We start from the raw sequence: 72,089 nt of genomic DNA on the forward strand, positions 1-72,089 counted from the left end.
AAAAATCAATTTGAAAATAGGTTCGAAGTTCATTGAATTTTCTGAGAAGGTGTTAGGCCCTCAGAATGCCTGTTAACTGGTGGTTGACATGCTATTTGACTAAAATGACTTTTCAAATAATTTCCAAATTTTAACTGAGTATAGAAAATTCAATATTTATTCATTTACTAAACTCATAACTATTTTTTCTAATTAATTATTTTGAAGGGAAATAAACTAAAGGGGATCATTCTAGAGGGAATAAACTTAAGTGTTGACAAGACTAACAAGTGAAAAAAAGGACCAAGTAAAAAGAATATATATATATATATATATATATATATATATATATATATATATATATATATATGCCATACAGATATTGGCTCAGAGTATGACCAACCAAATAATCTGGTTCATGCTCGTGTGAATGAAAATGGTCGATTGGTAGCATCAAGGGTTCATGACTTGGATGAGATCAAGAAGATTTTTGAGGTAATGCAAGTCAGTAGTAACATTAACATCATATAATATTATTTTGTCGATATTTATGATAATACTTTTAAATTGTAATTTATAATTTAATTTAATAATTATAAAAAAATATAATTTTTAAAAGTGGAATGACCCGACAAGCCTGTAGTCCACATACTTGTGGGTTGGGCCGACCGTTTTCTAGCCCTCACCAAAAATGGACTAGCCCAACCCGACCCGTAAAATGTCAAAGCATGTTTGAGTTAACCCGAATGGGGTGGGCTAGCTAGCCCATATTGACAACTATAGTGATTGTTGATTCATAAGTTGTCTCCAAGAGAGAAAAATTCTAATATCTTGGGTTTTTGGTCAGAGGTGGATGGCCCTACACTTGTCCGTTGATGGAGACGGTGCTGACTGGGTGACCGAGCCGAAGGGAGCCATCCAGAAGGCTAACCCGACCTTCACGGTGAAGTTTTTGTGGTTGATTGTCCGCCACTGCCTTTCCCCCACAGCCGCTGATAATATAGTCACATGAGATCGAGCAGTACTGATGGCGGCGATGATAGCCGGGTTTGAGGTGGATTTTGCTTGGCTTCTACAGGCAGTCATGCACGAGAGGTCTTTTAAGGTCACAACTACTTACCCTTTCCCACGCATGATATTTTCCCTATGCAGGTCCGTAGGTGTGTCTATATGGCAGGTTGATCAACTCAAGACCCCGCTGGACACTGTTGATATCGGCCTCATCAGGGATGAGGCCAATGAGTTGGCTCCACGAAAAGGGCCCGTCCAGAGTTGCCTCCACTTGGTGACAATTTGGCTGATACGGTAGCACAAGCCTGCACGGCTACGTAGGCGACTTCCACTAACACTGCCCCGGTCGAGTCTATCCCGGGTAGTAGCACTGCCCCGAGCTCCTCTCGCTCAGCACCTTTCCCCGCTCTGGTCCCGCTTTCTAGGGTCCATAAATTAGAGGCACAGATGGCTACACTTCTGCATCACATCCAGCCTTGGATGCAGAGGTCTATTGCTGAGGCAGAAGAGCGCTTGGAGAGGAAAATGGTCCAGCACACAATGCGGAAGATCGCTGAGGTTCATTAGCACTTGGACACTTTTGAGTTATGGGTTTTAGCTCGACCATCCTCTCAGGTGGATGTGTCAATCCTTCAGGCTGGGGTCGACAGTCTTCGCATAGACATCAACATGATCTTAGAGGCTAGGGTTCCTGAGTCTGAGGCCCCTTCTTCAGAGCCTGCTGAAGACACAGTGATGGCGGCCTTATTCGCCACTTCTGAGATTCCACCACTTCCCCCTTGAGAGCATGCCAAGAGGCGTAAGGGTCGAGAGGAGGATGAGGCTCGAGTACAGAAGAAGGAGCGCCGTTAGATGGAGGCTGCGAGGAGAGCCTCACTTGCTGATGAGGAGGTGCGTCAGATGAGAGCAGTAGAGTTAGCTGCTGAGGCGTCTAGCTCCAGAAATGTGGAGATCGCGGGAGGCACCACTGATAGTTCTGTCGATGCTGTGGACACTACTGAAGGTGTCCAGATTATAGAGGTAGTGGGTTCCGGGGAACCGGACCCACCAGCTTGCTGATCGTCGGTGTTTTGCGCCCCAGGTTTGCTTCACCTACAACTCTTGTATTTCAATTTTTTTATTCATTGGGGACAATTGCATGTCTTTTTTGTTAGGGGTGGGGTAAATGGACAGTGAGTACTAGGGTGAAGTCTGAGTAGCCCAATTCACTATCCTCTTTTGGGGTTTTCTTGCCTGTGTTCTTTTTCCCCAAGAGACTGATTATTTTTTCTGTTAAACCAGCATGTCTATATCTTGTGTACATAGTTTAATTCTGAAGCATGATGGCTAAAATGATATCCTGATAAAATGAAAAATGATGCATGACTAGGCATAGTAATTGATAAATGTGTGGGTCTAAGCATGACATAGAGGTACACCACTGCATTACCCTAAGTCTAAAATTCGAACTAGGTGTCTGATAATCTGGTAGAGTAATGAGATGTCAAGTGAGTGTGACAAAGATTTGAATAGTCCACTATTTGTACTGAGCTAGAACATGCCTGGTTAGTCCTGCTAAAAGTAAGCTGTAATATACAATTAGGAAAGGATCATAGGCCCTTATTCAATATAGCCCATTTTTAGCCTAACTAAAATAAAACTAAATGAAATTTATCCTTCTTTGATCCAAATGATTTGAGCTTAAACTAGACCTTCTTTTTTACCCTAACTGATTTTTTCTGAGAATGTGTTGGCCCTGGTCCCTCCTTGGATATGTGCACCTCAGCTTATGCCAAAAGCATAAGTTGAGGGTGGCTAATGGAGTAAACAACCCTTTTTTATGGCCCTGACCCAACTTTGGGTATTGTGTACTTTGACTCATGGCAAAACCATGAGTTGAGGGTGGCTATTATGAGGAATGCTCTGGAAAGTGGGGTTGAAAGAACAAAGAGAGAGAAAGAACAAAAGTAAAGTGACTCAAGAATTAGTTGAAAGAAATGTAATATATATATATATATATATATATATATATATATATATATATATATACACACACACACAAGAAATACAAGCAAGAAAAGAAGAGAATCACTTACACAAATGAAGAAAGAAGGGAAAATAGCAAGGTGAAAGAATATGAGAAACTGGGGAAATAAAATGATAGAAAATGGTATGTTTAGCCGATATGTCAAGGAGGGCAAAAAGTCACTAAAGTATACCTAAATATACCATACCTGACTCTGAGCCTATGTTACAAGCTAAGAAAGTCCTATCGTGATCCTAAGAGTTGTATAGCGAACTTAAAGTAGTGAAAATAAGGGCAAGATCATGGCAATATGTATGAATGACTGTGAATTTGTTCTGAGGGTGAGTGTTGAAAAGTAATCCTTATACTCAAACTTAAATCATTGTGTGAAAAATGAGGATTTTGTTTTGAAGTGAGGACACTAGTTGCAATACCGGAAATATTAGCACCTCGTTGAGAAATTGAAGAAGATAGGTGTTAGTGCATGGTGAGTCTGTGTCATGATCTGATTCCACATAATTCAAGCCTAATAGTGATAGCATGCATAAACATGATGAGACTGATAACCAAATGATTGCGAAAGATAAAACATGGATACTATTGTACAAATATTTTTTATTGAGTTATAGTGCGTCGGTTGAGGACAAACAACGAATTTAAGTTGAGGGTGTTGATATACCGTGGTTTCACGGTATTTTTAATACTTTTTCCTTATGTTTAGTGTGTCCAAAAGCCTTTTTGTACTAATTTTTATGTAAGTTTCTCTTTGTTTGCAGGAAATCTGTCTAAAAGATGAATGCGGAGGTTTTTGAGCAAGAAATACAGAAAAGTACCACATACGGAGCTTGTGACGGTTCATCGGGTTCGTGACGGTCCGTAGGTGGCATCGTAGTGCAGCTGATGAAGGAATATGTGGAATTCTGACCAAGTGTGGGGTTACGGAGTGCGTGACGGACCGTCGTAGCCATGACGGTCCATCATGCTGGTTCGTCATGAAGATCAGAGAAGTAGTCCCAGTACCCAAATTCCAAGAGTTCAAGTGTTTTGGAACGGAGACCCTCGACGGACCGTTGTGACTGTGACGATGCGTCATACCTGCCGTCGAGGGTAATGAAGAGAGCAGAAGAAGAAATTGCACAAGTATGGGACGGCGGAATCCATGACGGTCCATCGTGACCATGAGGATCCGTCGCGAGGTCCGTCGACCCAGCCGCGTTTTGACAGATTTCCAGCAAATAGAGTCCTTATTTAATTAGTTTTTTTTTTATAAATAGTTCGAAAAACCTCATTTTTGAGGTTAGACTCTTGATTATTTTTAGACTCTTTTTTAGACTCTTGAATATTCTTAGACTCTTTGTTATTGATTGTTGGTGACTTTTGGTGATTAATCAAGTGAACTTTTGGATTTTATTCTTTCTCATTGAAGTAAGTGCATGAATTCTTATATTACATATTTGAATATTGTGATTATGACTATGGGTAACTAAACTCCATAACCAGGGTTGTGGGAACCATAGGTGAATAATGAAGTAAAACCTAACTAAAATAACAATTCTAGAATAGTGTCTTGCATGTATTGATAATTCTTTCGCTTAGAAGTCTTTTTAACGGATGACCAACATTAGAACTCGCCTTAATGCTACTTGCCGGACCAGGAGGTAGATAATAGGAATAGAATTATCAACATAGATTTAGTGTATACTATCTAATAGGCTAGTATTGATTGGTACGAGGTAATAACTTAGTCAAATATCAAATACGATGCTTAATATGAGGTAAAGGTAAGAGTTAGTTTAGCAACACAGGTAGCCGGACCAAGGTGCGGAGTGAAATTTTCTAGATGTCGAACCAAGGATTTAGAAATACATAACTTATCACTTTGCATGCAAGATACTAGGAAAGAATTGTTATAGTTAGAATTATCAAGTTATGAATCTGTGGGGAACACGTAAACCCTAGTTACTTTTATTAATTGATTAAACTCCAACATTTGAAGTTGTTAGTTGTCTCCTTTAATTTCACTAGTTATTTTCATTTATTTAGAAATAGAAAACCCCCCTTTTACCATTTTTGCTTTCCAAGGAAATAATTGACTGAACAATAGTAATAATAGAATGAAGTTAAGTCTAAACTATTTTGCTCGTGGAAACGATCCCAACCTCATTAGTTGGGTTATTTACTTGACACGACCGCTTTACTTCTTATTTGAGAAGTAAGTTTGAGTGTATCAGGTACACATAATATTCCTTGGTACTTCAACACACCATCTTTCCCTTGTTGAAAAGTCAATACTCATTGGTTATGGACACTTGCCTTCAAATCAAGCAAAATAGGGTCTTGATCTTGCTTTTCTTTCACCTCTTACACTAAGGACGACTCAGCCCTATTAGTGAAATTATGCCTCCATTTGTGGAATCCATAAGTCGGACTCCCAATTGTACAAGCATGTGCACATCTTTAGCTTAGTCCCTCTTATCTTCTTCCACATAGGAAGTACTTCCCATGAAAAACATGCTTCAGGCTTCAGCAATCACATTAGCCTTACCTGGCTGATAAAGAATACTCATGTCATAGTTCTTCAATAATTACAACAACCTTCTCTGTCGGAGGTTGAGATCTTTCTAGGTGAACACATATTGGAGGCTCTTGTGAGTGACAATATTAACATGAACACCATAAAAATAGTGGCGCCATATCTTTAAAACAATCACTACTGCAACAAATTCTAAGTTATGAGTTGTATAATTCTTCTCATGAACCTTCAACTATCAAGAGATATAAGTTATAACCTTGCCATTCTGCATCTATACACAACCCAAGCGAACTCTTGATGCATTTTTAGTTTTTTTTTTAAAAAATGAATTCCTAAATATAATAATTTAATTTAACTATAACAGTATACTTTGAAAAAATCTGTACAATTTCCAATAAAAAAACCCTACAGGAAGTATGCAAAAACCGGCCATCTTCTAAACTAACAGAAAAATTGATTGAGTTTATTATTTGGTAAGGATTATAAAAAATAATTAATTTTGATACAAATTTAGAATGATTTTTTCTTATATGATATTGGTATTAAAAATTAAAATTATGAAATACTCCATTTGGCTAACAATAGTTTTCTACTACTTATTTGACACACACCTTTAGAAATAATAAATAATAGTTTTAATTACTATAATGCCCTTTGAATATATTTAATTTAATGCTTTGGAAAATGTATAAGACATTGAATAGTATTTAATAGCAAGTGAGCCCTTCACTTTGTCAATATGCTGCTCACACAACCTGTACTCCTTCTATAAAAGCTCCCAAAATTCTTGTTTACATCGCTTCACATATCCAGAATCTTCTAAGTCCACTTCCATTCAATAAAAAACAATAATCAATGGCTTCCCCGTAAGTATTCATTTGCTTAAGTTTTTGTTAATTGTTAATCAAATGTATTTAATTTGTTCAAAATAGCTAGTAATTAACATTAATCATTTAAAGAAGTATCGATTAAGGGATTGAGTTATGTTCGAGGTCCATTTGTTTCTTTGAATGTTGTATAGGGTAACGAGGGTTCTTTGTTATGAACTCCAGATTCAAAAGAAAAGTATCTAAAGCAAGATTTCATGAAAAATAAAACATCAAAATAACAAGATACAATATAAGTACAACAATAGATAGTGGTTCCCGTATAAAATTCCCTTTGTGGGGGTCTGACCCCTACAAGTTAGCAGAGAAGGGAGAGGAAATGGATCTTGACGAATCGTCATAATTAGTGTAAAAGTCCTTATATCGGATGCCTTATGAAATTGTCCATGTTTTTTTATGTCTAGCTTTAGTTTTGAGTGATCTACTATTGAATGGTCTTATGAGGAGTTGAGTTAGCTACAAAGTTAATTTCTTTATCCGTAGGATATTTCAGTTGAGTAACTTTTATATGTAATGAAGAAGATGAAGTGTTACCTAGTAATGGTTGTATGGTTGTTGTTGGTGGTGGTCGGAGTTATCTCTGGGAACTAGTTGATTGGCCATTAAAAAAAAAGGAAAAAAGATGATAAAGTGGGATGTGAGGTTTGGGGTTTGTGTGTGTGTATGTGATTCAACAAAGCTATTTGTTTTAAATATAGGATAAATGGTTGTACATGTATGTTGTATGAAAATTGTATATTTTAGTTTTCTTTTGATATGGATGTTCATGGGGATATTCTTCTATTCAGATAGGAGTGTAAAACACCTTTTACCACCATCTCTGGATTCTACTTCCCAACCCCCATCACTCTTCGATGGAACTACCAGGTTTGAATAAATATTTTCTCTTATTTCTTTGTCTTCGTTATGAATAATGTGTTCTTTCTCATCATTGCGATTTTATTTCTCCGACTGAAGATTGTGATCCGAGTTGATTGTGTTGTCTGAAGGTTGTATATGAATTATCAATGCCCCTATTCTCAACATGTGTGGATTACAAGGAATGTTAAGGTTTGCCTTTATACCACTTCCTCCAATCTAATTTATCGAGCTTTTCTCTTAGTAGATTGTTCTTTAAACAAGGAAAACTTTCTATATTTGGAGACTCTTTAAACTTGAAGATACCATTTTACTCATAATTTCATATCTTTAAAGCCATAAAAATGTCATGAAATGTATAAGACCAAATGTCGAAAGATAGTTTTGATATAGTTTCATTTCTTTTCAAATTTCATGTCCAGTGAAATGCTGCCACGTAAAATAAAAAAGAGGGAGTATTTCTAAATTTTGTTTACGTATTTACAAGTACACTACGTGCAACAAGAAGAAGCCCTTTTACTAGGTGTAAAAAAGACTAGTGCGCAACGATTGATGAAAAGCAGCAACTTCTTAGAATTTAGATAGTGTTGGAACCCTTTACAAGGGGTTGTTTGCTGCTCGACCGGAGAGAAGAAATTCTCGCGAATAGACATAAGACTTCAACTCATCGTATAAAACTCTTATCTACGAAAAACCATGGGTCTTCTCTTGAATTTTAATATTCGTTAAAATTTTGATGATTTTTAATTTATATATTCACATTCTATGTCAAAAATATTCGGTTTGGATTAGCCCATAGCTCAAAAGTTCTATACTCATCAGAAAGGAAGTGCTACGAATTAGAATTGTTAATTTTATTTATGTCGTTAGTTATTTTAATATTTGGAAGTAATTTCTATTATTGTTGAAATTAATCAGCCCATGTATTCTTATACCTGTCTAGATAAACTTTTTAACATTTTGAATTGCAGGGTTTGCAAGACATGATCAAGTTAGTTCCAATTAATCATCAGAACAGGCCTGATTGGTACAAGGAAAAAGTTTATCCCAAAAATAAGGTAATTTTCGACAATACCAACTTTAATTTTTAAAACCCAATTCACTTGTATTTGAAATCTTTAGCCAGTACTTTGACAGAGGAATTTGGCCTTGCTGTAAATTGTATGAAAACTCCTGAAGAAAATGTCCATGAATTTTTGGGAAAAGGATTTCTCTTTCTCTTTGAATTCAATGACTATTGACAAAGCTAGTGCATACATGTTCAAGTCTTATCTTTCATATGATTGATGAAAGTGAATTTAATTCTTTAGGAGAGAATGCATCTCATTTTACGTGAAGAGTTATATATATTTTCAACTCTTCGCAGGTGCCTTCCCTAAAGCACAACAACAAGGTGATCAGAGAGAGTTTGGTTCTGGTTAAATATGTTGATTGTAACTTTGAAGGACCATCATTCATGCCGGATGTAAGATGTGAAATTTCAGTATGATCCTTTTTGTGTAGGAAAATCTTAAGATGTAAATTGATTAAAAAAAATAAATATTTGCCAACTAATGCAGGACCAGGAAAAGCGAAAATTTGCTGAAGAATTGATAGCTTATAGTGACACTACATTCGTCCCAGAAGTATACTGATCTTTCGCAAATGATGCACGGAAACTGGCTGGTGAGAATTGAGCATGTGTTTGTTGAAACTCATCATGTTTTGTTTGTTAAATGTTTCTTATGTAAGTTAACAGTTTTAACACTTGTACTAGGTGCACAATTTGATTACCTAGAAAAGCTCTCCACAAATTCGACGATGGGCCTTTCTTCCTTGGTCAATTCAGTCAGGTCATTACTATCTTTCATTTTCTTTTCCTCTCCAATAATGTTCCATGTGAGATGGTATCATTTTCAAAAAACATACTCAACAAGTAGTACAAAGTAGTGTGGTTGTACTTTTTTCCTAGAATTTCAAACTTCATAGAAGTTTTTGATGATATGAAAACTCGGTTGTGCTAGGTTGACATAATATATGCTCCATTTATCTAAAGTTTCCATGTTTTTATGCCAGAGGGGTTTAACTATGACATCACAACCGAGAGGCCTAAGCTAGCCAAGTGGATTGAGGTATGACTTATATTCGATTTGGAGTGTAAAGTATGATTAATATATTTATACTATATAAGAAATTTTATTATTCTTTAGATTAATTTAGTTATATTAGATGTTGTATACTAGAATGTTCATCACAATAGAAAAGGATCCATGACTTTCCGTTGGAAAACATAGAGACTAAGGCTTGTTAAAATTGCATTTCTTTCCTTTGGTAATGGCGTAAAATTCAAGGCTAGTTGGTTGGTTCATTTTTCATGTATAATTTATGTACATTATAATGAAGGTAAGCCTTGAAAAAACAATAAAGTTTTCTTTGTGTTTCTTGTAAGTCTTGCAGACTCTTCTCTTCCGATGCACCCATTTACATATTTTAAGAGTCTGATCAACATAACACGTTACATATATAAGTTCAAGCCGTGGAATCAACCACCGGTATTTTTATTAGGGTGTCTTCATACATTACACCCCTTTGGTGTGCAGTATTATCCTAATTCTGCAGCGTTAAAGTGGGATGCTTCCTGCACATTGTTCTATTTTATTTGTGCTGAATTAATCATCTCATAGGAAATGAACAATTTTGACGGATACAAGCAAACAAAAGTCTTGGAACAAGAGAAAATGGTTGAGTACTACAAGAATCGCTTTCTGCCGGTACCCACTTCGCAAACAATAAAGCAAACAATAAATACATTTATTTATTTTTCTTTTTTGGTTTGAGAACCGTACATATAGCTACTGACATTTCACTATATATGTGTTTTCTTTTTTCACAGAAAGCTTGAAACTTCAAAAATGCATTGTCAAACACAGATGAATGTTACAGGGGCTAGGACTTTGGTATGAAATATGTTATGGAGTTCTATAATAATATGCACCAGCAATAATTTGCTCTATGTTTTTTTATCGTTAGTGTTTGGAATTGTATTTTCCTTCTAGTACCTAGAGAGACTTGTATTTTTATTTTTATCATAGATGTAACAATCATGCTGTGAGTTAATTTCTATAAAAATGGTGTTTTATAATGTTTTTATTATTATTTAGTATTTTTTTATGGTCTCATAAACTGTATATATTTTTTCTAATATTTTTTACTAAACTATAAAAGGGAGCTTCAAGTATGCAAACAGCTAGTAGGTCAACATGTTGGTTTGATCACTTTAAGGGTGTTTTTGGAAATTTTTGTGGTTCTTTCATTTTAATTTGTTTGTTTTATTTTATATTCTTTTATATATTTAAAAAAGAATTCATAAAAAGAGTTTTATATAGGAGAATTATTTTTTAATAATATTAGAATTCAACTCCATATCTTTAAAAAATTATACGGCCTCATCTGCTAAATTGAAGTAATAGGTGGAGCTTTCGGAGTGACTTTCACTCCATGTAGAGTTCCTTAGAAAGCATGAGTACTTACCAAAGGCAAAAAACCCACTGCTAACAATCACGAAAAGATGTGGTGACAGAGGATCCACCTACTGATGGCCTCGTAATGTATAATATCATAAAATGGTTACCAACATGAGATGCAAACCATTTGCATCATCTTTGTAATCGAATCCGATGAAAATTCCATCTTTAACATCATCTTTCTAAAAAAGTTCCACTCCACTTTATCATATGCTTTGCTAATATCAATTTTCAAAGTAACGAATCTTGTCTTTCCATGTGTTTTTCCTTTTAAATGGTGATTGAACTCAAATGAGATAATGACATTATAAAGAATAAATATTCTAAGAATAAATGCACTTTGGGCTTTATCAACACAATTCTCCAAGAAAAATTTAATACGATTGGCCAAGATCTTGCAAACGATATGATCAGTAATAATACATACAGAAATCGGTCTTAGATCATAAACGAGCTCGTGTTACTTCTTTTTTGGAATCAAAATATTTTTTTGAAAATTATTTCCTGTAATGACTCCATTGTTATTGACAAAACTAAGTATCACATTCATCACATATTTACCATTTATAGCCCAAAACTCTGATAAAAACTCAAATTCATCCCATATGGACCTGACGCCTTATCTAAATGCATTGAGAAGACAACTTCCTTTACCTCATCAATAATGAAAAGTCGATTCAAGGATGCATTCCGATATGCTGCAATTTTCCCTCAATCCTATCAAGAATTTTGTTCATGTATCCTTACTCAAGAATGTATAATGATTAAAAAAGCTATAAATTATGCCCTCCAAAACACTATTCCAACCATTATTTTCTCTTGTATTAAGATTAGCAAATCCGAAATAATAAAAGATGAAAAAAATAGAAGAACTATCCAAGTTCTCAGAACTCATTGTTTGTCCTTAAGAAAATTAATCCTGGCAAGTCCCCCAGGTTGTCGGTTAATTCCTCGCAAGATAAAAATGATTAAAAATTAAACAAGTAGTGGTACCTCAAACTTCAATAATTTCAACAAACTCAAAATGACAGCAATAGATCGCATACACAGACACGATCGGTTAATTTTGTTTTGTTAGAAAGGTATGCAAGAAAATGTAAGAATTCAATGTAGAAAATGAGTGAAAGTCACTCTAATTATAGAAACAAAGGTAAAGGTCACAACCCCTTTGAAAATGTACAACCTTTCACTTAGATCACAATCCTTCGACAAAGTCACAACCCTTTCGGAGAGTCACAACCCTTCATTTCATGTTCACACCTTTCCAACCCATGTATCTCCCACATGAATAGGGAATGATTGCATCTGGATAAGTGAGGATTGATTGCATCAAGATAAATGGGTTTTCATAGTGAACATATATCGGATATACTCGATCAATCGATAGATTTGAAATCTTTGAACCGTCGAGCTTTGGTGTATACATAGACAATATAAGTCACTCACTCAAACCTTGAACTATTTTTGGTTCTGATTGTTTTTTTTTCATTTCAGCCATGAACATGTCTTGGTTTATAAGTGAGTAGAGAACTGATCTTATCAGATTCTCCTTTAAGCAACTTACACTTCACACATACATGTGTGATTTCTAAATGTGATATATCGTAGATACACTATTTTACATACCCTATATAGAAATTAGAAACCATTAAAAAGTGGTAATGGCTTATTCTTATTACTTAACATTGTCATATCATAAGAATGGACCATAAAAATGTTTCTATAATGTTGGACCATCATTAATGACTTTGTTTGATCTACTTGAACCTAGATCATTGGATCTCCTATGTTCTATGTAGGCTTATAGGCACAATACTTCTCCTCGGCCAAAGTCTCATTCCTTGGACAATCTATCAACTCCCTTTATATTTAGGCTTCTCTAAGTGGATCCGACTCATTATCCTCTAACTTTACATAAAAATTTTGAAAAATCATTTGGAGATTAGTTCTCTCAAGATATAACGTACAAGTCATATATGACAAGACGTTTCGTTATATATCATGTTTCATGCTCTACCAATTGCAAATTAACTCTTACATTGTATGCATGTTGGAGCTAAAGGTTTGAACTATAATTCTTTCAAGAATTATTGGACTTATTCAACTTCTTCTACATCGTTATTTAGAGCGATCAACTAAGATTTCATACTAGAAGGAGCAACACGTTTCTGTTGGGATGATTTCCAAGATTCTACCAAGAGTAAGTACATGTCCACTCGATTACTTTACTTCATTTGACCTGGTTATTCAATTTCAATATTAGTATTCTTCCAACATTGTTGAATATTAGTAATATTGCAAAGTAATAGTTTTAATTTTAAATACTCCAAAACTATTTTCATTGTCACATTTATTTGAGTCTTATCAATATTAAAATCCAAATACTTGAACTTGTCAAGTACCTTTTCAAACACATCAGTAACTTTAATGTTTTTATATCGAAGCTACTCTTGTATATGCTTAGTAGCATTTATGTCATAAATTTGTCTTTTGATGATCAACATGTCATAAACATAAATCCAAACAATCACCTTGGGACTTGGAGTGTCTTTAATGTAAAAACATTTATCACATTCATTGAACTTGAGTTCATTTTCCATAATAGTTTGATCAAACTTTAGATGTCATAATTTGGGCATTTGTTTTTAGTCCAAAAAAGTGTCTTAAAAAGTTTATTGACTTTTTCTTTATCACCAAGAACCACAATGCCCTCGGGTTGTTCATGGTATAGACTTTCTATTACTAGGAATCACAAAGCCCTCGGGTTGTAACATGTAAATTTCTTCCTCAACTCCTCCATTTTTTAAGAAGTTTCACATCCACTTTGCACAATTTGAGCGTCGTATACTGCAACTTGCAAAATTAACATCTAAATTGATGTAATCTTAATTAGTGACTATTTTGTGTCAAAATATTCAAGGCTTTATTATTGTATATAGCCTATGATAACAAGTCTTGCTTTGCATTTTTCAATAGCTTTATCAACTTTCATTTCCTTTTGTAGATCCACTTTGAACGCACATGTTTATTTCCCGGAGATCAAAAAACTCTTAAGTATGATTGCTCAAGATTGAACCAATCTTACTGTTGACAACCTATTCCGAAAAAGAATGAGTTCATAGAGAACATAACTTCTTTAAATCGAGGAGACTCGTTTTCGAGAAAAATGTTGCAAAATCAATCTCGAACAAAGTTGTTTGTCAATTGACATTCACAACACCTCTGAATGTCTTTATTAAGTACAACCACCTTTGGTTCTTTCCAAGATTGTTTAGACCCTTCACTTGACTATATGATAGTTTAGAATTATGAACCATATACCAATATTCTTTACTATTTTTAGCATATCCAATGAATGTACAATCCATAGTCTTAAGTCTTATTTTGACTCATTTGGGAATAGTTCCGTCATTTTCATATCTCATATGGAATAGACTGTATTAAAAATTGCTAGATCACTATCTTTCAAGAGTTAATTCTTGTATATACTTTAAGGGTCAACAAAAAATTATCTATCATGCTACAACAAAGCCTGAACAAAAATGACTTTTTGGTGCTCCCTTTCTTACCAAACAAAATTTTTTGTTTGTTACTCCTTTTACTAACAAACAAAAAATATTCCCTCATTCCTAACAAACAAACCTTTTGTTGTTCTCTTTTGCTATAAAGATAGTGCCCCCACAAATTTTGTGGTAAATCTTTAGATATATGTATGAGATTCGATATTTTATTCAAAGTTCCATTTTTTGTGTCAATAATTTCTTTAGATTGAGGTGAGTATGTGGGATAATTTTATGGATGATTCAATTTTCAAGATATATTTCTGCAAAAGAAGAATCATATTCACCACATATACTACTTCTAACCATGGTAATCTTGTTATCCAACTTATTTTCAACTTTAATTTTGTATTGCCTATGTGTTTGAATTGATTCATCCTTACCATTTAGCAAATAAATATAACTATATCTAGTGCAATTGCCAATAAACTTTATGAATGCTTTTTCCAATCAAGTGATGGTGTTGACTTTATATCGTAAATGTCAGTGTGAATCAAATTAAGGAATTAAAATTCCTTTCAAAGTAATTATACATATGCTTAACATACATCGATTCAAAACATACTTGACATTTTGATTTATTCCATTAAAAGTTGGTGAAAACTTCTAAGTCGATCAATTGTTTTCAATGTTTTGTAATTGACATGTTCCAAGGATTTATGTCCAAAACAGTTTCATTCAAGAAAGTAATAAAAAATAGAAATACTAAGTTTAAAAAGACCTTTTGTCAGGTAAATGTTTTCCATATATATTTTCTTCTTTACATTTTATAACTTTATCAAATACACACATATTTTTAGAGTCAATACCTTGTCATATGTTCTTTTTAGAAGGATCTTTCTATAAAATTCAATTTTCTATGGATTAACCATGACCATAGACTCATCGATCCAATAAGGGGCTTATCACCCAAATGATATTATTATAACACAATTAGATTTGTTGGTATTATGAGTGAATAGTTTGTCCAATACTACTTTTTTAGTAGAAGTTACAGTTTTGGTTATGAATGAAATATGAAGTTACCAACAAAAAAAAAATTTAGCTAGTGTTCATGCATATAAAAAAGATTATTTTAATAGACATATATTTTCATGAAAAATCATAATCTTTTTAATGACATTTTTTCATCAAAGAGTATAATTCCTTTGAACGTGTAATATAACTTTGTGGTTTTATACTAGTCATATCATATACAATTAAAAAAAGACTCATATAATCTTTTAAATTTTATAACTTGTACTTTCAAATTTAAATTAGCTCTCTCCTCCCTCCCCCAACACATTTAAAATATGTTTTAAAAATTATTTTTCTGGTATGTGAAATTTATTTTCATATGTTTTCCCTATACTTTCAAAATGTGCACCATCAAAATACACATTAGAAATACGAAACTTTCTTTTGGAGATTTAATTCATAGAAACAACCCATAGCAAGTACAAAAACCACTAATGTCTTTCTCCTCCTCTAAACATAATACATATTAATAGTAATAAATATATATTCTGAGATCATCACATAATTCCCATATATCCTAACATTTATGAAATAAATCTAATAACTTATAAAGAATATAAAAAATAACAATCAAGGTAAATAAATATAAAACAGTGTAAATCTCAGTTCATTAAAGATATAACAATAATTAACTCAACTTTACTATTATATGAATGTAATATAATTTCTGTAGGAGATTCTCTAAGAGAAAACCACCACTATCAGCCTAAGCGATGATACATCGTCTTACCCACGCTGCTACAATTGTCTATACTTTGCAATCATATAGGACATCCTATACGTAGTGGATCCACTGGCTAACTAACGTGATCATCTAAAAAGTATGACACGTTAATACCATGATGGCTACATGATTTACATGGGGATTTGAGTTATCTAAACTCTAATCCGACATCGGCACCCAATAATACTTCCAAAATGTGCTTTAGTTTATGTTTTTAATAAAACTCCTTTCCTTTGGGTTGAGATAATTTACTGAACCCTTTAGATTTAAAGCTCCTTTTGGAATCAATGTTCCCCTCTTTAGTTCAAAACTCTTTTGGAACATCTTAGTTTTGTTTTTCACTTAAATGTAAAACCTTTATCAACATTTAGGGAATACTTAGCCCCCCTTATAACATAGAGAGATGAACTCAACTCTTGCTTTTTACTTAACTTGAAACATTAACTCTTAGGGAATACTTACTTCCCTCATGACTTTGGGAATTTAACTCAAGTCTTTAATCTTTTTTTTTGACTTGTATATTCAGACTTAAGACAAAGTTAAAATGATTTTTTTAAAACTCTTTGAAAACTTTGAGAAGTTATTGTGGGTTGCTTCTTAACCTTTAAACTAAACCCTTAAATTCCTTGACTTTGATCTTAACTTCCCTTGAATTGAATTATGGATTCAAGGATCACGATCTCATGTTTTTGAATGATTTCATAATGTTTAGATGTACTTAAGAGTTGTTGAATCAACTAGAAATGATAAGTACAACACGTAGGAACTAATACGAAGAGATAGTAAATGCACGGGGTCTCCATGTGGTCATGGCACTTTGAGAGGCACCAAGTCCTATCAGACAGACCCTGTTCTGGGGCGCTCTGAGAGGCGCGGTGCACCATGGCTTGTAAGGAAGAAGCTTCCCTAAGGTGCTTTGGCAGGCGCGGCGCCCCAAAAGTTATCTGACAAGACCTTTGACTTTTTTTCTTCGTTTTCATCTCTAAACCTCCTAAACATTCATGGATCCCACCCCAAACACATAGGATCCCTAAATACATCATTAACCAATATATTAGACCCAAAAGGAGTCCGGAAACATGAATCAAAACTACTAGAGGTCAACTACAATTCAACCAACAAGAACTTCACAACTTTTCATCAAGAACTTCAAGACTTTCATTCAAAAACTCTAAATTTATGAATCAAATAAATTTGGAGTGTGTGTGAAAGAAACAAACAATTAATTATCTCACATACCTTTATAGGGATCACCCCCGACGAAATTATAGCGACGATCTTGGCGTTCTTGGATACATCTTGGTCTTCTAATTCTTTGCTCTTTTTCTCCCTAGCCCTAAGAATTCTAAATTTTATGAAATTAATTTAGGACTTGTTTTTACCCCTAATGTAACCTTAAAACAAATTAGGAAATACTAGGGTGGAAAGAAAACTTTGCTCTTGCTAAAATCCAGATTGGACTTTCCTCAGTCCAACAATTCAACTTCTGAATGTCATATCTCCCTCATACGATCTCAGAATTTCACAAACGTGGTGTCCTTGGAAAGATATTACCAAGATCTTTCCATAAATATAAAAATCATATAAAATTCTCATGAGCTAGATGTTATGTCCTTTTGAAAATTTCCAAAACACCCTTTTGAAAGATGGAATTTTTCCAGATTTCCTTCCTTATTCTAAAAATTGAGTATTCTTGTTTTTTTAGCTTAATGTTCGTTAATTCAAGTTATGATATGTTAAAATATCTCCCTGTTGGGAACATCCGTCCCTGAATAAGAATTGTTTCACTAAGCTAAGGGTAGTAACATCATTTCGGCACTCAACAAACAAAAGCAAATAATAACATGCTTATACATAGCCTTATAAAGTACTAAGGAGAGAAATTGTTACCTTGATGTGTATTCTATCTGTATTCAAAGAGATATGGATATGTATTTTTCATATCCTCCTCAGCTTCCCAAGTCGCCTCTTCAATGAATTGGTTCCTCCAAAAGAACTTGACTAAATCAACTTCCTTTATCCTCAACTTACGAACTTGACGATCCAAAATCTAAACAGGAAGCTCTTCATTGAGTAGGTTATCCTGAATGTCAACATTCTCCATGGGTACTAGCAATGAAGGATCATACAAACACTTCTTCAACATAGAAATATGGAATATCGGATGAACCGCTTCTAGCTCTTGAGGCGGTTCCAAGTCATAAGTTACATTGGTTACTCTCTTGGAGATTCTATAAGGTAAAATGTACCAGGGACTAAGTTTTCCCTTCTTAAAAAACCTCATAACTTCATTCAAGGGTGAAATGTTAAGATACACCCAATCGTCTACCACAAACTCTAATGGTCTTCTCCTAATGTCTGTGTAGGACTTTTCGCGACTTTGTGCAGTCTTCAACCTTTCTATAATCACTTTCACCTTCTCTATATTTGGTCCTATCAACCATTCTTAACCAATTTCGAACCACCCAATAGGAAATTTTCATCTTCTCCTATAAAGATTTTCACATGGAGCCATTTGGATGCTCGAATGTTAACTATTGTTGTAAGTGAACTCAATGAAAGTTATGTGATCAACCCAATTTCCCTTGAAGTCGATAACACAAGCCCTTAACATATCTTCTAAGGTCTAGATATCCATTAACAAACCTCTCTTAAAGGATTTCCAGAGTTGTGCAGTAAATTGTGCACCTCTATATGAAACAATGGAGACCGAAACTCCATCAAGTCTTATCATTTCTTGAATGTAAAACTTAGCATAATCCTCAGTATAATAGGTAGTCTTTACCGTAAGTTCTGTATTCTTAGCTAAACCTCCAGGCCTTTGGTGTTCTACTTTCACTTGTTGGCAATTTGAGCACTTGGCAACAAACTTAGAAATATTATTCTTCATGCATTCCCACCAATATACCTCTCGCAAGTCACGGTTTATCTTGGTGGAACCCGGTTGAATGGAATTTATGGAGCTAGGAGCCTCCTGCAAGATCCTATCTTAGAGTCCATCCACCATAGGTACACATAATATTCCTGGTACTTCAACACACCATCTTCCCTTTGTTGAAAAGTCAATACTTTTTGCTTATGGACACTTGCCTTCAAATCAAGAAAAATAGGGTCTTGATCTTGCTTTTCTTTCACCTCTTACACTAAGGACGACTCAGCGCTGTTAGTGAAATTATGCCTCCTTTTATGGAATCCATAAGCTGGACTCCCAAATGTACAAGCCCGTGCACATCTTTAGCTTACTCCCTCTTATATTCTTCCACATAGGAAGTACTTCCCATGAAAAACATGCTTCAGGCTTCAGCAATCACATTAGCCTTACCTGGGTGGTAAAGAATACTCATGTCATAGTTCTTCAGTAATTCCAACAACCTTCTATATCGGAGGTTGAGATCTTTCTAGGTGAACACATATTGGAGGCTCTTGTGAGTGAATATATTAACATGAACACCATAAAAATAGTGGCGCCATATCTTTAAAGCAATCACTACTACAACGAATTCTAAGTTATAAGTTGTATAATTCTTCTCATGAACCTTCAACTATCAAGAGATATAAGTTATAAGCTTGCCATTCTGCATCTATACACAACCCAAGCGAACTCTTGATGCATTACAATATATGACAAAGGCTTGAGTACCCTCTGGTAAGGTAAAAACTAGAGCGTTAGTCTCTTTTTTCGACTCCTGAAAGCTTTTCTCACAAGCTTCAAACTATTGAAATTTGACCATATATTAAGTTAGCTTGGTCAAAGGAGAAGAGATAGATGAGAATCCTTCAATAAAACTCCTATAATAGCCAGCCAAGCCCAAGAAACTTTCTACATGGACCTTACACATACATTAAAAATTTCCTTCATTTTCTCATAATTTTGTGAATTGATAGCCATAATTCTTGTGCATTTAGTGAAAAAAATAGATTTTTTTTATCCTTTAAATACTGATCACGTGCATTTTTAGTCTTTTTTTTAAAAAAAAATGAATTGCTAAATATAATAATTTAATTTATCTATAACAATATACTTCGAAAAAATCTGTATAATGACCAATAAAAAAACCCTACAGGTAGTATGCCAAAATTGGCCATCTTATAAACTAATAGAAAAATTGATTGAGTTTATTATTTGGTTTATAAAAAATAATTGATTTTGATACAAATTTAGAATGAATTTTTCTTATACGATATTGGTATTAAAAATTAAAATTATGAAATACTCCATTTGGCTAACAATAGTTTTCTACTACTTATTTTACACACACCATTAGAAATAATAAATAATAGTTTTAATTACTATAATGCCCTTTGAATATATTTAATTTAATGCTTCGGAAAATGTATTAGACATTGAATAGTATTTAATACCAAGTGATCCTTTCACTTTGTCAATATGCTGCTCACACAACCTGTACTCCTTCTATAAAAGCTCCCAAAATTCTTGTTTTCATCGCTTCACATATCCAGAATCTTCTAAGTCCTCTTCCATTCAAGAAAAAACAATTATCAATGGCTTCCTCGTAAGTCTTCATTTGCTTAAGTTTTTGTTAATTGTTAATCAAATGTATTTAATTTGTTCAAAATAGCTAGTAATTCATAGTAATCATTTAAAGAACTACCGATTAAGGGATTAAGTTATGTTCGAGGTCCATTTGTTGCTTTGAATGTTGTTTAGGGTAACGAGGGTTCTTTCTTATAAATTCCTGATTCAAAAGAAAAGTATCTTAAGCAAGATTTCATGAAAAATAAAACAGCAAAATAACAAGATACAATATAAGTACAACAATAGATAGTGGTTTCCATATAAAATTCCCTTTGTGGGGGCCTGACCCCTACAAGTTAGCAGAGAAGGGAGAGGAAATGGATCTTGATGAATCATTATAATTAGTTTAAACGTCCTTATATTGGATGCCATATGAAATTGTCCATATTTTTTATGTCTAGCTTTAGTGTTGAGTGATCTACTAATGAATGGTCTTATGAGGAGTTGAGTTAGCTACAAAGTTAATTTCTTTATCCGTTGGATGTTTCAGTTGAGTAACTTTATGTAATAAAGAAAGATGAAGTGTTACCTAATAATGGTTGTAAGGTTGTTGTTGGTGGTGGTCGGAGTTATCTCAGGGAACTAGTCGATTGGCCATTAAAAAAAGAAAAAAGATGATAAAGTGGGAGGTGGGGTTTGGGGTTTGTGTGTGTGTATGTGATTCAACAAGACTACTTGTTTTAAATATAGGATAAATGGTTGTATATGTATGTTGTATGCAAATTGTATATTTTAGTTTGCTTTTGATATGGATGTTCATGGGGTTATTCTGCTATTCGGACAGGAGTGTACAAGACCTATACCATCATCTCTAGATTCTACTTCCCAACCCCCATCACTCTTCGATGGAACTACCAGGTTTGAATAAATATTTTCTCTTATTTCTTTATTGTTTGCCTTAAGAAAATATGGTGTTTGTCTTCGTTATGAATAATGTGTTCTTTCTCATCATTACGATTTTATTTCTCCGACTAAAGATTGTGATCTGAGTTGATTGTGTTGTCTGAAGGTTGTATATCAATTATCAATGCCCCTATTCTCAATGTGTGTGGATTAAAAGAAATCTTAAGGTTTTCCTTTATACCACTTCCTCAATTCTAATTTATCGAGCTTTTCTCTTAGTAGATTGTTCTTTAAACAAGGAAAACTTTCTATATTTGGAGACTCTTTAAACTTGAAGTTACCATTTTACTCATAATTGCATATCTTTAAAGCCATAAAAATGTCATGACATGTATAAGACCAAATGTCGAAAGATAGTTTTGATATATGTTCATTTCTTTTTCAAATTTCATGTCCAGTGAAATGCTGCCACGTAAAATAAAAAAGGAGTATTTCTCAATTTTGTTTACGTATTTACAAGTACAATACGTGCAACAAGAAGAAGCCCCTTTACTAGGTGTAGAAAAGACTAGTGCGCAACGATTGTTGAAAAGTAACAACTTCTTAGAATTCAGATAGTGTTGAAACCCTTTACAAGGGGTTGTTTGCTGCTCAACCGGAGAGAAGAAATTCTCGCGAATAGACATAAGACTTCAACTCATCGTATAAAACTCTTATCTACGAAAAGCCATGGGTCTTCCCTTGGATTTTAATATTCGTTAAAATTTTGATGATTTTTAATTTACATATTCACATTCTATGTCAAAAATATTCGGTTTGGATTAGCCCATAGCTCAAAAGTTCTATCCTCATCAGAAAGGAAGTGCTACTTATTAGAATTGTTAATTTTATTTATGTCGTTAGTTATTTTAATTTTTGGAAGTAATTTCTATTAATGTTGAAATTAATCAGCCCATGTGTTCTTATACCTGTCTAGATGAACTTTTTAACATTTTGAATTGCAGGGTTTGCAAGACATGATCAAGTTAGTTCCAATTGATCTTCAGAACAGGCCTGATTGGTACAAGGAAAAAGTTTATCCCAAAAATAAGGTAATTTTCGACAATACCAACTTTAATTTTTAATAACCCAATTCACTTGTATTTGAAATCTTGTGCTAGTACTTTGACAAAGGAATTTGGGCTTGCTGTAAATTGTATGAAAACTCCTGAAGAAAATGTCCATGAATTTTTGGGAAAGGGATTTCTCTTTCTCTTTGAATTAAATGACTATTGACAAAGCTAGTGCATACATGTTCAAGTCTTATCTTTCATATGATTGATGAAAGTGAATTTAATTCTTTAGGAGAGCCTGCATCTCATTTTACGTGAAGGGTTATATATATTTTCTACTCTTCGCAGGTGCCTTCCCTAGAGCACAACAACAAGGTGATCGGAGAGAGTTTGGTTTTGGTTAAATATGTTGATTGTAACTTTGAAGGACCATCATTCATGCCAGATTTAAGATGTGAAATTTCAGTATGATCCTTTTTGTGTAGGAAAATCTTAAGATGTTAATTGATAAAAAAAAATATTGGTCAACTATTGCAGGACCAGGAAAAGCGAAAATTTGCTGAAGAATTGATAGCTTATAGTGACACTACATTCGTCCCAGAAGTATACAGATCTTTCGCAAAAGATGCACGGAAATTGGCTGGTGAGAATTGAGCATGTTTTTGTTGAAACTCATCATGTTTTGTTTGTTAAATGTTTCTTATGTAAGTTAACGGTTTTAACACTTGTACTAGGTGCACAATTTGATCACCTAAAAAACGCTCTCCACAAATTCGACGATGGGCCTTTCTTCCTTGGTCAATTCAGTCAGGTCATTACTATCTTTCATTTTCTTTTCCTCTCCAATAATGTTCCATGTGAGATGGTATCATTTTCCAAAAACATACTCAACAAGTAGTACAAAGTAGTGTGGTTGTATTTTGTTCCTAGAATTTCAAACTTCATAGAAGTTTTTGCTGATATGAAAACTCGGTGGTGCTAGGTTGACATAATATATGCTCCATTTATCGAAAGGTTCCATGTTTTTATGCCAGAGGGGTTTAACTATGACATCAGGGAGGCCTAAGCTAGCCAAGTGGATTGAGGTATGGCTTATATTCGATTTGGAGTGTAATGTATGATTTACATATTTATATTATATAAGAAATTTTGTTATTCTTAAGATTAATTTAGTTATATTAGATGTTGTATACTAGAATGTTCATCACAATAGAAAAGGGTCCATGACTTTCCGGTAGAAAACATAGAGACTAAGGCTTGTTAAAATTGCATTTCTTTCCTTTGGTGATAGCGTAAACTTCATGTCTAGTTGGTTGGTTCATTTTTCATGTATAATTTATGTGCATTATAATGAAGGTAAGCCTTGAAAAAACAATAAAGTTGTCTTTGTGTTTCTTGTAAGTCTTGCAGACTCTTCTCTTTTGATGCACCCATTTACATATTTTAAGAGTCTGATCAACATAAGATGTTACATATATAAGTTCAAGCCGTGGAATCAACCACCGGTATTTTTATTAGGGTGTCTTCATACATTACACCCCTTTGGGGTGCAGTATTATTCCTAATTCTACAGCGTTAAAGTGGAATGCTTCCTGCATCATTGTTCTATTTTATTTGTGCTGAATTAATCATCTCATAGGAAATGAACAATCTTGACGGATACAAGCAGACAAAAGTCTTGGAACAAGAGAAAATGGTTGAGTACTACAAGAATCGCTTTCTGTCGGTACCCACTTCGCAAACAATAAAGCAAACAATAAATACATTTATTTATTTTTCTTTTTTGGTTTGAGAATCGTACATATAGCTACTGACAATTCACTATATATGTGTTTTCTCTTTTTACAGAAAGCTTGAAACTTCAAAAATGCATTGTCAATCTCAGATGAAAGTTACAGGGGCTAGGACTTTGGTATGAAATATGTTATGGAGTTCTATAATAATATGCACCAGCAATAATTTGCTCTATGTTTTTTTATAGTTAGTGTTTGGAATTGTATTTTCCTTCTATTACCTAGAGAGACTTGTACTTTTATGTTTATCATAGATGTAACAATCATGCTGTGTTAATTTCTATAAAAATAGTGTTTTATAATGTTTTTATTATTATTTAAAATGTTTTTATGGTCTCATAAACTCTATATATTTTTTTAAATATATTTAGTAAACTATAAAAGGGAGCTTCAAGTATGCAAACAGGTAGTAGGTCAGCATGTTGGTTTAACCACTTTAAGGGTGTTTTTGAAAATTTTTGTGGTTCTTTCATTTTAATTTGTTTGTTTTATTTTATAGTCTTTTATATATTTAAAAAAGAATTTATAAAAAGAGTTTTATATAGGAGAAACATTTTTTGATAAAATTAGACTCCAACTCCATATCTTTAAAAAATTATACGGCCTCATCTGCTAAATAGAAGTACTAGGTGGAGCTTTCGGAGTGACTTTCACTCCATGTAGAGTTCCTTAGAAAGCATGAGTACTTACCAAAGCCAAAAAAACCCACTGCTACAATGATGAAAAGATGTGGTGACAGAGGATCCGCCTATCGATGGCCTCGTTATGTATAATATCACAAAATGGTTAGCAACATGAGATGCAAACCATTTGCATCATCTTTGTAATCGAATCCGATGAAAATTCCATCTATATCATTATCTTTCTCAAAAAGTTCCACTCCAGTTTATCATATGCTTTTCTAATATCAATTTTCAAAGTAACAGATCTTGTCTTTCCATGTGTTTTTCCTTTTAAATGGTGATTGAACTCAAATGAGATAATGAAATTATAAAAAATAAATATTCTAAGAATAAATGCATTTTGGGCTTTATCAACACAATTCTTCAAGAAAAATTTAATACGATTGGCCAACATCTTGCAAACTATATGATCAGTAATAATACATACAGAAATCGGTCTTTGATCATAAACGAGCTCGTGTTACTTCTTTTTTGGAATCAAAATATTTTTTGTGAAAATTATTTTCTGTAATGACTCCATTGTTATTGACAAAACTGAGTATCACATTCATCACATATTTACCATTTATATCCCAAAACTCTGATAAAAACTCAAATTCATCCCATATGGACCTGACACCTTATCTAAATGCATTGAGAATACAACTTCCTTTACCTCATCAATAGTGAAAAGTCGATTCAAGGATGCATTCCGATATGCTGCAATTTTCCCCTCAATCCTATCAAGAATTTTGTTCATGTATCCTTACTCAAAAATCTATAAATCATGCCCTTCAAAACACTATTCCAACCATTGTTTTCTCTTGTTTTAAGATTAGCAAATCCGAAATAATAAAAGATGAAAAAAATAGAAGAACTATCCAAGTTCTCAGAACTCATTGTGTGTCCTTAAGAAATTTAATCCTCTCAAGTCCCTCAGGTTGTCGATTAATTCCTCGCAAGATAAAATGATTAAAAATTAAACAAGTAGTGGTACCTCAAACATCAATAATTTCAACAAACTCAAAATGCCAGCAACAGATCACATACACAGACACGATCGGTCAATTTTGTTTTGTTAGAAAGGTATGCAAGAAAATGTAAGAATTCAATGTAGAAAATGAGTGAAAGTCACTCTAATTATAGACAACAAAGGGTAAAGGTCACAACCCCTTGGAAAAGGTACAACCTTTCACTTAGATCACAAGCGTTCGACAAAGTCACAACCCTTTCGGAGAGTCACAACCCTTCATTTCATGTTCACACCTTTCCAACCCATGTATCTCCCACATGAATAGGGAATGATTGCATCTGGATAAGTGAGGATTGATTACATCAAAATAAATGGGTTTCCATAGTGAACACATATCGGATATACTCGATCAATCGATAGATTTGATATCTTTGAACCGTCGAGCTTTGGTGTATACATAGACAATATAAGTCACTCACTCAAACCTTGAACTATTTTTGGTTCTGATTGTTTTTTTTTTCATTTCAGCCATGAACATGTCTTGGTTTATAAGTGAGTAGAGAACTGATCTTATCAGATTCTCCTTTAAGCAACTTACACTTCACACATACATGTGTGATTTATAAATGTGATATATCGTAGATACACTATTTTACATACCCTGTATAAAACTTAGAAACCATTAAAAAGTGGAAATGGCTTATTCTTTTTACTTAACATTGTCATACCATAAGAATGGACCATAAAAATGTTTCTATAATGTTGGACCATCATTAATGACTTTATTTGATCTCCTTGAACCTAGATCATTGGATCTCCTGTATTCTAGGTAGGCTTATAGGCAAAATGACTTGTCCTCGGCCAAAGTCTCATCCCTTGGACAATCTATCAACTCCCTTTATATTTAGGCCTTCTCTAAGTGGATCCGACTCATTATCCTCTAACTTTACATAAAAAATTTGAAAAATCATTTGGAGATTAGTTCTCTCAAGATATAACGTATAAGTCAAATATGACAAGACATTCCGTTATATATCATGTTTCATGCTCTACCAATTGCAAATTAACTCTCACATTGTATGCATATTGAAGCTAAAGGTTTGGACTATAATTCTTTCAAGAATTATTGGAGTTATTCAACTTCTTGTACGTCGTTATTTAGAGCGATCAACTAATATTTCATACTAGAAGGAGCAACACATTTCTGTTGGGATGATTTCCAAGAAACTAGTCATCTACCAAGAGTAAGTACATGTCCACTCGATTACTTTACTTCATTTGACCTGGTTATTCAATTTCAATATTAGTATTCTTCCAACACTGTTGAATATTAATAATATTGCAAAGTGTGAAATTAGGTCTTAGGCCTAACTCACATCCCAAAAGCTAGCTCAAAGGGAGGAGGATTGCCCAAGCCATATAAAGAGTCCACCCATCTCATTAATCACCGATGTGGGACTTTTGTCATTCTTTAACACCCCATCTCACGCCCAATGCTTAGCATCTGGTGCGTGGGCAATTTTAATTTTGGGGACCCCAACATCGGGTGAGACAGGTCCTGCTCTGATACCATGTGAAATTAGGTCTTAGGCCTAACTCACACCCCAAAAGCTAGCTAAAAGGAGAAGGATTGCCCAAGCCTTATAAAGAGTCCACCCATCTCATTAATCACCGATGTGGGACTTTTGTCATTCTTTAACACAAAGTAATAGTTTTAATTTTAAATACTCCAAAACTATTTTCACTGTCACGTTTATTTGAGTCTTATCAATATAAAAATCCAAATACTTGAACTTGTCAAGTACCTTTTCAAACACATCAGTAACTTCAATGCTTTTATATCGAAGCTACTCTTGTATATGCTTAGTAGCATTTGTGTCATAAATCTGTCTTTTGATGATCAACATGTCATAAACATAAATTTAAACAATCACCTTGGAACTTGGAGTGTCTTTAATGTAAAAACATTTATAACATTCATTGATCTTGAGTTCATTTGCCATAATAGTTTGATCAAACTTTAGATGTCATAATTTGGGCATTTGTTTTTAGTCCAAAAAAGTGTCTTAAAAAGTTTATTGACTTTTTCTTTATCACCAGGAACCACGATGTCCTCGGGTTGTTACGGTATGGACTTTCTATTACCAGGAATCATAAAGACCTCGGGTTGTAACATGTAAATTTCTTCCTCAAGTTCTCCATTTTTTAAGAAGTTTCACATCCACTTTGCACAATTTGAAGGCCGTATACTGCAACTTGCAAAATTAACATCTAAATTGATGTAATCTTAATTAGTGACTATTTTGTGTCAAAATATTCAAGGCTTTCTTATTGTATATAGCCTATGATAACAAGTCTTGCTTTGCATTTTTCAATAGCTTTATCAACTTTCATTTCCTTTTGTAGATCCAATTTGAACGCACAGGTTTATTTCCCGGAGATCAACAAACACTCAAGTATGATTGCTCAAGATTGAACCAATCTTACTGTTGACAACCTATTCCAAAAAGGAATGAGTTCATAGAGAACATAACTTCTTTAAATTAAGGAGACTCGTTTTTGAGAAAAATGTTGCAAAATCAATCTCGAACGAAGTAATTTGTCAATTGACATTTACAACACCTCTGAATCTCTTTATTAAGTACAACCACCTTTGGTTCTTTCCAAGATTGTTTAGACTCTTCACTTGACTATCCGATAGTTTAGACTTAGGAACCATATATCAACATTCTTTACTATTTGTAGCATATCCAATGAATATACAACCCATAGTCTTAAGTCTTATTTTGACTCATTTGGGAATAGTTCCGTCATTTCCATATCTCATATGGAATAGATTGTATTAGAAATTGCTAGATCACTATCTTTCAAGAGTTAATTCTTGTATTTACTTTAAGGGTCAACAAAAAATTATCTATCATGCTACAACAAAGCCTGAACAAAAATGACTTTTTGGTGCTCCCTTTCGTACCAAACAAAATTGTTTGTTTGTTACTCCTTTTACTAACAAAAAAAAATATTCCCTCATTCTTAACAAACAAACCTTTGGTTGATCTTTTTTGCTTTAAAGATAGCGCCCCCACAAATTTTGTGGTAAATGTTTATATAAATGTATGACATTCAATATTTTATTCAAAGTTCCATTATTTTGTGTCAATAATTTCTTTATATTAAGGTGAGTATGTGGAATAATTTTATGGATGATTCGATTTTCAAGATATATTTCTGCAAAAGAAGAATCATATTCACCACATATACCACTTCTAACCATGGTAATCTTGTTACCCAACTTATTTCCAACTTCAATTTTATATTGCCTATGTGTTTAAAATGATTCATCCTTACCATTTAGAAAATAAACATAACGATATCTAGTGCAATGGCCAATAAACTTTATGAATGCTTTTTCCAATCAAGTGATGGTGTTGACTTCATATCATAAATGTCAGTGTGAATCAAATTAAGGAATTAAAATTCCTTTCAAAGTAATTATACATATGCTTAACATACATCGATTCAACACATACTTGACATTTTGATTTATTCCATTAAAAGTTGGCTAAAACTTCTAAGTCGGTCAATTTTTTTCAATATTTTATAATTGTCATGTTCCAAGGATTTATGTCCTAAAGAGTTTCATTCAAGAAAGTAATAAAAAATAGAAATACTAAGTTTGAAAAGACCTTTTGTCAGGTAAATGTTTTCCATATATATTTTCTTTACATTTAATAACTTTATCAAATACACACATATTTTTAGAGTCAATACCTTGTCATATGTTCTTTTTAGAAGGATCTTTCTATGAAATTCAATTTTCTATAGATTAACCATGACCATAGACTCATCGATCCAATAAGGGGCTTATCACCCAAATGATATCGTTAAAACACAATAAGATTTGTAGGTATTATGAGTGAATAGTTTGTCCAATACTACTTTATTTAGTAGAAGTTACAATTTTTGTTATGAGTGAAATATGAAGTTACCAAAAAAAAACTTTTAACTAGTGTTCATGCCTATAAAAAAGATTATTTTAATAGACATATATTTTCATGAAAAATCATAATCTTTTTAATGACATTTTTTCATCAAAGAGTATAATTCCTTTGAACGTGTAATATAACTTTGTGGTTTTATACTAGTCATATCATATACTATTAAAGAAAGACTCATATAATCTTTTAAATTTAATAACTTGTACTTTCAAATTTGAATTAGCTCCCTCCTCCCTCCCCCAAAACATTTAAAATATTTTTTCAAAATTATTTTTCTAGTATGTGAAATTATTTTTCATATGTTTTCCCTATACTTTCAAAATGTGCACCATCAAAATACACATTAGAAACACGAAACTTTCTTTTGGAGATTTAATCCATAGAAACCACCCATAGCAAGTACAAAAACCACTAATGTCTTTCTCCTCCTCTAAACATAATACATATTATTAGTAATAAATATATTCTGAGATCATCACATAATGCCCATATATCCTAACATTTATGAAATAAATCTAATAACTTCTAAAGAATATTAAAAAATAACAATCAAGGTAAATAAATATAAAACATGATTTTCCCCCATAGAATCATATTCTATTTGTCAACAATGATTCCGACAATGATTTTCCCAATTTTCATCATATTCAAATTTTCTTTAAAAGGTATTGAATCTTAATGAGAAACTAAACTAATATTCAATTATTGTTAGGAGACAACATCTGTTCATTTACTTCTTCTCATAGTTATATAAAACAAATAATATAGGGAAAAATAAATAAAAATGGAAGTGCAGATCTTACCCTATATGCATAAAAGAATATTTCTAATTCAAAAGAAAACTTTAGTTAAATGCTTTAGTGCACTTGGGAAAAAAATAAACAAAATCTTACTTATCGAAGTAAACAAACTACAGAAAATATGTTCAAACGCACTATAGTTGTACTAATTTATCCCAGATCTCTTTTATCCTATGAAAAAATAATTCTCTTTTTCTTCTCCATTTTTCCAACAAAAAGAACCCAAAAAAATAAAAGTAATTTCCTTACCACATAAAATACCATCATTAATAAATTTCATAAGCATGTTATCTCCTCTATTCAGATTAGCAAACAAAAAAAAAACGTTGAAAAGAAAATAACAACCATAATCAATAGTTATCAACAACCACTAAAGATTATTCAGTGTATTTAGACTGTCATTAAACATCAAGGGCAATCAACAACCAATAAGCACCATCAGTAAACTCTAGTAACCAGTGAACACTATTATTTACTTCTTTCATCTTCTAAGGAAACAAAGAAACACATTATTTTCTTCTTTCTTCTTTAAGGAAATATTTTAAACTAATAAAAGTAAAAAATATTTTTATTTCTAAATTGTAAAAAATGTTAATAGTCCTTTTCTTCTACGAGCTCGATCAACTAATTAGGTTAAGTAGGGACAACAAATTTATTAGCGGAGGATTTTGATTGTCATATTTTATTTGTAAATGTCAAGCTCGAAGCCTACAGCCTGGACGTGGTTGACACTCATAGACCATAACTGGCACCCAAAAAGACCCTTGGCCTGTCTTATTAAACTCAGCGGAAGAATACACTCAACTTACACAAGAATAAAACATGTTCAAAGTGAATAATTTATATAAATAATCTGGCAAAATTGCAATTAAGTCTCAACAAGTAAAATAGACTCAAAACCTATGAAGCCTCTAAACTAACTAAGATTGATGTTGGGACATACCCTAGAACATCCTAAAAACTAATCTAGTAAATCAAATGAAAAGGATTTCCTCCAAAATGCAAGAAGGATCACTACTGACTTCGGAGCTCAATCTGAATCAGCGAAGCGTTTGTGCTAATCATGATTACCTGCGTCTGCATTATTAAATGATGCAGGCAAACTGGCATCAGTACATTGAATGTACGAGAATGCGAGATGGAATACTAACTACAGCTACAAATCTTAGAATGGAGTATGGATGAACTTAGCTTGGTTCTACTCAACTCATAAAATAACAAGTCAAATATAAAACAATAAGGACATATGTTATATATATATATATATATATATATATATATATATATATATATATATATAATAAACTTAACTTTACTAAAATATGAATGTAATATAATTTCTGTGGGAGATTCCCTAAGAGAAAACCACCACTATCAGCCTAAGCGATGATACAGCGTCTTACCCACGTTGGTACAATTGTATATACTTTTCCGTCATATAGGACATCCTATACGTAGTGGATCCACTGGCTAACTAACGTGATCATCTAAAAAGTATGACACGTTAATACCATGATGGCTACATGATTTACATGGGGACTTGAGTTATCTAAACTCTAATCCGACATCGGCACCCAATAATACTTCCAAAATGTGCTTTAGTTTATGTTTTTAATAAACCTCCTTTCCTTTGGGTTGAGATAATTTACTGAACCCTTTAGATTTAAAGCTCTTTTTGGAATCAATGTTCCCCTCTTTAGTTCAAAACTCTTTTGGAACATCTTAGTTTTGTTTTTCACTTAAATGTAAAACATTTATCAACCTTTAGGGAATACTTAGTCCCCCTTTTAACATAGAGAGATGAACTCAACTCTTGCTTTTTACTTAACTTGAAACTTTAACTCTTAGAGAATACTTACTTCCCTCATGGCTTTGGGAATTTAACTCAAGTCTTTACTCTCTTTTTTGACTTGTAACTTCAGACTTAAAACAAAGTTAAAATGATTGTTTTAAAACTCTTTGAAAACATTGAGAAGTTATTGTGGGTTGCTTCTCAACCTTTAAACTAAACCCTTAACTTCCTTGACTTTGATCTTAACTTTCCTTGAATTGAATTATGGATTCAAGGATCACGATCTCATGATTTTGAATGATTTCATAATGTTTATATGTACTTAAGAGTTGTTGAATCAACTAGGAATGATAATTACAACACATAGGAACTAATACGAAGAGATAGTAAATGAACAGGGTCTCCATGGGGTCGTGGAGCTTTGAGAGGCACCAAGGCCTATCGGACAGATCCTGTTCTGGGCGCTCTGAGAGGCGCGGTTCACCATGGCTTGTCAGGCAGAGGCTTCCCTGAGGTGCTCTGGCATGCGCAGCGCCCCAAAAGTTATCTGACGGGACTTTTGACTTTTTTTCTCCGTTTTCATCTCTAAACCTCCTAAACATCCATGGATACCACCCCAAACACTTAGGATCCCTACATACCTCATTAACCAATAGATTAGACCCAAAAGCAGTCTGGAAACATGAATCAAAACTACTAGAGGTCAACTTCAATTCAACCAACAAGAACTTCAAAACTTTTCATCAAGAACTTCAAGATTTTCATTCAAATAACTCAAAATTTATGAATTGAATCAATTTGGATTTTGAGTGAAAGAAACCAACAATGAATGATCTCACATACCTTGATAGGGATCACCCCGACGAAATTGTCGCTACGATCTTGGCGTTCTTGGACGATGCTTGGTCTTCCAATTCTTTTCTCTTTTTCTTCCTAGCCCTAAGGATTCTAAATTTTATTTAATTGATTTAGGACATGTTTTTACCCCTAATATAACCAGTAAACTAATTAGGAAATACTAGGGTGGAACGAAAACTTTGCTCTAGCTAAAATCCAGATTGGACTTTCCTCAGTCCAACAACCCAACTTCTGAATGTCATATCTCCCTCATACGATCTCAGAATTTCACAGACGTGGTGTCTTTGGAAAGATATTCCTAAGCACTTTCCATACATATAAATAAACCATCTAAACTTCTCATGAGCTAGATGTTATGTCCTTTTGAAAATTGCCAAAACACCCTTTTGAAAGATGGAAATTTTCCAGATTTCCTTCCTTATTCTCAAAATTTATTATTCTTGTTTATTTAGCTTAACGGTAGTTAATTCAAGTTACGAGATGTTACAATATCTCCCCGTTGGGAACATTCGTCCCCGAATAAGAATTTTTTCACCAAGCTAAGGGTAGTAACATCATTTTGGCACTCAACAAACAAAAGCAAATAATAACATGCTTATACATAGCCTTATAAAGTACTAAGGAGAGAAATTGTTACCTTGATCTGCATTTTATCTTTATTCAAAGAGATATGGATATGTATTTTTCATATCTTCCTCAGCTTCCCATGTCGCCTCTTCAATGAATTGGTTGCTCCAAAAGAACTTGACTGAATCAACTTCCTTTATCCTCAACTTACAAACTTGACGATCCAAAATATAAAAAGGAACCTCTTCATTGCGTAGGTTATCCTGAATGTCAACATTCTCCATGGATACTAGCAATGAAGGATCATCCAAACACTTCTTCAACATAGAAATATGGAATATCGGATGAACCGCTTCTAGCTCTTGGGGCGGTTCCAAGTCATAAGGTACATTGATTACTCTCTTGGAGATTATATAAGGTACAATTTACCAGGGACTAAGTTTCCCCTTCTTAAAAAACCTCATAACTTCATTCATGGGTGAAACCTTAAGATACACCCAATCGTCTACCTCAAACTCTAATGGTCTTCTCCTAAAGTCTATGTAGAGCTTTTCGCAACTTTGTGAAGTCTTCAACCTTTCTATAATCACTTTCACCTTCTCTATATTAGGTCCTATTAACCATTCTTAACCAATTTAGAACCACCCAATAGGAGATTTGCATCTTCTCCTATAAAGAGTTTCACATGGAGCCATTTGGATGCTCGAATGTTAACTATTGTTGTAAGCGAACTCAATGAGAGTTATGTGATCAACCCAATTTCCCTTGATGTCGATCACACAATCCCTTAACATATCTTCTAAGGTCTAGATATCAATTAACAAACCTCTCTTGAAGGATTTCCAGAGTTGTGCAATAAATTGTGCACCTCTATATGAAATAATGGAGACCAAAACTCCATCAAGTCTTACAGCTAAACCTCCAGGCCTTTGGTGTTCTACTTTCACTTGTTGGCAATTTGAGCACTTGGCAACAAACTGAGAAATATTAATCTTCATGCCTTCCCACCAATATACCTCTTTGAAGTCGCGATTTATCTTGGTGGAACCCGGATGATTGGAATTTATGGAGCTAGGAGCCTCCTGCAAGATCCTATCTTGGAGTCCATACACCATAGGTACACATAATATTCCTTGGTACTTCAACACACCATCTTCCCCTTGTTGAAAAGTCAATACTCTTTGGTTATGGACACTTGCCTTCAAATCAAGCAAAATAGGGTCTTGATCTTGCTTTTCTTTCACCTCTTACACTAAGGACGACTCAGCCCTATTAGTGAAATTATGCCTCCTTTTGTGGAATCCATAAGCCGGACTCCCTAATGTGCAAGCCCGTGCACATCTTTAGCTTACTCCCTCTTATCTTCTTCCACATAGGAAGTATTTCCCATGAAAAACATGCTTCAGGCTTCAGCAATCAATTAGCCTTACCTGGGTGGTAAAGAATACTCATGTCATAGTTCTTTAGTAATTCCAACAACCTTCTCTGTCAGAGGTTGAGATCTTTCTAGCTGAACACATATTGCAGGCTCTTGTGAGTGAATATATCAACATGAACACCAAAATAATAGTGACGCCATATCTTTAAAGCAATCACTACTGCAACAAATTCTAAGTTATGAGTTGTATAATTCCTCTCATGAACCTTCAACTATCGAGAGATATAAGTTATATAACCTTGTCATTCTGCATATATACACAACCCAAGCGATCTCTTGATGCATTACAATATACCACAGAGGCTTGAGTACCCTCTAGTAAGGTCAAAACTAGAGCGGTAGTCAGTCTCTTTTTCAACTCCTGAAAGCTTTTCTCACAAGCTTCAAACCATTGAAATTTGACCATCTTCTGAGTTAGCTTGGTCAAAGGAGAAGAGATAGATGAGAATCCTTCCATAAAACTCCTATACTAGCCAACCAAGCCCAATAAACTTTCTACATGGACCTTACACATACATTAAAATTTTCCTTCATTTTCTCATAATTTTGTGAATTGATAGCCATAATTCTTGTGCATTTAGTGAAAAAAATAGATTTTTTTTGTCCTTTAAATACTGAACACGTGCATTTTTAGTATTTAATTAAAAAAAATGAATTGCTAAATATAATAATTAAATTTATCTATAACAGTATACTTTGAAAAAATCTGTATAATTACCAATAAAAAAACCCTACAGGAAGTATGCAAAAATTGGCCATCTTTCAAACTAATAGAAAAATTGATTGAGTTTATTATTTGGTTTATAAAAAATAATTAATTTTGATACAAATTTAGAATCAATTTTTTTTATATGATATTGGTATTAAAATTTAAAATTATGAAATACTCCATTTGGCTAACAATAGTTTTCTACTACTTATTTGACACACACCTTTAGAAATAATAAATAATAGTTTTATTTACTATAATTCCCTTTGAATATATTTAATTTAATGCTTTGAAAAATGTATTAAACATTGAATAGTATTTAATAGCAAGTGATCCCTTCACTTTGTCAAAATGTTGCTCACACAACCTGTACTCCTTCTATAAAAGCTCCCAAAATTCTTGTTTTCATCGCTTCACATATCCAGAATCTTCTAAGTCCTCTTCCATTCAAGAAAAAACAATTATCAATGGCTTCTTCGTAAGTTTTCATTTGCTTAAGTTTTTGTTAATTGTTAATCAAATGTATTTAATTTGTTCAAAATAGCTAGTAATTAACAGTAATCATTTAAAGAAGTATTGATTAAGGGATTGAGTTATGTTCGAGGTCCATTTGTTTCTTTGAATGTTTTATAGGGTAACAAGGGTTCTTTGTTATAAACTCCAGATTCAAAACAAAAGTATCTAAAGCACGATTTCATGAAAAATAAAACAAAAAAATAACAAGATACAATATAAGTACAACAATAGATAGTGGTTCTGGTATAAAATTCCCTTTGTGGGGGTCTGACCCCTACAAGTTAGCAGAGAAGGGAGAGGAAATGGTGTTTGATGAATCGTCATAGTTAGTGTAAAAGTCCTTATATTGGATGCCATATGAAATTGTCCATATTTTTTATGTCTAGCTTTAGTGTTGAGTGATCTACTAATGAATGGTCTTATGAGGAGTTGAGTTAGCTACAAAGTTAATTTCTTTATCCGTAGGATATTTCAGTTGAGTAACTTTTATATATAATGAAGAAGATGAAGTGTTACCTAGTAATGGTTTTAAGGTTGTGGGTAGTGGTGGTCGGAGTTATCTCAAGGAACTATTCGATTGGCCATTAAAAAAAAGAAAAAAGATAATAAAGTGGGAGGTGGGGTTTGGGGTTTGTGTGTGTATGTGATTCACCAAGACTACTTGTTTTAAATATAGGATAAATGGTTGTATATGTATCTTGTATGCAAATTGTATATTTTATTTTGCTTTTGATATGGATGTTCAAGGGTTATTCTGCTATTCGGACAGGAGTGTACAAGACCTTCTACCACCATCTCTGGATTCTACTTCCCAACCCCCATCACTCTTTGATGGAACTACCAGGTTTGAATAAATATTTTCTCTTATTTCTTTCTTGTTTGCCTTAAGAAACTATGGTGTTTGTCTTCGTTATGAAAAATGTGTTCTTTCTCATCATTACGGTTTTATTTCTCCGACTAAAGATTGTGATCTGAGTTGATTGTGTTGTCTGAAGGTTGTATATCAATTATCAATGCCCCTATTCACAACGTGTGTGGATTACAAGAAATGTTAAGGTTTGTCTTTATACCACTTCCTCCATTCTAATTTATCGAGCTTTTCTCTTAGTAGATTGTTCTTTAAACAAGTAAAACTTTCTATATTTGGAGACTCTTTAAACTTGAACTTACCATTTTACTCATAATTGCATATCTTTAAAGCCATAAAAATGTCATGACATGTATCAGACCAAATGTCGAAAGATAGTTTTGATATAGGTTCATTTCTTTTTCAAATTTCATGTCCAGTGAAAATGCTGCCACGTAAAATAAAAAAGAGGGAGTATTTCTCAATTTTGTTTACGTATTTACAAGTACACTACGTGCAACAAGAAGAAGCCCCTTTACTAGGTGTAGAAAAGACTAGTGCGCAATGATTGATGAAAAGCAACAACTTCTTAGAATTCAGATAGTGTTGAAACCCTTTACAAGGGGTTGTTTGCTGCTCGATCGGAGAGAAGAAATTCTCTCGAATAGACATAAGACTTCAACTCATCATATAAAACTCTTATCTACGAAAATCCATGGGTCTTCACTTGGATTTTAATATACATTAAAATTTTGATGATTTTTAATTTACATATTCACATTCTATGTCAAAAATATTCGGTTTGGATTAGCCCATAGCTCAAAAGTTATATCCTCATCAGATAGGAAGTGCTACTAATTAGAATTGTTAATTTTATTTATGTCGTTAGTTATTTTAATTTTTGGAAGTAATTTCTATTATTGTTGAAATTAATCAGCACATGTGTTCTTATACCTGTCTAGATAAACTTTTTAACATTTTGAATTGCAGGGTTTGCAAGACATGATCAAGTTAGTTCCAATTGATCTTCAGAACAGGCCTGATTGGTACAAGGAAAAAGTTTACCCCAAAAATAAGGTAATTTTCGACAATACCAACTTTAATTTTTAATAACCCAATTCACTTGTATTTTGAAATCTTGAGCTAGTACTTTGACAGAGGAATTTGGCCTTGCTGTAAATTGTAGGAAAACTCCTGAAGAAAATGTCCATGAATTTTTGGGAAAGGGATTTCTCTTTCTCTTTGAATTCAATGACTATTGAAAAGCTAGTGCATACATGTTCAAGTCTTATCTTTCATATGATTGATGGAAGTGAATTTAATTCTTTAGGAGAGAATGCATCTCATTTCACGTGAAGGTTTATATATATTTTCTACTTTTCGCAGGTGCCTTCCCTAGAGCACAACAACAAGGTGATCGGAGAGAGTTTGGTTCTGGTTAAATATGTTGACTATAACTTTGAAGGACCATCATTTATGCCAGATGTAAGATGTGAAATTTCAGTATGATCCTTTTTGTGTAGGAAAATCTTAAGATGTAAATTGATAAAAAAAAATATTGGCCAACTAATGCAGGACCAGGAAAAGCAAAAATTTGCTGAAGAATTGATAGCTTATAGTGACACTACATTCGTCCCAGAAGTATACAGATCTTTCGCAAAAGATGCACGGAAACTGGCTGGTGAGAATTGAGCATGTGTTTGTTGAAACTCATCATGTTTTGTTTGTTAAATGTTTCTTATGTAAGTTAACGGTTTTAACACTTGTACTAGGTGCACAATTTGATTACCTAGAAAAAGCTCTCCACAAATTCGACGATGGGCCTTTCTTCCTTGGTCAATTCAGTCAGGTCATTACTATCTTTCATTTTCTTTTCCTCTCCAATAATGTTCCATGTTAGATGGTATCATTTTCCAAAAACATACTCAACAAGTAGTACAAAGTAGTGTGGTTGTACTTTTTTCCTAGAATTTCAAACTTCATAGAAGTTTTTGCTGATATGAAAACTTGATCGTGCTAGGTTGACATAATATATGCTCCATTTATCGAAAGGTTCCATGTTTTTATGCCAGAGGGGTTTAACTATGACATCACAACCGGGAGGCCTAAACTAGCCAAGTGGATTGAGGTATGACTTATATTCAATTTGGAGTGTAAAGTATGATTAATATATTTATATTATATAAGAAATTTTATTGTTCTTAAGATTAATTTAGTTTTATTAGATGTTGTATACTAGAATGTTCATCACAATAGAAAAGGATCCATGACTTTCCGTTGGAAAACATAGACACTAAGGCTTGTTAAAATTGCATTTCTTTCCTTTGGTAATAGCGTAAACTTCAAGGCTAGTTGGTTGGTTCATTTTTCATGTATAATTTATGTGCATTATAATGAAGGTAAGCCTTGAAAAAAGAATAAAGTTTTCTTTGTGTTTCTTGTAAGTCTTCCAGACTCTTCTCTTCCGATGCACCCATTTACATATTTTAAGAGTCTGATCAACATAACATGTTACATATATAAGTTCAAGCAGTGGAATCAACCTCCGGTATTTTTATTAGGGTGTCTTCATACATTACACCCCTTTGGTGTGCAGTATTATCCTAATTCTGCAACGTTAAAGTGAGATGCTTCCTGCATCATTGTTCTATTTTATTTGTGCTGAATTAATCATCTCATAGGAAATGAACAATCTTGACGGATACAAGCAAACAAAAGTCTTGGAACAAGAGAAAATGGTTGAGTACTACAAGAATCGCTTTCTGCCGGTACCCACTTCGCAAACAATAAAGCAAACAATAAATACATTTATTTATTTTTCTTTTTTGGTTTGAGAACCGTACATATAGCTACTGACATTTCACTATATATGTGTTTTCTTTTTTTACAGAAAGCTTGAAACTTCAAAAATGCATTGTCAACCTCAGATGAAAGTTACAGGAACTAGGACTTTGGTATGAAATATGCTATGGAGTTCTATAGTAATATGAACCAGCAATAATTTGCTCTATGTTTTTTTATCGTTAGTGTTTGGAATTGTATTTTCCTTCTAGTACCTAGAGAGACTTGTACTTTTATTTTTATCATAGATGTAACAATCATGCTGTGAGTTTCTATAAAAATGGTGTTTTATAATGTTTTTATTATTATTTAATATGTTTTTATGGTCTTATAAACTGTATATATTTTTTCTAATATATTTTACTAAACTATAAAAGGGAGCTTCAAGTATGCAAACAGCTGTTAGGTCAACATGTTGGTTTGATCACTTTAAGGGTGTTTTTGCAAATTTTTGCGGTTCTTTCATTTTAATTTGTTTGTTTTATTTTATATTCTTTTATATATTTAAAAAAGAATTCATAAAAAGATTTTTATATAAGAGAATTATTTTTTAATAATATTAGACTCCAACTCCATATCTTTAAAAAAATTATACGGTCTCATCTTCTAAATTGAAGTAATAGGTGGAGCTTTCGGAGTGACTTTCACTCCATGTAGAGTTCCTTAGAAAGCATGAGTACTTACCAAAGGCAAAAAACCCACTGCTACAATCATGAAAAGATGTGGTGACAGAGGATCCACCTACCGATGGCCTCGTAATGTATAATATCACAAAATGGTTACCAACATGAGATGCAAACCATTTGCATCATCTTTGTAATCGAATCCGATGAAAATTCCATCTTTAACATCATCTTTCTAAAAAAGTTCCACTCCACTTTATCATATTCTTTGCTAATATCAATTTTCAAAGTAACGAATCTTGTCTTTCCATGTGTTTTTCCTTTTAAATGGTGAGTGAACTCAAATGAGATAAAGACATTATAAAGAATAAATATTCTAAGAATAAATTCACTTTGGGCTTTATCAACACAATTCTCCAAGAAAAATTTAATACGATTGTCCAAGATCTTGCAAACTATATGATCAGTAATAATACATACAGAAATCGGTCGTAGATCATAAACGAGCTCGTGTTACTTCTTGTGAAAATTATTTCTTGTAATGACTCCATTGTTATTGACAAAACTGAGTATCACATTCATCACATATTTACCATTTATAGCCCAAAACTTTGATAAAAACTCAAATTCATCCCATATGGACCTGACGCCTTATCTAAATGCATTGAGAATACAACTTCCTTTACCTCATCAATAGTGAAAAGTCGATTCAAGGATGCATTCCGATATGCTGCAATTTTCCCCTCAATCCTATCAAGAATTTTGTTCATGTATCCTTACTTAAGAATGTATAATGATTCAAAAAGCTATAAATCATGCCCTCCAAAGCACTATTCCAACCATTGTTTTTTCTTGTATTAAGATTAGCAAATCCGAAATAATAAAAGATGAAAAAAATAGAAGAACTATCCAAGTTCTCAGAACACATTGTGTGTCCTTAAGAAATTTAATCCTCTCAAGTCCCCCAGGTTGTCGATTAATTCCTCGCAAGATAAAAATAATTAAAAATTAAACAAGTAGTGGTACCTGAAACTTCAATAATTTCAACAAACTCAAAATGACAGCAACAGATCACATACACAGACACGATCGGTTAATTTTGTTTTGTTAGAAAGGTATGCAAGACAATGTAAGAATTCAATGTAGAAAATGAGTGAAAGTCACTCTAATTATAGACAACAAAGGGTAAAGGTCACAACCCCTTGGAAAAGGTACAACCTTTCACTTAGATCACAAGCCTTCGACAAAGTCACAACCCTTTCGGAGAGTCACAACCCTTCATTTCATGTTCACACCTTTCTAACACATGTATCTCCCACATGAATAGGGAATGATTGCATCTGGATAAGTGAGGATTGATTACATCAAAATAAATGGGTTTCCATAGTGAACATATATCGGATATACTCGATCAATCGATAGATTTGATATCTTTGAACCGTCTAGCTTTGGTGTATACATAGACAATATAAGTCACTCACTCAAACCTTGAACCATTTTTGGTTCTGATTGTTTTTTTTTCATTTCAGCCATGAACATGTCTTGGTTTATAAGTTAGTAGAGACTTGATCTTATCAGATTCTCCTTAAAGCAACTTACACTTCACACATACATGTGTGATTTATAAATGTGATATATCGTAGATACACTATTTTACATCCCCTGTATAAAACTTAGAAACCATTAAAAAGTGGAAATGGCTTATTCTTTTTACTTAACATTGTCATACCATAAGAATGGACCATAAAAATGTTTCTATAATGTTGGACCATCATTAATGACTTTATTTGATCTCCTTGAACCTAGATCATTGGATCTCCTGTATTCTAGGTAGGCTTATAGGCACAATGACTTGTCCTCGGCCAAAGTCTCATTCCTTGGACAATCTATCAACTCCCTTTATATTTAGGCTTCTTTAAGTGGATCCGACTCATTATCCTCTAACTTTACATAACAATTTTGAAAAATCATTTGGAGATTAGTTCTCTCAAGATATAACGTATAAGTCATATATGACAAGACGTTCTGTTATATATCATGTTTCATGCTCTACCAATTGCAAATTAACTCTCACATTGTATGCATATTGGAGCTAAAGGTTTGGACTATAATTCTTTCAAGAAATATTGGAGTTATTCAACTTCTTCTACATCGTTATTTAGAGCGATCAACTAAGATTTAATACTAGAAGGAGCAACACGTTTCTGTTGGAATGATTTCCAAGAAACTACTCATCTACCAAGAGTAAGTACATGTCCACTCGATTACTTTACTTCATTTGACCTTGTTATTCAATTTCAATATTAGTATTCTTCCAACACTGTTGAATATTTGTAATATTGCAAAGAAATAGTATTAATTTTAAATACTCCAAAACTTTTTTCATTGCCACATTTATTTCTCTTATCAATATTAAAATCCAAATACTTGAACTTGTCAAGTACCTTTTCAAACACATCAGTAACTTCAATGTTTTTATATCGAAGCTACTCTTGTATATGCTTAGTAGCATTTATGTCATAAATTTGTCTTTTGATGATAAACATGTCATAAACATAAATCCAAACAATCACCTTGGGACTTGAAGTGTCTTTAATGTAAAAACATTTATCACATTTATTGATCTTGAGTTCATTTGCCATAATAGTTTGATCGAACTTTAGATGTCATAATTTGGGCATTTGTTTTTAGTGCAAAAAAGTGTCTCAAAAAGTTTATTGACTTTTTCTTTATCACCAGGAACCACAATGCCCTCTGGTTGTTCTTGGCATAGACTTTCTATTACGAGGAATCACAAAGCCCTCGGGTTGTAACATGTAAATTTCTTTCTCAAGTTCTCCATTTTTTGAGAAGTTTCACATCCACTTTGCACAATTTGAAGGCCGTATACTGCAACTTGCAAACTTAACATCTAAATTGATGTAATCCTAATTAGTGACTATTTTGTGTCAAAATATTCAAGGCTTTATTATTGTATATAGCCTATGACAACAAGTCTTGCTTTGCATTTTTCAATAGCTTTATCAACTTTCATTTCCTTTTGTAGATCCACTTTGAACGCACAGGTTTATTTCCTGTAGATCAACAAAACTCTCAAGTATGATTGCTCAAGATTGAACCAATCTTACTGTTAACAAACTATTTGAGAAAAATGTTACAAAATCAATCTCGAAGGAAGTAATTTTTCAATTGACATTTACAACACCCTGAATCTCTTTATTAAGTACAACCACCTTTGGTTCTTTCCAAGATTGTTTAGACCCTTCACTTGACTATCTGATAGTTTAGACTTATGAACCATATATCAACATTCTTTACTATTTGTAGCATATCCAATGAATATACCATCCATAGTCCTAAGTCTTATTTTGATTCATTTGGGAATAGTTCCATCATTTTCATATCTCATATGGAATAAACTGTATTGGAAATTGCTAGATCACTATCTTTCAAGAGTTAATTGTTGTATATACTTTAAGGGTCAACAAAAAATTATCTATCATGCTACAACAAAGCCTGAACAAAAATAACTTTTTGGTGCTCCCTTTTTTTATTTGTTACTCCTTTTACTAACAAACAAAAAATATTCCCTCATTCTTAACAAACAAACCTTTGGTTGTTCTTTTTTGCTTTAAAGATAGCGCCCCCACAAATTTTGTGGTAAATCTTTATATATATGTATGACATTGAATATTTGATTCAAAGTTCCATTTTTTTGTGTCAATAATTTCTTTAGATTGAGGTGAGTATGTGGAATAATTTTATGGATGATTCAATTTTCAAGATATATTTCTGCAAAAGAAGAATCATATTCACCACATATACCACTTCTAAACATGGTAATCTTGTTACCAAATTATTTTCAACTTGAATTTTATATTGCCTTTGTGCTTGAATTGATTCATCCTTACCATTTAGCAAATAAACATAACCTATCTAGTGCAATTGCCAATAAACTTTATGAACGCTTTTTCCAATCAAGTGATGGTGTTGACTTCATATCATAAATGTCAATGTGAATCAAATTAAGGAATTAAAATTCCTTTCCAATTAATTATACATATGCTTATTATACATCGATTCAACACATACTTGACATTTTGATTTATTCCATTAAAAGTTGGTTAAAACTTCTAAGTCGATCAATTTTTTTCAATGTTTTGTAATTGACATGTTCCAAGGATTTATGTCAAAAACAGTTTCATTGAAGAAAGTAATAAAAATAGAAATACTAAGTTTGAAAATACCTTTTGTCAGGTAAATTATTTCCATATACATTTTGTTCTTTACATTTTATAATCATATCAAATACACACATATTTTTAGAGTCAATACCTTGTCATATGTTCTTTTTAGAAGGATCTTTCTATTAAATTCAATTTTCTATATATTACCCATGACCATACACACATCGATCCAATAAGGGGCTTATCACCCAAATGATATTGTTAAAACACAATAAGATTTGTTAGCAGATTTGTTGGTATTATGAGTGAATAGTTTGTCCAATACTACTTTATTTAGTAAAGTTACAGTTTTTGTTATGAATTAAATATGAAGTTACCAAAAAAAAAACTTTTAACTAATGTTCATGTCTATTAAAAAAATTATTTTAATAGACATATATTTTCATGAAAAACTTAATCTTTTTAGTAACATTTTTCATCAAAGAGTATAATTCCTTTGAATGTGTAATATAACTTTGTGGTTTTATACTAGTCATATCATATACTATTAAAGAAAGACTCATATAATCTTTTAAATTTCATATCTTGTACTTTCAAATTTAAATTAGATAGTAAGTGTAACTTATTCTTTATGAGCCTAAGCGGTGATACATCGTCTTGCCCACGCTGTCGAAACTATCTATACTTTGTCGTCATATAGGACATCCTATACCTAGTGGATCCACTGGCTAACTGACGTGATCATCTCAAAAGTATGACACGTTAATACCATGATGGCTACATGGTTTACATGGGGACTTGAGTTATCTGAACTCTCATCCCACATTGGTACTCAATAATACTCCTAGAATGTGCTTTAGCTCACGTTTATAATAAAACTCCTTTCCTTTTGGTTGAGATAATTTATTGAACCCTTTAGCTTTAAATCTCCTTTTGGAATCAATGTTCCCCTCTTTAGTTCAAAACTCCTTTGGAACTTCTTAATTTTGTTTTTCACTTAAATGTAAAACATTTATCAAGCTTTAGGGAATACTTAGTCCCCCGTATAACATAGAGAGATGAACTCAACTCTTGCTCTTTACTTAACTTGAAACTTTAACTCTTAGGGAATACTTAGTTCCCTCATAGCTTTGGAAATTCAAATCAAGTCTTTACTCTTCATTTTTACTTGTAACTTGAACCTTAAAACAAAGTTAAAATGATTGTTTAAATTCTTTGAAAACTTTAAGAACTTATTTTGACTTGCTTCTTAACTTTTTAACCCTTAACTTCCTTGACTTTGATCTTAACTTTCCTTGAATTGAATTATGGATTCAAGGATCATGATCTAATGTTTCTGAATGATTTCATGATGTTTAGATGTACTTTAGAGTGTTGGAACTAACTAGGAATGATAGGTAGATCACATAGGAACTAGTACAAAGAGATAGTGAAAGAATGGGGTCTCCATGGGGTCATGGCGCTCTGAGTCAATACCTTGTTATATGTTCTTTTTAGAAGAATCATTCCATAAAATTTAATATTCGATAGAATTATCCATGACCATAGACTCATCGATGCAATAAGGCATAATCACCCAAAAGATATTGTTACAACGCAATAAGATTTGTTAGTAGATTTGTTGGTATTATGAGTGAATAGTTTGTCCAATACTACTTATTTAGTAAAGTTACAGTTTTTGGTTATGAAAGAAATATGAAGTTACCAAAAAAAAACTTTTAAGTAGTGCTCATGTCTATAAAAAAATATTTTAATAGACATATGTTTTCATGAAAAATCTTAATCTTTTAATTGACATATTTTTTATCAAAAAGTATAATTCCTTTGAATGTGTAATATAACTTTGTGGTTTTATACAAGTCATATCATATACTATTAAAGAGAGACTCATATAATCTTTTAAATTTCATATCTTGTTCTTTCAAATTTAAATTAGATAGTAAGTGTAACTTATTCTTTATAGTAATAAATAATACATATTAATAGTAATAAATATATATTATGAGATCATCACATAATGCTCATATATCCTAACATTTATGAAATAAATCTAATAACTTATAAAGAATATTAAAAAATAACAATCAAGGTAAATAAATATAAAACATGATTTTCCCCCATAGAATCATATTCTATTTGTCAACAGTGATTCCGACAATGATTTTCCCAATTTTCATCATATTCAAATTTTCCTTAAAAGGCATTGAATCTCAATGAGAAACTAAACTAATATTCAATTATTGTTAGGAGACAACATATGTTCATTTAATTATTCTCATAGTTATATAAACAAAGAATATAGGGAAAACAAATAAAAATGGAAGTGCAAATCTTAACCTATATGCATAAAAGAACGTTTCAAATTGAAAAGAAAAATAAAGTAGTTCAATGCTTCAGTGCACTTGGAAAGAAAATAAAAGTAATCTTACTTATCGAAGATAAACATACTACAAAAAATATATTCAAACGTATTAGTGTAGTACTAATTCATCCCAGATCTTGTTTATCGTATCATAAAATAATTTTCTTTTTTCTTCTCCCTTTTTCCAACAAAAAGAACACAAAAAATAAAAGTAATTTTCTTACCACATAAAATACAATCAATAATAAATTTCTTAAGCATGTTATCTCCTTTATTCAGATTAGCAAACGAAAAATAATAAAAGTTTAAAAGAAAAATAACAACCATGATAAGTAGTTATCAACAACCACTAAAGACTATTAAATGAATTTACACAGTCATTAAACATGAAGGGTGACCAACAACCAATAAACACCATCAGTAATCTCTAGTAACCATTGAACATTATTATTTACTTCTTTCATATTCTATGGAAATAAAGAAACACATTATTTTCTTCTCCCTTCATTAAGAAAATAAGCAAGTTTTTTCTCCTTTAAAGTAATAGAAGTAAAAAATGATTTATTTATAAACTGAAAAAAAAATTATAGTGCTTTTCTTTCTGTAGTGGATCAATTAATTAGGCTAAGTAGGGACCACAAATTTATTAGTGGAGGATTTTAATTGTAATATTTCATTCGTAAATGTCACGCTCAAAGCCTATACCCTGAACGTGGTCAGCACTTTTAGACCATTATTGGCCCCCAAACGGACCCTTGTCCTGGCTTACTGAACTCAGCGAAAGACTATATTCACCTTAAACAAGAATAAAACATGTTCAAAGGGAATACTTCATATAAATAATCTGGCCAAAATTGCATTTAAGTTTCAACAAGTAAAATAGACTCCAAACCAAGCAATTAACTGTCTACGAAGCCTCTAAACTGATAAAGATTGATTTTGGGACAAAATCCATAACATCCTAAAAATTGTACTAGTAAATCAAATGAAAAGGATGTCCACCAAAATTCAAGAAGGCTCATTACTGACTCTGGAGCTCAATATGAATCGACGAAGCATTGCTTGCTGATCCTGGTTACCTGCGTCTGCATTATTAAATGATGTTGGCCAACTGATATTAGTACATTGAATGTATGAGTATGCGAATTGGAATACTAATTACAACTATAAAGCTTGAAATGGAGTAAGGCTGAAATTACCTTGGCTCTTCTCAACTCACAAGATAGCAACTCAAATATAAAGCAATAAGGACATACATACATACATACATACATACATATATGTGTGTGTGTGTGTGTGTATGTGTGTATATATATATCTCTGTGTGTGTATATATATGTATACATGTATATATATATATATATATATATATATATATACACATATATATATATATACATATATATATATATGTATATATATATATGTGTGTATATATATATATATATATATGTATATATATATACATGTATACATATATATACACACACAGAGAGATATATATACACACATACACACACACACACACACACACATATAATAATAAATTTTCTATTTTAATTAGAATTCTAAATTAAATCTCCATATTTACATGAAAGAACTAATTTTCTACTTTAATTATTTAAAGATAACATTATAGCCAATTTCATTCATCACTCTTAGACGGTGTATTGTTATCCATTTTATTGGCATAAGGCATGCATTTCATTCAAGTATAATTTCATGGAATCATTAGCCAATTCTATTACATATTTTGAAAATAATGTCGTAGACAAATTTATTGGCATGAGCCAAACTTTCACTACACTTGAACTTTTAGTCTTTGATTAACATACAAGAACAATTCAATGCTTGGTTTGGCCAAGCAATGAAGTTATTTTGGCATTATAGATTCATGAACTAGCTTTGATTTTTTATGAAAGTTATAACTACTTATTCAATGCTATTACGTTCACAAGTTCGTGTGGATAGGATATGTTGGGACTTGTCCCATTTATTGGCATACCCTATGTTATGAGTTCATTGATGTGGAGATTGGTATTACTTTGTTAGTATAACTTCACACATTTTTGGAGATAATATTTTGGACATAGTTTTTGCTAGCCAATTTGTTGGCATAAACCAAACTTTCACATATGGTGGTAATTTAAACCTCATTTGTTGTAAGCCAACCTTTTCACATTCAATTAACTTATAATTTTAATTCAATGAACAGCCTATAAGAGTAGACTCAACTTCATAAACAACTCATAACAACTTCATCTTTCTCGAACAAAAAACTAAGCATTATGTCATTCCTTAATCTGTGTAACTAATTCCTCAATCATCCGAATCCAATCTATAGACCTCATTAATCATTAATTAATCAAGAACTTATAAAAAATCAATTAGAACCACATACCAACAACATGTTCAAGATCACATCTATATACTTACAGAATCGAAAACAAGGATAACTAGGGAGATGGACGTTCAACAATATCATTGGAAAACAACCCTAGTTTCAAAATCCATGAGTTTGAAATGTTTGAAAAGCCTCTCGGAGAAAGAATTCCATGCGAGAAAACCCATACCTTAATCGATGTTAAAACGCTGATATTGCTGCCCAAAAACTCCTCCAACCTACGCCCAATTTACTTCAACGTACACCTCACTCGACGAACCTCTCTTAGCCTTGACGTTTTCATTATTTTTTCTTTTACTTAAAAAGTCTTGTGAGTTCTTCAAGTGTGATTAACTCTTGATGTATTTTCAGTTCTTGAAATTATTTTTGGCAGAAACCAACGTGAAAGAGAGATATAAAGAACGTGAGAGATAGAAATATTATTAGGATTAGGAGACTAAATTCAAGACTTAGTCAAATAGGATTTAAATTAGATTAATACAAATTTGATTTATTTTAATTAATACGTGAAAGGACCATTATATCCTTAAATTTCAGATTTTTAATTAATAACTAAATCACCTTATGTATGTATTATTTGATTTATTTATTTATTTTGGGTCGTTACACTATATTTTGGGTATTCTTTTATGTGTGTGAACCCTTGCCTCTAATGTTAACTATATTCTTCAACCTCTATATTTTCCAATATTTTTTTCTCTTTTCCCAACCCATTAACACTGAGGAAGAGGGGGTTTATATAGAGGAAACTAAAACTGAAAATGGGGGGGGGGGGGGGGGGGGGGAATGAGTGAAGAATTGGGTGATTTTTTGAATTCGAAAATTCAAAATCTCTCTAAGAGATAAAGATGAGGAGCTGTAATTTGTATTGTTCTGAACGGATAGAGAATGTCGTCTATCCGATTATGAGCAGAGACGAGAGAGGCTCTGAGATTGAGATACTTGGACTATTCCCGTATGGAGAGGATAAAGGAGAGAGGAAGAAGACGACATTACAAGAGTTGCTGGACTCGAGTCGCGATTTCCCGATGGCTTGGTACGCTGAAGTTTCTGGTTTCTGGAGAAGAAGAAAAAAATGCGCAGGGGTCCAAGTCGGGTATTATTTTAGGGTTGGGCTAATTTTCGTATGATGTATGTGTTGTTGTTTGTATAGTATTCGGTGGGTTGAGTTTCTAAAAAGAAAAGGCACAAAGGTCCCATCTCAAATGGGTTATTATATTTGGCTAATAATAGGATGAATTAATATAAATTAATTAATAAGCTTCTTAATTTTAACGAAATAAAATAATCGACTTAATTATAAAATAATTAATTCAAAAATTTAAACTATTATATAACTAAACTAATTAGTAAAATATTTAAACAAAATAAAAAAATTTTGAGACGATTTTCGAATAATCATAAATATACTAATCATATACATAAGTGACCAAAGCTGACATTGGCCGCCTACGTATCTCATCTTTAGAATTTAGGTCATACGTAGTTTATTACAAGAAATAATTTTCTAACTACAGAACATACGACGATTACAAACAAACGATGCGATTATAAGGAATGAAATAAAAGATACTTTACATCTTCAAATATAATAGCTTTTGATAGCATTTGAGTCGATTGGCAACTTGAGATCTATGTATATGTTTAATAACGACATGCGATGAAACAAATGCGTGCATCAATAAATTTTGTAAGCAAACTGGTGAATTCTCATTTCTGGGCTTCTCTAAGATGGACTGTGATTCTGACTTCTTTGACACATTCATCCTTTTCTAGATTCTCGATTTATGTATCATCCTATTCGACTTACCCTGAATCTCAAACTGTTTCAAATGTTCGACAAGTCGTTTGAATATCTGAACTCATTGTCATACTCTTATAATTTATCTTCATTTATCTCATTTTATTCATTCAACTTGTTACATGACGTGAAATTGACAGATTTAAAAAAAACATATATTTTTACTGAAACCAAAAATAAAGATCGTTAGATAGAAAAATTAAAGCAAGCAAAATAATTTTTCACAACTTACGTTGAAAATAGGGAAATATGAACTTTGGGCATGACCATGAGTCATTTTGACTTTTTCAAAACATTACGAGGGAACTAAAACCATAAACAAGTAAAATTGCTTAAAGGGTGGGTCCCGAGCCTCAAACGTACTACCACCGATTTAGACAATAACATAAGATTCATCGTTGTCTATTGAGTCCAGAGAGAGATAAAGAGCGGAGTGGAAGTCCAATTAAGAACTTGTTCCATTGGCTCGACGTCTCGTATGCCTGATGTTTCGATCATCTTCATGGGCACAACATCACATTCTTCAAAAAGATCCCCAATTCCTTCTCCAAGATCGTCATCTTTGGCATATTCCTCTACCAAAAATGACTGGTGTTAATAAGGCACAGACTTTCGTGGAACACGCTTAATCCCCTTTTTGTTCCAACCCTCTCTTGACACAGAAGCAAAATCTTTATGGGGTGTTCTCACTTATGCTCGGAGAAGCTACAACTTTCTCAAGGTTGTTGGGACCAGTCGGAACTATAGCCTTTACAATGAACCACCCATCTTCCGTATCTATCATATTGGTATTGGTACCTCCATAGTTCGATCAAGGATTACTGTATACGATGGATGCAGTGGTCCTGACCAGTTTCTGGTCGATCAAGTCCTGGATCTTGTGCTTTAGGTTAATACAATCTTCATTATCATATCCAACACAATTGGAATCATATGCGCACCTTTGATCCGGTCTGTAAAACCTTGACCTAGTGTCAACCGATTTTTGTCAAAGTGGATGCATAAGGTATGTCGTTGTCAATTTCTTAAACAACTTCGTTCGACTTTCAATGAGAGGAGTAAAATTTTGAACAGATTTCTTCTCAAGACATGAATGAGGGGGATCATAACTGCATTGCTAAGGGAGAGGCATTTGATGATAATTTGGGGCGTTTTGACGGAAAGGGGTTTGAGATTTTGGGTCAATCATATTAATAGTGAATCCTCCACGATTCAACAGTGAATCACCATTGGCATTGGGAGTGACAGTTTGAAGAGTGACAATTTTTTTATCAATCAAGTCTTGAATTTATGATGCAACCTTCAGTGGTATGTTCAACACCTCCTGAATGTTAAGCGCAATGAAGATCAGACCTGTAAGTCTGGAATTGACAATGACATTTTCCAGAAAAATTATTCGTATCAAACCCTCCATTTTTAATCTCTCGTAGAGTTGAGTTTGACTTTCAACCAAAGAAGTAAAGACTCGAGAAGGTTTCTTTGATTGTGTATGTACCTCCTTACAACTCCAACAACGTGTGAAATATCTAGCCTTGTGCAAACCATTGCATACATCAAGCTACCAATAGCATTCGTGTATGGTACTCTTGACATATATTCTCGTTCAGCTTCATTCTTAGGTGACATAGCATCACTAAGCTTAAAATGAGGAGCAAGCGGAGTACTAACCGACTTCGTTTTTTCATTCATACCGAATTGGTTTAGTACTCTCTTTAAATATTCTTTCTGATATAAATAGAGTTTCTTCGAATGTCTATCTCTTTTTATCTCCATGCCAAGAATCTTCTTGCCTCACCCAAATCCTTCATCTCAAACTTTTTTCTTAGTTGAATCTTTAGCTTCTCAATTTCCTCTTGGTTTTAGAAGCTATCAACATATCATCAACATATAGGAGAAGATATATAAAGTAATTATCTTCAAGCTTGAGCAATAACACACAATGATTGTTTTTGCTTTTTAAGTACCTTTGCTGCAACATAAACTAGTCAAATCGTTTGTACCATTGTCTAAAAGATTGATTCAATCCGTACAAAGATTTTTCAAGTTTGCACACCATATTTTCTTTTCCATCAACTTTGAATCCTTCTGGCTGAGTCATGTGGATTTCCTCTTCCAAGTCTCCATGTTAAAATGCAGTTTTTACATCCAACTGAACTAGTTCCAAATTTAATTATGCTACCAAAGACAACAAAACTATAATGGAGGAATGTTTCACAACTGGAGAAAACACCTCATTATAATCAATTCCCTCTTTTTGAGCATATCATTTGGCCACTAATCTTGCTTTGTAGCGAACATCTTCTTGGTTAGGAAATCCTTCTTTCTTTGCAAATACCCATTTGCACCCAATTGCTTTCTTGCCCTTCGCGAGATTGACCAATCTCCATGTATGATTCTGATGAAGGGACTGTATTTCTTCATCCATGGAAATCCTCCACTTATCTTCTTCTGAACTTTGAACTGCATCTTTATAAGTGGTAGGAATGTCATCAGCTGCAATTTAGTCCACAAAAGCCACCATATCTATGAGTCAAGCAGGTTTTCTTATTGTCCTTTTTGGCTTGCCGGTTGCTATTGATTCAAGTTGAGATTAAGGTTCTTGAGATGGAACCTCCTCTTCGACTGGCTCTCCTTCAAGAGGAAAATCTTCTGTTGTTTTCTTGTTTGATCCCTGAGTTGGGAAAATTATCTTTCCCTCAAACTCCACTTGCTTTGAAGCACCATCAATTTGTTTGACTTCTTCAACTGTTACCTTATTTCTCAAGGTAGATTCATCAAAGGTAACATCCCTGCTGAAAATAACTTTTCTTGTCTCTGAACACCATAAACGGTATCCTTTGACTCCAGAAGTAATTCTCATAAATAAAGCTTTATTTGCTCTTGGGTCCAATTTTGACTCTCTTACATGATAATATGCAATTGAGCCAAATACATATAAAGAACCATAATCTTCAACAGTTTTTCCATACTATTTTTCAAATAGTGTCTTCCCACCAATAGCAGTAGATGGTAGATGATTAATGAGGTGGCACACATATGTTATTGCCTCAGCCTAAAATTCTTTGCCCAAGCGAGCATTGGACAACATACACCGAACTTTCTCCAGCAAAGTTCGGTTTATGCGTTATGACACTCCATTCTGTTGTCGTGTATTTTTTACGGTGAAATGGTTGACGATGCAATTTTCCTCACAAATTTTCTGAAAAAGATCATTTTTGTATTCGCCACCGTTGTCTATGCAGAGACACTTGATCTTTCTGCCACTTTGAGTTTCTATCATCGTCTTCCATTTGAGAAAAATTCCCAATACTTCATCTTATGTTTTCATCGTATACACCCACAATCTTCAAGAAAAGTCATCAACAAAGGTTACAAAATAGTGTTTCCCACCTAATGAAGGTGTTTTGGAAGCACCCCAAACATTTGAATGAACCTAATCCCAAATACCTTATAGTATTATGGATAGCTGTTCCAAATTTAACCCTTGTTTGCTTTCCTTTGATACAGTGCTCACAAAACTCCAAGTTGCAAGTTTTGACTCCTTTTATCAATCCTTGATATGATAAAGTTTTCAAGGATTTTCCTCCAGCATGTCCCAAGCGTATATGCCACAGCTTGGTCATTTCTGCCTCCTTCTTGTCATCGGATGTTATTGTCGCTGTCCCAATATCTGTACTACCTTGATAGTGGTACATGTTATTATTTCTTCGAATTGCCTTCATTACCACTAGTGCACCAGAGCATATTCTCATCACTCCATTATCTGCAATGACTTTGAACCCCTTTGACTCTAGGGCTCCAACATAAATGAGATTTTTCTTCAAATCTGGTATATATCGAATATCTGTTAATGTTCTACTTAATTCATCATGGTTCCTTAAGCGGATTTAACCAACACCATATGTAGTTGAGGATTATTGTTTGCAGTGTGAATAACTCCACATTCTCCTTCTTGTAAATCAACAAACCAGTCCCGACTAGGACATATATCATAGCTACAAGCTGAGTCCATCAACCATACATCAGATGATTTGGATGGATCTGTCGTAACTAGTGAATAATCGGAGTAATCACAATCAGACACATTTAAATCCATGACAGCCTTCCCATTATTTGGTTTGGCTTTGCTATTCAACTTTGGGAAGTCTTTCTTCCAGTGCCCTTTTTCTCGGCAAAAGGCACATTCATCTTTGCTGAGTCTGGATCTTGACTTGGATCTCCCTTTCTTCTTTCTCATATGATTTTGAGAACGACCTCTAGCAATCAATGCTTCTTCTTCTCCGCCTTTTTGTTTTTCTCTCTTTCTTTGTTCATAACTATATAAGGCAGAACAAACTTCTTTGAGAGATACTTCATCATTCCCATTCAGTAGAGTCGTTTCAAGATGCTCAAACTCATCGGAAAGTGAACTAAACAACATTAAGGCCATATCTCCATCCCTTAAAGTCATGTCCATATTCCACAAATCTGTCGCCAACTTATTAAAGTTGGTGATATGATCATTCATTATGCTACTTGGAACATAAGTGAAGAGTAACAGTATTTTTTTCATGTAAAGTTTATTTTTACTATTTTTCTTCAAGAATTTCTCCTCCAATGAATTCCATAATTTATTTGCAGATGTTTCCTTCGTGTATGGATACTTTTGTTCTCTTGCAAGGTAAGATCGAATGGTACCGCAGGAAACACAGTTGATAATCTTCCAATATTCTTCTCCTACATTGTCTGGTTTCTTTTCTTCAATAGCAATATCTAGCCCTTATTGAAAAAGAACATCAACGACCTCGCCTTGCCACATTCCAAAATATCCTGACCCGTCAAAAATTTCAACAGGAAATTTTGCATTTGACACGATTCTTGTTATAAACGAAGATGTCAATGATGAAGTATTATTGACTCTCAATGGGGAATCATTATTTTTCTTGTCTCCCATTTTACTACAAATACTATTTACCAGCTAACAATGCAAAGACCAAAGTAAATCTTTTTATGATGTGGAAGTTTAGACTATGCTACAACCACAGAGCATACTCAAATAATACCTTGGCTCTAATACCAATTGTTGCGGAAGCCGAATATATAGAGATTGATGGAATCACAATTACTATATCTAAAGGTAGCTAATAAATAGTAAATGAGACAACAACAAAAAGAACACCAGGAATTAACGAGGTTCGGCAAACTTTTATTTTCTTATGCCTACTCTTCGGACACAAGCAACCAATATTTATTTCACTCCAAAAGAGTAAAAGTGAAATAATACAAGAGAGAAAAAAGAACAAATGTCTTAGGAGATGAGCAGGCAAGTGAGAGGTGTATTATAAATGAATTAGGAGCTACCTATTTATAGGAGTGAATTCTTCTTATTGATGTCATCCATGACATCACAATATGTCAAAATGTCAAGATGTACCTTGTGAAACCAATTTATTGTTCACCTAAATTTCACCTATAAAAGGTGTTATCTTTGACTTTTCTACCAATGAAGAATTATCCTCCTAACTACCATATGTTCTCATTAATCCATTTTTTAATCTTGTCAAATTAAACATTATATAGAGGAAACTAAAACTGAAAATGGGGGGAAACGGGTAAAGGATTGGGTGATTTTTTTGAATTCAATAATTAAAAAATGTCTCTAAGATATAAAGATGAGGAGTTGTAATTCGTATTGTTCTAAACGGATAGAGAATGACGTCCATCCGATTATGAGCAAGGACGAGAGAGGCTCTGAGATTGAGACACCTGGACTATTCCCGTGTGGAGAGGATAAAGGAGAGAGGAATAAGGCGACTCTACAAGAGTTGCTGGACTCGAGTCGCGATTTCCCGATAGATTGCTTCTCTTTCTGCGATTTGGGTCGCCTGGTACGCTGGAGTTTCTGGTTTCTGGAGAAGAAGAAAAGAATGCGCAGGGGTCTGAGTCGGGTATTGTTTTGGGGTTTGGCTAATTTTGGTATGATGTATGTATTGTTGTTTGTATAGTATTGGGAGGGCTGGGTTTCTAAAAATAAAAGGCCCAAAGGTTTGTCCCAAAGGAAGGAGAGAGGCGAGCAAGAGAGGGGAGAGTATGGGAGAGAGTTGAATTGTATATGCATATAGGATAAATACTTTTATATTATACATACGTATTTGTATATCTGGTGAATTACACATATACAGACGTGACTAATTGTACAAACTCGAAGTCAGCCCACGTAATTAATGTACAATGTTAGTCGTGAGTGGTAATTATAGCAAACTATAGCTATGATGTGTAATTAAATACTATAAGTTTGTTTTGTTGCGTAATTTTCCCTAATAAATTTGGCTAATAATAAGATAAATTAATTAATAAGCTTCTTAAATTTAATGAAATAAAATAATCGACTTAATTATAAAATAATTAATCCAAAAATGTAAACTATTATATAACTAAACTAATTAGTAAAATATTTAAATAAAATAAAATTTTTTGAAATGACTTTCGAATAATTATAAAATATACTAATCATATACATAATTACGTAAAACATATATATTATCTAAAACTTATAAAAAGTGATAAAATTAATTTAAAATAACTTGAAAAAATATTCTAACTTTATAAAATCCAATATTTCAAATTGTTTGGAATTAAGAAACTCGTTAATTAATTTCTATCGGGGAGGGTCAAAATTGGGTGTCAACACGTACCATTATATGCTTGAAGTTGCGAATCAAATTAGCAAGACGACATTGTCGCTCGATGAAAATGGAAGATTCAAGTACATTTTTGTATCATATGTTGCTCGGATAATTGGTTTTCAGGAAATGAGAAAAGTAATAGCCATTGAGGAGCAAGTATAGAGAAGTTTTGCTATCGACGGTGGCACAAGATGTTGGGAATCATATATTTCCAATGGATTTTTGTGTTGTGGACAAGGAATGTGATGCCTCATATGAATTTTTTTTTTCAAAATAAGAGAAGCTTTGTAGATGATATCGATGAGTTGTGCATTATCTCTGATAGCCATACAAGTATTTGAAAGATGGTTACGAGAATCTACATTGCATCTCATTATGGTTATTGCATGAGAAACCTTGAGGAAAATATTCGAAATAACTTTTACAATTCAAAGGCTTACGATAGTTGTAAGTTCAATAACCATTTCAATCAAATAAGAGATTTGGTACCAAAGGCGGCTGAAACTCTTGAACGTATTGGATTCAACACGTAAAGTAGGGCATTTTTCCCGGAAATAGGTACCATCTCATTTGAGTTTATTTTTACTTTATGTGTTTTATTTAAATTTTTTTGTGTGTGTAAACATTATGACGTCTAACATCGCGAAGTCGGTGAATGCTATATTTGATGTTGAAAGAAAATTTCCTATTGTCGCTCTATTTGATGAATTAAACATGTGTTTGCATTGTTATTTCACCAGAGGCATGATCTCTCCATTCTCTATCATCCAGGCAAGGCAAACGTGGTAGTAGACGCCTTGAGCCGGAAGGCGGTGAGTATGGATAGTCTAGCCTTCTTATCTACGGGTGAAAGACCCTTGTCTTTGGACATTCAGTTTTTAACCAATAGCATGGTTCGATTAGATATCTCAGATTCTAGACGCGTCTTGGCTTATATGGGAGTTCAGTCTTCTTTGTATAATGGGATCCGTGGTTGTCAGTTTGGGGATAAGGCCCAGGGGTCCCTTAGAGAACGAGTGTTAGCGGGTAATGGTGATCAGGCTACCTTAGATCCTGATGGAGTGTTGAGATTCGCCAGTCGCATTTGTGTCCCGAGAGTTGAAGATTTGATACTATTGATACTTTCTTAGGCTCATGAGTCTAGATATTCTATCCATCCGGGTACAGCGAAGATGTATCGTGATTTGAGATAACATTATTGGTGGAGTGGCATGAGATGAGATATTGCTGACTTTGTTTCTCGTTGCTTGTGCTGCCAGCAGGTAAAGGCTGAGCATTTGAGGCCTGGTGGTGAATTTCAGGGATTACCCATTCCGGAGTGGAAGTGGGAGTCCGCATTACTATGGATTTTGTGGCTGGTCTACCGAGGAATTCTAGAGGAGTTGATAGTATTTGGGTCATTGTTGATCGATTGACCAAGTCAGCACATTTCCTTCCCGTTCAATCTTCATTTAGTGTCGAGAGGTTAGCTCGTATCTACATTCAGGAGGTGGTTCGACTTCATGGGGTTCCAGTTTCTATTATATCAGATCGGGTTCTTAGTTAACGTCTAGCTTTTGGAGGACCTTTCAGGATGAGTTGGGCTCCCGGGTTGACCTGAGCACAGCTTTCCACCCGCAGAGTGATGGACAGTCAGAGCGCACTATTCAGGTCCTTGAGGACATGCTACGGGCTTGTGTTTTGGAGTTTAGTGGTCAATGGGACCAGTTCTTGCCTTTGGCGAAATTTGCATATAACAACAGCTACCATTCTAGCATTTAGATGGCCCCGTTTGAGGCCTTGTATGGTAGGCGTTGTCGCTCTCCAGTGGGATGGTTCAAGTTTACAGAGCCTAGGCCGCGAGGTACGGATTTGATTCAGGAGGCTTTGGAGCAGGTGAGAGTGATTCAGGATAGACTCAGCATAGCTCAGAGTAGGCACTAGTGCTATGCGAATCAAAGGCGTCGACCTTTGAGATTCTTTGTTGGTGATCGGGTATTTCTTCGTGTGTCGCCCATGAAGGGTGTGATGAGATTTGGGAGGCAGGGTAAGCTTAGCCCCAGGTACATTAGGCCTTTTGAGATACTTCGGACAGTTGGGGAGGTTGCTTATGAGTTGGCCCTACCTCCAGCATTTTCAGCCATCCATCCAGTTTTCCATGTCTCGATGCTACGCCGATATATTCCTGATGAGTCCCATGTGCTCCAGTATTATGCAATTAAGTTGGATGATCCTTTGACATTTGTAGAAGATCTAGTTTCCATCCTAGCCAGAGATGTGAGGAAATTGCGCTCGAGAGCCATTTCAATTGTTAAGGTCCGTTGGAGGCATAGTTCAGTCGAGGAGGCTACCTGGGAGACCGAGCAAAATATGCGAGAGCAGTTTCCCGGCTTGTTTGAGCCTTCAGGTACTTCTTGACCCTTACTTTCGCGGACGAAAGTTCATTTTAGTAGTGGATATTGTAATGACCCTTCTTTTCATTTTTAGTGTTTTATCTTCTGTGCATCGTTTAGAATGTTCCTATAGCGATCCCAAGTCATTTATGACTTGCTGGGACTGACAGATCGGTCACTTGTTCATTCGTTTGGTTATTGTGTGAGCTTTAGTATTTTTGGAGCTTATGAACCTTGAACGATCATTTTCGATCAAAAGTTTAAGAAGATGACATCAGAATCCAATTCTGACGATTCCATCAATTCCGGAACGGTCATTTTAGGCTAGTAGCATTGTCAACATGACTCCCAAAGTTTTCAGTGTGTGTTGGTGTGATTAGGCATTTTAACTTTAAGTTAAAGGCTAAGTTTGACTTTAGTCAACATTCTGAGTAAATGCGCTCGGATGAGAACTCCGTCAGCGCGGTTAGCTCCGAAATGTCGAGTTTGGTCTAGTTTGACCCTTCTTTCGAGTTTTGAGGTTTTTTATATTTTTTTGAGCCCTTTTATGATTTTTGACTTAAAATGGCCAATGGAAGTGGGACCCACATTTTATCGAGATGACCTCTGATGAAAATTTCGACTGCTCCATTGAGTCCGGAATATCGACTTTGGTAGGGTAGCATATCTGTGTTATTTTTATCAGGTTCCGAACAGATTCCGATCACCCGTCGGAGACTTTAAAGAAATTAGACAACGCTAAAATCTAGTGCAGCCCTTTAACGACAAGAAATTGGGGTTTTAACGACCAGATTTTTGGGTTTATTAGCGACCAACTTCATCCTTATAAAAACCCAATTTTCAGCCTTTGTGTCTTACTTTAAAATTTCGATATTTTGAGTTATAGAACTCCAAATTGGGCGATTCAAAAGGCTAAGTTGTGAGATTTTTCGAGGGAAACGCATTGGTGAGCTTGGAATCTGATTTGGGGACCCAATTTGAGGTAAAATTTGTGTTTTAACTGCTGTCATAGCTCATTTTCGAGCTCAACTTTTGGAAAACTTTTAGAAGGTGATTTCTTGGCCATTTTAGGTCCGAATCTAGTGATTCAAGAGCCTATATTGTGGGTTTTTTGTGAGGATCGTCATGATGTATTGGTTTTGGCTGTTAAACCTTCATTTTTGGTAAATTCTTGTAAGTAGCTGCTGCCATTGCTGCTAATTTTTAGCGTAGAATTTGGGTTTTTTGTTGCATTTTCATGTTGGGACTGTCTTGAGTCCTGAGTTTTGTTCCATTCTGGTACACAAGTTCCGAGAGTTATTTAGGACTTTTATTTGGGGTTAGTTCTGGATTTCTCAATGCGGATCCCACTTTTTCCATTTTGACCGCGCAATCCGTTTCTTGCAATTTTAGTGTTTAAATGACCGTAATAACGTTGTGACTCTATTTCTATTTTTGATAGTGTATCAACGTTTCGAGGCCTTTTAGAAAGTAAAAGATCCGGGAAAGTGAATTTTGGAGCGCGCGTGATCTTCGTTCAGGTAGGCTACGGTTTCTCTTCTTAGATTGAATTCGAACATGTGAATGCATGTTGATTAGTTGGGATTCGGGTTGGGTAGTTATTGGATCATGCATAGGTGTTAAAAATCATATTTTCGACCTTTTCTGAGAATTATCGGATAACTGTGAGCATGTTTGTTGTTATTAATTGACCTTCTTTGCTATATGGATTACTTGTATGTTTGAATACTGGTTATCAGAAGTATGTTGGGCCTTAGTTTAGGTTTGACTAGGGTTTTCCTTAGAAATGCATGATTCAAAGTCAGTAGAACTTAGTTTAGCCTCGACGTCGCTCGGCCGACTTAAATCCTTGTAGACTGATGTAGCAGACTTGAGTCTGATAGTTTGGTATTTAGCTAGACGATGAGCTTACTCCAGCGATAGTTACTCTTATTTCTTTGATGTTACGGCTTCCTGAGTTACGTCAGTGACAATGAATTCCGCTCCGTGATTCAAAATTGAGTTTTGATTCGGCTTTAAGGACTTACATTGATTAGCTAGGTCTGGATGGTGTTCCACGGGTATATATGATTGTGGATAGATAAAGACTCTTTCAGCAGCTATATCGCCATCTTTGTCGGGTATCCGGATTTAAGATCCGGCCTCGACCATCCACATACATATGTACAACATCCGGTTAGAGGTCCGATCTAAAGTATGTAGAGCATCCGGTTAGAGGTCCGGCCTCAGTTACATATATTTTGCAATTGGCTACTTGTGTAATTCTGGTGAGCTTCAGGTTCAAGTCCCGACCTTCGTACCGTCAGATTCTACTTTTTAGTTCGGTGTTCTTTTGGCCTCGAGTTCTATTCTCCTTAAGTTATAGTTATTTTGTGTACTCGTCGGGCTTATGGGGGTCCGTTCAGGTTTTTATTTAAACATGTGCACGAGTGTACCTTCTGGGCTTATGGTGGGTCCAGTTAGGTGTAGTTAGCTTATTTATATGAATTTAGTTAGATCTTTATACACTCGTGTGCATTACTGTGTTACTTAGCCTTCCGTTCTTGACCTCTAGTTTTGTGATTCCGTCTTTTCATATTGCTTTACTTTTCTAGTTCAGTCGGCCTATGATGCCTACTGGGTACCTGTTATTTGGTACTCATGCTACGCTCTGCATCTATTTTCGTGATGCAGGTCCGAGCACTAGTAGTTAGCGTTGATCGAGTTTGGAGCATTTCTGGTCTGGAGACAAGGGTGAGCACACGACATTTTGTACTATTTCAGTCTCCATATGTTTATATAAAGACTTGTCTTTTACTTTTCGAGACAGTCTAGTTTCGGTGGTCCACTGTTGGGACTTGCACTCGTTTTGTTGGTAGCTCTATATTAGTGACTTCCAGGCTCTGGGAGGGATCCTTAATTGTATTTATGTTTTGGTTTGCTTATGTTGTTATAGTAATTTTTCTTAGTCTTGTTTAGTTTCTACCCTCACACCCATTACGTGTTGTTCTGGGTTGTGGTTTGGCTTACCTACTGGTGGGTTATAGTAGGTGCCTTCATGGCTCGAGAAATTGGGTCGTGACATGTATTGACTGAACGGTGCCTGAGGTAACATTTTAGTTGTTTCTTCTTTTATTTCTTGATTTTTTTTCTAGAAACAGGAATATAGTGTTAAAAATATAATGCCTTAAGATTCTCAGTTGTTAAATGTTTTCTTCTTTTGAAGCTGTCAAGACATTATGAATAAGATTGTAAATGATGCATTTGAATTATGTGATCCTGCTTTTCAGGGTAAGCATAATGACAAGAATAAGGGAAACGAGCTTGCATGCCCAGATCCAATCACTTGCTAATATTGATGGTAAGGCTATATACTCTTCCTTAGATATTGAACTGAAAAAAATGAGGTGTATGATTTACCTATTTATCTACTAGTTGAGGTAATAGAGTGCTTTCTGGCAGTGAATCCTCTATACAACAGAGCAATCGTGGATCTCTTACATGATGGCCTTAACAAACAGATTGAGGTTGTAGCAACAGTACGGTGCTTAGTTAAATATGATAATCAAGCTCCGTTGTAAGTTACTTCATCTTGGAGGAACCCACACGAGTTGATCATTTTTAGAATTTCCTTTATAAGTGAAAGTCACATGTCTGTTCGGCCCTAGTTTAAACTTAACTATTTATTTCTCAACGTGTACTCTCATTCTACAGTTACTATATGCTCTGTGACTCTGATGGGAACAGTTTTGTACTTACAGTGTTCGGCATACAGAAGGAAGCAGTAAGCACTATTTTATGATGTTTAATGTTTCTTGGTACATTTATCCATTAAGTAGAGTATCTTGGAGAAACCGATGCTAAACTACTGCAGCACTACATGCCTAAAAAATTAGATGAAGGGGGAGGCACCTCACTTCTTTAATATGTAACCAAACACTGAAGGTAACAAGAGAATAGTTAAGTGAGTTAGCATTTTATAAATTTTCTGTAAATTGGAATAGTTTGTTTCCTATATCATACAATCAAACATCATTTTTATCTTGATTTTCTCATTCGTCTATACGCCAAGGAAAAAAGATTTTAATATCATTACTTAACAAACTACTCTTGTTGACAGATAAAGCTAGGAGATCAGGTCACACTATTGGATCCCATTTGCAAATTTGTTGATTTTGAATGGGGAGGAAAGGTAAACTCGTTATAGTATCTGTGGTATTTCAGATGCAATAATATTCCAAATGTCATTTTGCTTTCTATAATGATCATGTCAATAATTTGATTTCCTCGTGATTTATAACAATCTACCATCCATTTTTTTTCATTCTTCACTGATATATTGTTATTTTTATTGCAACACTATCAATTCAAGTCTGTGCGAGTTTATTTTGTGAAAGGTATCGTTGTAAATGGAAATCCATTGAGGGCAAAATGCTCTAGTCTATTAGATGCAAATTTGTGATCTTGTTATGAGATAAACTCTACTTCCCCTGTATTTTTTTTTCAATCTGACAATGTCATTTCCTTCAGATGTTATATTTCTTTGACAATTGATGATTCGTATGAAGTAAAAATTGTATTCTCTTCATAGTTCTTCGGTCAAATCCTATTTTCAGTATGTAGTTTTCTCTAGTTTTGTCCCGATATGTCTTGTGGAGAAATATAAAGCGTATTGGCCAAATAGAATTCTCTCTATATTGATCAATTGAAGCTACAGATGTTTGGTCTATTTATACATCACGTAGTACTCAAGACATAGAGTCCTACATAACCTATGTTTAGCATGTAGTAGTCCTAACTATATACAAACACAAATCCTTGTACATCTATGATTCTAATTAAGTAGGTATCTAGCCAGGGTCTGTCTCAACAAGTTTAGGGACCTAAAGCCAAATTTTATAAAGAGACCTTATTGTTTTTAGTTGACACATATAAATTGAATAATTATAACACTCGGTGTAATCATACAAATGTGGTTTGAGAGACATGGTATGTGTAGACATTATGAAGTAAGAATGCAAATAATGTAAATTTTCAATAAAAATTATGTAATATAATGTTAGTATAATAAAACATGACTAAAATTATGATGATATTAAAATAGTATTGCGATGAATTTGATAAGTAGATAAATAATATTAAAAAAGCGTTTGATTAGTTTTAGTGCTTGAAATTGAAGAAGACACCAAAACAAATTTGATCTTTTTATAAACGGAAAAATGCATAAGTACTCCCCTAAACTATGATCGAAATTTCAGACACTTTAACTAAACTAAGGTCATTACCCCCTGAACTTATTTGTTTTTTTTTTGTAATTTTATACACCGTTTGTATTACGTGACTCCACGCAACCGAGGCGTGTGGAGATATTTGGATGCCACATAAGTCAAAAAGGTGCACAAAATTATAAAAACATAATAATTCGGAAGGGTAATAAGACCAGTTTGTATGTCTCTGTGATTTCAGTCATAGTTTAGGGGGTACTTGTGCATTTTCCCTTATATAAACACGTAACAATAGATTTTACATAATATAGAATGCTCTAACATTTGAGAGACTTCACAATATCAATAATGAAAGAATAAAAATAGTGAAAGGAGGATAAAAAGAAGTATAAGAACACAATATTGTTGGTTCATGATAATCGTTAGAATATAAATGAGCTAGACAACAAAATAGATAGCAACATGCGAAACTAGAAAAGATACTAAGAAGTTAGTAAATTGATTATATTAATTTATCTATTTTTATATTCTATCCAATTTAACTAAACTAATTCAATTTGGTTAGATCTTTAAATTTGAATGGCTGTGATCGAAATCTTTCTGCTCTTTCCTCAATTCCAAATTTAGCCATTTAGCTCTTCCTAAACCCTTTTGTTTCAAGCAAACCTCAAAACCCACTTTTGGGCCTTCTCCTCTCAATTCTCAGAGGCCCATTTCATTCTCAATATCTTCAGCTGGCCCAACACCTTATTCCAATGGGCAACTTTCACATATAGCAAACAAAAAAATCATATTTGTATAATATAGCAAACTTTGCATAATTGCGCTCCATAGCAAACATAAAAACTGTATAATTCGCTATACATATAAAAGTGTATAATTCGCTGGCCTAAATTGTATAATTCGCTGGCCTATTTCGCTGCAATTGTATAATTAGCTTTGCATACAGTTGAATCGAATTAAAATGTATGTATATTGCATAATTATAAGTGTATAGCAAGAAAATATATGTTTTTCTCGCTTTATACAAAAACAGAAACACAATATATACACTTCTGTTGTATAAAGCTAGAAAAATTGTATTTCACTGCAATTGTATAATTCACAATTGTATAATTCTTTGGCCTTTTTCTTTGCAATATTTGAAGTAAAATGTTTGTAAATTATATAATTAAGTGTATAACACGAAGATATACATTTTTGCATGTGTATATACAATTTTCTCTCTTTATACAAAACAGAAACAGAAATTATACACTTCTGTGTATAAAGCGAGAGAGGCGAGAATGGGAGAGTCGCGAGCGAGACTTCTGGGAGAGAGACGCCTGACAAATTTTTGTCAATGTTTGCTATTGAGCACAATTAAATCAAACCCTAGCTATTCAATTTAATTTAGGTTATTAGTTTGCTATTTTATACAATTTTCCCTATTCCAATTCCTTTTTCAAATTTTCCATCCGACCCAGTGACCCGACCCGCTCCACTTCTTTATTCTCAAAGAAAGCAGAAATAGCGTGAGAAGAACATCACTGCCATTTTTGTTGTGTCTTCTTCAATTCCCATGACAAGAGTACACCGGCGCAGCTCTTCTAGCAGGAAAAGCAATACAAGTTTTCGTCATCTCGAGGACGCTCAAATAGATCCTAGCCCTCCACCTCCGTTGAGAATTGTACAAGTTTGGTACAATGTTCGAGTTGGCTGACAACTTATAGGAGGATTTGAATTTCGAATTTCAAATCTCTCCAAATCCATCCCGTTTTCCCTTCCATTTTTGTCTAATCTTTCATCCATAAATAGCATCTTTTTCTACATTTTTTTGATTTGGGAAAAAATAGGGCTAGAAAAATAGAAAAAGGTTGGAGGGAGTAGAAAGAGAACGCAGGAAGAGTTACAGAGAATCAACAGGCAAAAGCGAGGTAGGATTTACAGCGACAACGATCATAAAGTTAAAGTTTCTGGTCTCCTGTTTGGCATTCTAATTTCTGTAGATCGTTGGAAGTGGGGTTGCTCTCTTAAGCTCTTCGTCGTCCTGAGTTTGCTGCTCCAAAATAGGTACATCCTCCTTTACTCTTTCGCCGCTCTCTTGTTTATGTCGAATTGAGAATGGTGAGCTGTTGTCTGCGAGAAATAGCGAAACACTAATGGTTTAATTTCCTTGGCTTCTTCTTGTTCTGAGAATAGATGATTTTCTGTTTTGTTCTGCTTATGATGGTCTAAAATTAATTTGGGTTAAAGTTCAGATTGTTCATTGTGTATTTTGTCTTTGTGAAATCTTAGTTTCAATTATTTCTCCCTTTGTTCCATAGCTTTGTTTGCTGAAATCTCTTATATCTTTCTGTGGTAGTTTTGTTTTCCGACCATGTGAGCTTGACATAATCTAGAGATAGTGTGAATCTATGACTCCACGTTCAATTTGTTTTTGTCGATTTGGTTTGAACGATTTTATATCCAGGCATTTTAGTTTAGTTTGTTACATCTTTTGTAAAGAGATTTCCTGCTCATTCTGAATAATTTGATCATCTACTCTTTAATACATTATGGTTAATGTGTTGGATGTAACATTTAGGAAGGGTGTAAAGGTTGTTCATGCTTTAATATTTGGAGTGTTTTAAGTTACTTGGCAGTCTTCTTAGCGTCCATGATTTATGCTACTGCTTCAGTTTAGCGTAGGCGTTTGACTCATCTGCTTCGATTTCTTATGTCCTTATCGGTATATGTGTTTACTATGTTATTTTGGATTAGTTGTATTTTTTTAAAAAAAAACTTGACTTCACTGCCTTCTTTAGCGAAAGATCATATTTAGAGCAGTAGGGTATGGTTGATTAAGTTTCTCTATGACATAACATTTTTTTCATTAGTAGTTCGATTTCTTCAGCCTGTTTGTTTGCATTCTGGAATGACTATTATGCAAGTTGACCCCTGTCTCCGTTGTTAGTATTGTGTTTCCTCCACTCTAGTTAATTCTTGATGGCATTTTAAGAGTTCAATATAGAAATCTCGTTTGCACTAGTGCGTAGCTATGTGGTTGATTTCTTGGCTTGTGAATGTTGTCATACTTAAAATGACTTGTTCATTGATGTAATGTGCAAAACTTGTAGTCTGTGTTGAATCGGTTCTATTTGATTTTCCTGTATTAAATTAACGATTGGCTACTTGTACTTTTTGTCTATCTTTGTTTGATGCATGTGAAATCTGTCCAAGTCCTTAAGGACGCTATCCTTTTTCATATTGAGAGAGCCATAAAGGCTCAAAATCATTCATTTCGATTTTGCCATCAAGTGGAACTGAAGAATAAATCCATGAATTCAATGTATAGGTAAATGGAGCTAATATATGGGACTGTATACACTAGTATGCACCTAGTGGATACTAAAATGGGAAAATGATCCTAAAAGCCCCCAAAATTCAGTTTTATATTTTGTTGTTGGGCGTAATGTGACGTTCCGCCACAATTCTAGCCTGATTTGGCGTTCGAATGGGGCAGAAGGATCTAGAGTTGTGAAGAGGTTTTGCAGAGAACTCTAGACCCTTCTAGATTTCTAAAGAAGACAATAGAATTCCTTAGAATTCTCTAAAATACTTTAGATTCTTGTGGAAGAGTTTAATATATTCTAGAAAATGTAGAATTCTCTAGAATATGGACTAAAGTGTTATTATTAGAAGGACTTGTAGAGAAATTTTTGTTTGCACTTAGGACCTTAGGAGGTAGTATAAATAGAAGGGCCTCTCATTTGTAACTCATCCAAGAATCCAACCAAGCAAAGTTGTAAGCAAATCTTCCAAGCTTAATATAAGTCCTTTTCCAAAGTTCTTTCTAAGTCTTTCTTTACATTCTCTTAGCGATCTAAGTCTTAGAGGCTTACTTGAGCTTACAAGATGGTGAAAGATTCGTGAGTAAGTTGTCGAGTGCCACACGGAGCCTTAGCAAATACTCTAAGCCCGTGACAAAGTGGAATCAGAGCCAGGTTTGATTATAAGAGAATGACTAACGAAGGAGACGTAAATGGCGCTAGCACCACCAACGTCCTTATGGATGGTGGAAAGAAGAACCGAAAGGGGAAGAAACATCAAAAGGGTAACAAGGAAATGCTGCCCGAGCTCACACCTCGACTGTCGATGCAAGTGACGAAGAAATAGGCGAAGATGCCATAGACGTCACTGTCGGAGAAGAATGGGTCGCAAGGGTAGAAGTGGCAAGACAAGCCGTCGAGATCTTAAGCTGGCGCATGAACGTGACTGACAACAAGTTCAAGACCCTTGAGGACTTCACCCTTGAGGAGAATGAGAACATCCGAAAGGAGTTTGAGGGACGCCAGCAGGCCGAGTTCGAGATGAAGGAGGCCATCACTTCCTTGAAGTGTCGGCTTATGGAAGTGCTTAACACGAAGGAGACCATCACTTTGTTGGAGCGACAGCTGACGGAAGCACTTGGCACGATCGAGACACTGAGGGTCAAAGTGAAAGCACTCAAGGAAGGCGTGGAGGTTGGAGGATCTGCATCACCTGACCGTGATAGGGAGGCTAGGGTCTAGGCTCCCAAGCCACCTATGTTCAAGGGCGTCTGCGACGCGCAAGAGGTGGAGAACTTCTTACGGCACTTGGAGAACTACTACAAGTGTAGTCGGGTGAGAAGTGACGAGAACAAGATCAACACAGCTGTGTTGTATCTTTCGGAGATGGCTATGTTATGGTGGAGGCATAAAGAGTCCGACATCAGGAAGGGGACGTGCACCATCAACACGTGGGAGCAATTCCGCGAAGAGTTCAAGAGGGCGTTCTTCCCCAACAACGTCATCTATGAGGCAAAACGCAAGTTTAGGGAGTTAAAGCAAATGGGGGGCATACACGCATATGTGCAGGAGTTCACCACCCTTACGCTTCAGATTCCCAACCTCACGGATGAAGATATGTTGTTCCACTTCATGGATGGGCTGCAAAATTGGGCCAGGACCGAGTTGGAACTCCGACAGGTCAGGACGATTGATGAAGCCATCACACAGGCCGAAGCCTTGACAGACTTCAGGCAAGAGAAGCCTTACAGTGCCGGAGGGGACGACGTAAGAGGTAGTCATGATAATGGTAGGGGAGATCGTGGCGAATGCGAGGAGCAACGACCACAACCCAAGAGGCAATGCAAGGAGCAACGGCCTCAGAGGCATGACACCTATAGGTCCAACGGCAAGAAGTTTGGAGAACATGGCAACACGGTGAGGAAGACACAGGTTGCCAAGGGAGATGGTTGTTACATATGCGGTGGACTGCATGGCTATGCAAGGTGCCCCAAGCTGAAGAGCTTTAGTGCTATCCAGCGAGAGCAGAAAGAGAAGGAAGCACATGAGCAAGAACAAGGTGCGGAGACAACGTAGTTGGGCTTGATATGAATATGCAGAGCTATCATCAAGCAACCAGAGAAGCCAAGAATATGCGGCCGCAATATGTCTACATCATGATCAATGGAAGACCCGCTCATGCTATGGTCAACACAGGTGCAGAGGTCACTATCATGACCAAGACGGCAGCGACAAGGTTGGGGTTGCGTTACAGTCCAAATAACGCCCAATTTAGGACGGTCAACGCACCATCGACTCTCGTGAATGGAGTCGCGCATGGAGTAAGCATCACTCTAGGTGAGTGGCAAGGTAAAACCAACTTCACTCGCTCCTTTAGATCTCTTTGATGTAATTCTTGGGCAGGAGTTCTTCCAGGCGTGTCACGTGGTGATCGATCCTTACCTCCAACAACTTATGGTCTTGGAGAGAGGAGGAACATGTATGATTTCCATGGTTAAGGCATCGAAGACGGAGGAACAGGTCCTACTGACAGCCATGCAGCTCGAGAGGGTCGACAAGAGAAAGAGGATGACATCTGTAACTACCATTGCAAGTTCGGGAGAAGACAATGGTGCTGAGAAGTCCTTGCCACCGTGCACGAAGAAGTACCAAGAGGGAACAATGTCGTGATGAAAGAGAAGTGGCCGAGGCACTTGCCTCCTAGGAAGGAGGAAATTTCAAAGATCAGGCCGAGAGAGATCGGACAACAGCTGAGGGAGCTGCTCAAAGGGATTGATCGAGTGCGTGGATTGATGATCGCATGACAAAACTCGGATACCGATGCAGCAGCGATGCGATGCGATCGTCGCATCAATAGGTGTGGGAGAGCGTGAGGTCCCGC

General features: G+C 34.2%; 3 protein-coding genes, 2 long non-coding RNA genes and 1 pseudogene across 6 annotated transcripts in view; 5 read left to right on the forward strand and 1 right to left on the reverse strand.

Annotated features, from left to right (window-relative positions):
• Positions 1-8,730: 8,730 nt before the first annotated feature.
• Positions 8,731-9,385, forward strand: LOC101256755 (uncharacterized). 2 transcript variants are annotated; one of them, XR_011214585.1, is made up of 3 exons: positions 8,731-8,938; positions 9,030-9,105; positions 9,329-9,385. It is a non-coding gene; the product is annotated as an uncharacterized lncRNA (long non-coding RNA). The 2 variants fall into 2 exon arrangements; XR_011214584.1 differs by lacking the exon at positions 9,329-9,385 and adding an exon at positions 9,277-9,303.
• An 11,095-nt stretch (positions 9,386-20,480) lies between these two features.
• Positions 20,481-24,569, forward strand: LOC138337100 (glutathione S-transferase L1-like; annotated as a pseudogene).
• A 9,469-nt stretch (positions 24,570-34,038) lies between these two features.
• Positions 34,039-35,064, reverse strand: LOC138342127 (uncharacterized). The gene is made up of 2 exons (XM_069294315.1): positions 34,776-35,064; positions 34,039-34,238 (listed from the first exon to the last, which is right to left on the reverse strand). The coding sequence occupies exons 1-2, from the start codon at positions 35,062-35,064 to the stop codon at positions 34,039-34,041; spliced, it is 489 nt and encodes a 162-aa protein (XP_069150416.1).
• A 1,399-nt stretch (positions 35,065-36,463) lies between these two features.
• Positions 36,464-40,580, forward strand: LOC101256467 (glutathione S-transferase L1-like). The gene is made up of 10 exons (XM_004253202.5): positions 36,464-36,574; positions 37,382-37,456; positions 37,608-37,668; positions 38,450-38,536; positions 38,846-38,944; positions 39,035-39,140; positions 39,232-39,308; positions 39,480-39,587; positions 40,141-40,227; positions 40,350-40,580. Exons 1-10 carry the CDS (start codon positions 36,564-36,566, stop codon positions 40,356-40,358), a joined length of 720 nt encoding a protein of 239 aa, XP_004253250.3. The 5' UTR covers positions 36,464-36,563; the 3' UTR covers positions 40,359-40,580.
• Positions 40,581-57,328: 16,748 nt separating this feature from the next.
• Positions 57,329-60,103, forward strand: LOC138342128 (uncharacterized). Its single transcript, XM_069294317.1, has 4 exons — positions 57,329-57,604; positions 59,083-59,439; positions 59,605-59,730; positions 59,915-60,103. The coding sequence occupies exons 1-4, from the start codon at positions 57,329-57,331 to the stop codon at positions 60,101-60,103; spliced, it is 948 nt and encodes a 315-aa protein (XP_069150418.1).
• Positions 60,104-67,444: 7,341 nt separating this feature from the next.
• The window catches only part of LOC101251868 (uncharacterized), a 12,182-nt gene continuing 7,537 nt past the window's right edge, over positions 67,445-72,089 (forward strand). The window contains exon 1 of the long non-coding RNA XR_183397.4: positions 67,445-67,970. This is a non-coding gene — a long non-coding RNA (uncharacterized lncRNA). The remainder of the gene's footprint in view (positions 67,971-72,089) is intronic.

This window comes from Solanum lycopersicum, chromosome 2 (genome assembly GCF_036512215.1).
Source record: "Solanum lycopersicum chromosome 2, SLM_r2.1".
Taxonomy (NCBI): Eukaryota; Viridiplantae; Streptophyta; class Magnoliopsida; order Solanales; family Solanaceae; genus Solanum; species Solanum lycopersicum.

What these genes read in the sequence shown, in the direction of transcription:
- LOC138342128 (XM_069294317.1), top strand. Translation starts at nt 57,329, where the DNA reads ATGAGGAGTTGTAATTCGTATTGTTCTAAACGGATAGAGAATGACGTC. An exon ending in GTCGCATTTGTGTCCCGAGA is followed by an intron (nt 59,440 to 59,604) that starts GTTGAAGATTTG and finishes TGCTGCCAGCAG; the next exon opens with GTAAAGGCTGAGCATTTGAG. An exon ending in GAATTCTAGAGGAGTTGATA is followed by an intron (nt 59,731 to 59,914) that starts GTATTTGGGTCA and finishes AGGACCTTTCAG; the next exon opens with GATGAGTTGGGCTCCCGGGT.
- LOC101256467 (XM_004253202.5), top strand. An exon ending in GACCATCATTTATGCCAGAT is followed by an intron (nt 38,945 to 39,034) that starts GTAAGATGTGAA and finishes CAACTAATGCAG; the next exon opens with GACCAGGAAAAGCAAAAATT. An exon ending in TCCTTGGTCAATTCAGTCAG is followed by an intron (nt 39,309 to 39,479) that starts GTCATTACTATC and finishes TGATCGTGCTAG; the next exon opens with GTTGACATAATATATGCTCC.
- LOC138342127 (XM_069294315.1), bottom strand. Translation starts at nt 35,064, where the DNA reads ATGGTGTATGGACTCCAAGATAGGATCTTGCAGGAGGCTCCTAGCTCC. An exon ending in CTGGAAATCCTTCAAGAGAG is followed by an intron (nt 34,239 to 34,775) that starts GTTTGTTAATTG and finishes CTTCATTGCTAG; the next exon opens with TATCCATGGAGAATGTTGAC.